Here is a 71,037-nt window from a genome sequence, read left to right as displayed (position 1 = left end):
ATAATCTTACGATGAAAGATTTAGTAAATCTCTTGTCAGTGCTACATACAATGATAAAGATATAATTAAAAGAAGCTTAAGAACGAAAAAAGATCAACATGAATGCCTATCAGAAGGAGCAACTACAATATAATATGGGTGACAAGATATGGTTACTTCGTCATAATATCAAGACTACTCATCTTTGTAATAAATTAGATTATCATAGGTTGGGACCTTTTCTTATTTGTGAATAAATCAATCCTATTGCTTCTTGATTACATCTACTGAAGTCTATGAAGATCCACCATGTATTTCCCGTGTCTCTTCTAGAGCCGTATAAAACACTAAATATCTTGAAAAGAAGACAAATGCCACCTCCTCCTATAGAAGTGGATAATAACTAAGAGTTTTAGGTGGAAGAGGTCTTAAACTCAAGGCGGTGCAAAAATAGGTTGAAATATCTTCTTCATTAGCGCGGATATGATATTAAAGAACGTACATGGCAGCCAACAAAGAATCTTGCAAATGTAGCAAAGAAAGTTGAAGTCTTTCATCAATGATATCGATCAAAATCAAGATAAAGAATAACAAATCTTTGCTATAAAAGAAACAAGATCAAAAGAAAATAATATTCTATTTTTTATCTTTCATTGTAATTTTTGTGTATTTGTGATACTGAGGAGATGGAGTACCAATAACTAGTAGATTCAACTCAAGAGCTTTCATTTGTGGACTTACCAGACAAGACATTACAATTGTCACAACCTTCAAGATGACGAAATCGAGATGAAGATCGTCAAGAACAACATGACCTTCCTTGAATAAATAGCGAGATACAACGTATTTGGTATCACGACCTTGGAAGAGACTGTCGATGTTTAGTGATTTTATTAGAGGTAGGAACAATTCCTAATAATGTTTCAAATGTTTTATTTGAAAGAAGTTATGAAAGCTTCAACAATGACCAAATAACAAGGTGGTCTTCTCGCCCTGATATGGGATATTATAGATGGTTGAGAGGACCTATTAACTATCTTCAAAGAGAGCAAAGATCGGAGTATGTAACAAATACAATTTGCTACATCTTGGACTTCCTCGACATATGAAGACCGCTCTTCATGGAACTCGTCTCTAGAAGGAGGAGTAATGTTATGGACATATATATTTATGTCAATAGTTATTTATATGATTAGGTAAAAATAGGTAAATATAGACTAATTCCATAAATTCTTCTAGAATAGCTTCTTAGAAGCTTCATAGATGTTGTTTTGACTTTAGATGTGTTAGTAGATTAGAAACTTGGCCAAGAAGCTAACCATGTGCTGGTAGCTTGTGGAACAAGTTATCTCCGTATAGTAGCTTGTAGAACAAGCTAACTATGTGGTGCATACATAGATAACTTGCCTTACAAATTAAGACATGTAGCTAATAAAGTCAACACATATTAAAGGTCCTATAGGACATTGCCACATAGCTCTTAGTTAGATAGTATACATGGAGGTAAGAGTGAAGCCTTCTTCATTCTTGTCAATGCCTTTCTAGTCTTAGTCTTGTTTCAAGACTTTTTAGTCTTCTTATTCTTGGCAATAGCCATTCTAGTTAATATTACATCACCTTTTGAGTGACTTTTTAATTCTCTTCAGTGATAGAAGAGATTATTGAGGATTCTCTTTCTTTGAGATTCATGTCCTTGACAGGGTGTTATTGATGAAATTTTTTTACCTTCTTTGCTGCATTTATAAGATTTTTTGTTGGCTTCTATCTGCATTAGTTAATATTGTATCTGTGCTAATGAATAAGATATTCTAATCTATGTTGGCACTATCTTGATTCTATGACTTCTTCCACCTCAAATTCTTGATTATTATCCACTTTTATAGGAAGTGGTGGTATTTGTCTTCTTTTTGAAATATTCACTCTCTTATATGGCTCTAAAAGAAACACATGAAATATAGAATGGATATTCATAGACTTTAGTAGATGTAATTGATAAGCAACTGAATTGACTTATTCATAAATAAGAAATGGTCCAAGTCTATAATAATCTAATTTATCACAAGGTAAAAAGTTTTAATATTATGATGAAGTAACCATATCTTATCATTAATGTAGAAATGATGTTGTTCCTTATAATAAACATCCGTATTGTTCATTTTTTGTTCTTGAACCTCTTTTAATTCCACCTTCTTTGTTGTTTATTAATTAAACCTCAAATTCTTGATTATTATCCACTTTTAACCTACCTATCATCTATAAATACATATGAAGTCAAAGCAATATTTATAAAGCTTTTAGAAAGCTTTTCTAAAAAATATTATAAATCAAATCAACTTTTACCTACTTTTATTTAAATATATAGATAAATATTAAAATAAGTATGTATATTTGTGATACAATATTATTCATAAGACCATATTACCTGAAATTTCATTTTAATGCCATAGTAGCAAAATAATATTCAATATTATTAAAATTTCATCCAATTTAATCATTCTAAGACTATCATGGTTAAAAAAATATAATCTATTTATAGATTATAGATTTCATAAAGTTGAATGTCTTATAGAACCACTTTGAACAAAATATATTAAGAAGTCATCAACAATAAAATTCTTATTTCTTGAAGCAAGGGCTTTTATAAAGAAAAATAAGAAAGAAATGTCATTTATGTTATTCCAGCTTGTAAAGAATAAGCTTGATATTGGCTATTTGAAAGTAGTATAGAAAGTTTCAAAACATCTTTGAAAAAGAAGAAGGATAACATATTGCTAGAATATTGACAATATGGTTGTGACATCAATCTTGAAGAAAATACTCAACCACTATCTAATCTAATCTACAACCCATTACAAAATGAGCTTTTGTCAATGAAGGATTAGATCAACAAAAATCTTGCAAAGAACTTTATTCAACATTTTAAATTTTAAATAAGTACACCAATACTTTTTGTGAAGAAAAAAGATGGATTTTTATAAATGTGTATTGGTTATTGTGATCTCAATAATATAATAGTAAAGAATTATCACTCATTACTATTGATATAAAGGCTTTTAGAGTAATTTGATTAAACTAAGATCTATATCAAAATAGATCTGTGTAGAACATATAATTTGGTATAGATTAAAAAATGAGATTGATAAAAGACAATATTTTAGATAAGGTACAAATATTTTGAATATGATGTCATGCCTTTTGGATTGACAAATGCTCTAGCTAAATTTTAGCATTTGATAAATGATGTTTTTCAAGAATTCTCAAATAAGTTTATTATCTGTTATCTTAATGATATCTTAATCTACTTCAAGACTTTTGAAGAATATGAAGAACATGTAAGATTAATCTTACAAAAGTTATGGAAGATAGGATTTTATACCAAATTTGAGAAATATATATTCTATTAGCTAAAAGTATAGATTTTTGGATACATTATATGCAATAAAGGCCTATTGATGGATCTAAAGAAAGTTCAAGCTATAACAGAGTATGCAACTACAAAGATAGTATGGGATATACAATGTTTCTTTGGATTTGTTAATTTCTATCACATATTTATCGAGAATTACTTCCAAGTTGCTGCTCTTCATACTCAATTGACATCCAAAGATAAATTGGAATAGAGATCTTAAGTACAAATGACTTTTTAAGATTTGAAGTCAACTTCTATTACAGCTCCAAAGTTAATACATGTAGATTTTATAAAGGCCTTGTATTTAAAAACTGATGTTTTTGACTTTGTATTAGTAGCTGTACTATCACAAATGAAAAAAGATAAAAAAAAAAAAAAAAAAAAAAAAAAAACTCCACTCAATTGTATTTTGTTTTAGAAAGTTTTCAATTGTAAAGATCAATTATGAGATTCTTAATAAAGAACTTTTTTTTTATTGTAGACTCTTTCTAAGAATGGTGTCACTTGTTAAAAGATGCTATGCAGTTGTGTTATGTGTGTTCTTGCTTAAGAACACATCAAGCGCATAATTGTGGAAGGTAAGTAGAAATGTAAGAATAATCCTACCAAGTCTAATAAAATCTTAAATAATCTTAAATAGACCTTAATAATCTTGATTTAACTTTAATTAATCTAAAATAAATTTAAAAGAAATTATAAAAAAAACACAAAGAAGTTTCAAATTAATTTCAAAGAAAAATAATAGAAAATTTAAAAGAATATAAAAATAAACCTTCAAAGCAATAACAATTATTTTAAAGAAATATTAGAAATAGAAACCTTTTAAATAAATAATAAAGATTATTTTTTAAAATATTAAAAATAGAAATCTTAATGGTATCCTAATTAAAATCTTAATTAAAACTTAACTTAATTTTAGGTCAAATATTAATTAAAATACTAATTAAAATCTTAATTAAATACTCATCAAATCTTAGGTCAAATTTTAATTGAAACACTTATTGAACCTCAATTAAATCTTAGGTCAAATCCTAATTAAAATCTTAATTGAATCTTAATCAAATCTTATGTCAAATTTTAATACAATTCTAAATCATAAATAAATCATAAATAAATCATAAATAAATCTTAATCAATTTTTAATCAATTTTTAAATCAAATCTCAAGAAAATCCTAATCGTAACCAAATCCTAGACCAAATCTTAAGTCCTAACTAAACTATAGACAAAACCTAAAGTAAATCCTTTAGCAAATTAGAACCTCAATAATTAATGACCAAACAATTGATATCAATTCAAAATTTGTACACTTTTTAATATCTTTGTTAGAAACAAGCATAAAAAAGATGAAAATTGATCGTACTTATCAATTAAAAGAAATGCAAGAAAATCTAATCGAGTATTAAGGGCCTTCTATTTCAACGTGAATGCTGAACTTTTAGCACCAATACTTCTTTGAACTATTGAATTGCTTTCAAATTTCACCAAAAAATTGAAAATCAAGTCCAGTATTGATGCAAAAAAAATTTACTTCAATCTAATTGACAGATTGCTAACGATCTTAGAAACATTCATTGACCCTAAAATTCTAATTTCTAAGATCTCAACCTACAAAAACCTTTACACACTTTGATCTAATTATTTAATTGACGTGTATATACAAATCATAAAAACTTGGAGTATTTCATGTCAACTTGGATTTTGAATTGCCACTACTCTCGTTGGAATATGTCATTATCTTGTTTTGATTTTTTGATTATATATTGACCAAAGAAGCAGCAAAGACTATCAAATGTTTTATTAAAGAGGTCATATTTTATTCTAAAGGCTGGAGAAGCAATATTTAATCAATAATATACCACTCTCTTGAAACTAAAACAATATTGTCTTTGTGCTACTTCTATGGTTACACATGTTGATTCAAGTACTTTTGAATAAATTTATAAAGCATTAGGTAAAGACTCATTACTTTATAATATCAAGTAGTACCTTCACAACAATAAGTTCAAATTTTTAGAAGATCTTTTGTATTGTAAAGATTTTTTATATATTCTAAAAAGACCAATGTGATTTTTTATTCTTCAATTTCATTATTATTTTCCAACTATAAAATATTTTGAATTTAATAAAATATTAGAACTTATTTCTTAAGATTTCTAGTGGCCTCACATATGAAAGACCAAGAAGAGCTTTGTTCTCTTAAGTAATATCTATTCAATATCCAAGAATTCTCATCATCGTCCTTATAGACTTCTACAACAATTGCCAATTTTAAAACAACCATGGTCTTTAGAATGAATGGATTTTATTGTTGATCTATTGCCATTAGTTATATTTGATGCTATCTGTATTGTTGTGAATTGACTTACGAAGATGGCACATTTTATTTTGTGTAAAAAAATAATATATAAAAAAAAATGACAAGACTTGTTTTTGACAATATATATCAATATCATGGTCTACTTGATAACATCATTTTTTATTGACGACCTCAATTTATATCAAAGTTTTAGAAATCCTTTTTTAAGATATTAAAGGTAGATATCAAACTTTCTTTTGCCTTCTACCTTCAAATCAATAGTCAAATAGAATAAGTCAATGAAGTTTTAGAGTAGTATTTGTGATGTACCATCAACTATCAATAAGATGATTGAACCTTGTATTTATTTTTAATAGAGTTTGCTTATAATAATATTCTTTATGCTTTGACTTAGCAAATACCATTTTGTTCCAATTATGGTTATCATCCAAAGCTTGATTTCTTAGATATATCAAAGAATAAAAATCTAGTAGTTAAAGATCTTACAAAACAATTCTCATAGCTGCAGATAACTTCGAAGCTCTATTTACAAGCAGCTCAAGATTCTTACAAAGCATCTTCAAATGAATTTAAAAAAGAATCTCCTACTTTTCAAGTTGGAGATAAAATATGTTTTTTTTGACAAAATATCAAGATCAATTGACCTTGTGATAAGTTTGATTATCTAAGATTGAAATAGATAATCATGTAGAATATAAAGTGGAAAACATCCTTGATTTTTGGCAAAGAAGAGGCAAGTTAGAATATTTTATTCATTAAAGTGGCTAGAATATCAATGAGAAAATGTAGGAATCAATAGAAAATCTAGTTTATGCACTGCAAAAGGTACAAAACTTTCATCAATGTTATTCTAAAAAATCTAAATCTATTTTAAGATGACTTTTCTATGAAATTATTGCTATAATGTTGTATATAACAAAGAGAGCAGGTATTGCTGATATCAACCTTAAAGTTTAGTATATTCAATTTATGATCTAATATGTTGAATTAGAGAGTATTTAGAAAGTCCTTAAATCATGAATCTCAAAATAAAGCTAGAATTGGAGCTCTCCTTAATAATGCTATTAAGTCAACCATTCTAACCCTCACAACTTTTGCAAGATCATCCTCAAGATGAAGCTTGATCTTCTTAAGAGAAGAAATGCCCATACTACAATCAACTCAAATAAAAAAACCTCAAAGATGATGCTCAAACTTTAGTCATTCTATTGTAAATATGAAATCAATGTTCCTCGTGGAACTTGAAGTTAAAAAAAGAGATGATGTCATTGACATCCAATAAGAAGATTTTTAAATATTCTTTAAATATTCTATTAGATTTTAGAAGGTTTTAGAAGTTTTTAAAATATTCTAATAAGAGGTTTTATAAAGATTTTAAGAATATTTTAATAGATTCTAAAAGATTCTAGGAGAATTAAAGAAGTTGTTAGAAGAGCTTCTTAAGATTGCTTTATCTTCAAGCAATATGGAAACTTCTTTAGAAGCTTCTTAACTTTGCTTCATCTTCAAATAATATAGAAACTTCTCAAGAAGCATCTTAGAATTGCTTTGTCTTCAAACAACATGTAAACTTCTCAAGAAGCTTCTTATTACCTAATATATATTAGAGTCGAGGTTATGAGGATCTTCAATCTCAACAACACATTTTCTTAGAATTCTAACTCACATTTCTTAGTGTTGATTTTATACTTATCTGGTTTAATCAAGTTCTTACTAGCTCTCTTGTTGAAACTCTTTTGTTCAACTTTTTCTTTAGTTTCATGTATAGTGTATCTATGATTTTTTTTTTTTTAATATTGCTTGCTACTTGTGCTATATAAGAAGGTTCCTAAAACTCTCAAAAGTCAAATATCTATTTCAACTTATATTAAAATCTCCTAAAATATTTTAAGAGTATTTTACAATTTATAGAAGGATCTGAAAGGATAAAGAAGAAATTTTAAAATATTTATAAATTAATATTTATTTCATTAATTTTTTCTTTGAATATAAGGATTTTAATTTTTAAAATCAATATCAATTTTTTATTGTGTTTTTTTTTTCTTTAATTTTAACAAAATCTTCTTATCAAAAAATTAATACTATTAGGATTTAAAACTAATCTAATTCCATAATTATCACAAAAAAAAAATGTAAAATTCATTCCAATGTACTAAAACCAAAAAGCTTCTTTGTTTTTTGTTTATAAGTTTTAATCATGTTAAAAATTGACTCAAGATATGCATAAAATAAATATATGAGCATATTTATATATATATATATATATATATATATTACCATATGTTGATTTATATAAATTTATTTTTCCATTAATATGATAATATAAGTTGTAAAATATTCAACAAGCTATCAGAACCCTTGGTTCAAAATTTGCAACAAGCCAGCCTTCACAACACGCTTAGAATTCTCCCCTTTCACACCACACCGGCTTCGTCTCCGGCCCTATTCCCTTGCCGAAAGTTTGATCTCTCGCGTGATGGTCGATGCTAGAAATTTCAAGCCTCAAAATGGGTAATCCGAGAGTTTGGTTTGATGCAGCGAGAGATGAACTGGGTAGTGCGCTAGGGTCGATTTCTTCACAAAAACTGATAGCGGATGGCGTAACAACGTTGTACCGATGTGGATGGGCTCAGTGATCGACGACGACGAAGACTGATACTTTCGAGGAGTCTTTGTATTAATCTGTCGTAGCAAATTTCCGTTGAAGGTGTGGCTTACCCACCAGCGAAATTTGACACCTGCGGTGAATTTGAGGGTTTTACTCCGTTAGTATTGAATTTCATGTTCAGTCTAGGAAGACTAGAAAGGTATTCCAAATGCTACAGTTCTGAGTGCCGGACTCTAGGTGATTTTCGGAACGGGTGAAGTGGCTGACACACTCGAGAAGTTTTGTACCAATTGCTCGGACAAATTTTCGACAAAAGTATGGCTTACCCAATAGCTAAATCGAATTCCTAGGGTGAGTTTGTGTGGGATTAGGGTATCACAACTCAGTTGGTATTGAGCTTGCAGTTTTGTTCGAGGAAGAATAGAAAGGTTTTCCACTTGCTTCAGTTCCGAGTGCCGGACTCTGGGTGGTGTTCGGATCGGGTGCAGTGGGTGGAATTTTACGGTGCTAGGAACACAGATGGTCCAGCTTCGTGCACAGACGTAACTGTTGATGGATTTAAATCGTAGACAGGAGCAGCGCCACGAAGCGCCGCAAGCGTGGTAATCCAAGCCAAATAAACGGCCGCCACTCTGGCGGTAGAACAGAAGGATGTCTTCATACCTCAGCGCTAGTGTTCAGGACGTCGGCCGAACCTTCACTTGGTGTTCACAGGTGCTGGATCATTTCGTGCAACTCTTATCCGGATGTCAACCATAGTTGACTGCCACTATTGTGTGGGAATGACTCACTCATTCTGACAAAGTCAAAAGATTTTTTCATTACACGCGTCCGAGATGTGAGCTCTGTGACCCCACGCAAAAGGAAAAAATAATATGGACAAGGTTGTATAAGCTGCGCCATCGTAGATTTGTCCTCGACGCTTGCTGTCACGGAATTTTCGAGAATCGTCTGGAATGATCCAGATCGGCCTAAATTTGGAAATGCCGAGTTATTCGAAGTATCGCTTTCAGATGGTGAACTGGTTGAATTTTAACAGGAAGCAATCCGTTGACGACACGACATCTTCTCGCTGTTGTCGAAAAGGTAGTAGACATTCTCTGGGAAACAGTCGCGGTGCATTTCCGTGACGTGTCCCGCAAGCATCGCTGAGATACCCGTGTATATATATAGAGGTGAGCCTCATCTTTGTTAGTTTCAGGATTCTTTGAAGTCGATTACCCGCAGTGGTCCAATACACAAAGAGAGAGAGAGAGAGTTATAAGCTGTCGATTGTTTGAGTGATTGCAAAGACAGTTGAAGCAGAGTTTTAGAGAGTGAGACGATTGTTAGAAGAGTCATCAACTAGGTTGAAAAGAAGTATTTGCTTGCCATGGTAGAGAAGAACGTGGGTCCTGACGGTAGAGTTACAGCTGCGCGTTACAACTTGAGTGTGACGAAGAAAGAGTTCAAGACCAAAGAAGCGAAACCTGCTAGTCCCAAGTACAAAGGGGTTCGTATGCGGCAATGGGGAAAGTGGGTATCTGAAATTAGAGAGCCAAACAAGAGGTCTCGGATATGGCTGGGGTCGTTTCCTACGGCGGAGATGGCAGCCAGAGCGTATGATGCTGCACTGGTGTGCCTTCGAGGCCCGACCGCTTCATTGAATTTCCCGGATTCTCCCCCACAGGCACTTCCTGTGTGCAATTCGCCCAAAGACGTACAAGTCGCCGCTGCCGCAGCCGCGGCTGCTGCAGAGCCCTGCACGCCAGTGAGTCTCCCGGCGCAGCCTGCTGCACAATCCCTGGAAGCGCAATTGAATGAGATGGAGACCGAGACGAAGGAATCAGAGAGTCACGATCTGGAGGAGTCATCCGCAAGCAGCACGGCGAATTCATCACCGTCCACACCTGGCTCGATCACCACTCTAGAGGACGTGGACCTGGCGTTTCTAGCCGACATGGATTTCATAGACTTGCCACCGCTGGAACCGTTCGACATCAATCAATCGCACCAGTCGTCGTTTCCAGAGTCTGCCGCTCTCACGCAGGGCGACAATCCACCTTACTGCCGTGTATCCTCAGGTCCAATTCTGGCAACCGACCTGGAGTTGTACAAATTGCTTTACGGTGTAAAATAAACCCAGTTTTAGGGTTCAAATTCTTTCCCTCTCTTTGAGGAGAATTGATACATATATTTACAAGGTGCTACACGGCGTCGGAGTCCCGCAACAAACCATACCACTAGACTTCCTCGTCTTCTGGTGGAATCGCGGAAGCAGAATTTTCCATTTCGATCACCACAATTCCGCACCCCTTTGAGTGTGTAGTCTGGACAGACGATGCATCGAGCTTCAATAACGAGCTGGGTCCGCCTTTTGTTACCCAATTTTGAGTAGAGTTTCTTCCATTGTAAACCAACAACAGCAACAAGCAGGAGTAGTAATAGCAACAAGCAGGGAGAGGAAGCTATGGATGAGTGCAGCAAGCATTGTATTGTATTATAGGCAATGTAGACACAGATACTTAGTCGAAGTTGGTGTTTTTAGCATTGACAGCAAACCTCGCAACAATTCTTTGTAGGCACAAGATTCGTTTTAGAGTTAGGGTTAGAAAGATGATGTGAGAGGAGGACCTAAGACCCCAGGAAGGGGACCTGAGACAAACAATCACGATTCATTTTAGCAATTTAAACTAATTCACCTCCACCGGGGCTTCTTTTTGCCTTGCTCCGGTGTTGAGGTATTCTTCAATGTCTCTCTCTCTCGCTTTAGGGTTAGGGTTTAAAGAGCCCTCTTCTTCTGCTTTGTGTGGGTTTTTGTTTTTTTTTTTTTTTTTTTTTTGGTTTCATGTGTTGGAATTTGTAAAAAGAAACTTGTTAGATCAAGTGTTGATTTTGACTTTTTTGTGGTTGTGAACAACAAATTTGTTTAGTTAAGTTTCGATCTGGTTGATAATTATACAACTTAGTTACAGAAAACATAAATGGATTGTCACATAAATAAGTATTATGAGATTGTGAGATGTTAAAAGAGAATCACTTTTTTATCACTTTCAAAATCTTTGAACCAACAAAGCCAAATGTTAAAAATATCAATAACATTCAAATATATTCTACCATACAGAAAAAAAAAAAAAAAAAAAAAAAAAAATGAAATGAAATAATTTTAAAAAAATCAAATCAAATCAAAAAGAATGTAGAGTATATATCAACATCACAAGTGATATTATTCCAACAAAGTTTATTATCATAAACTTTAAATTTATGAATAAAAATTTAAGCTAAACCATTGATTTATTATTTCTAAACAAGTTTATTAAACCATCTGTTTAATGTTTCTAAAATATATTTTAATCATCTCAACAATTCATTTATCTTTTATGATTATTTTTATAAACAAAATACATTGCCAATTGTGTGTATATATATATATATATATATATATATATATCTTTGAATGCATATTTATTTTTCTTTCTTTTGTGTGTTTATTTCTCTTGTTTTTCTATATATATATATATATATATATACACGCTTAAACAAAATATAAAAAATACTACTAAATCCACACCCCCCTCCGCCCATATTCTACATATTCTTCTCAATTGCAAGGACTTTATTTATGTTATATTCAGTTTCATTAAAGATGTGCACGATCCAAATTGATAAAGTTGAATTCATGCAATGACAATAAAGTCTACAAGGATCCTTGTAAAGATGTAGAATATGGGGTGGGAAAATTTAGTAAAAAGGCGGGTCGATTTAGTAGTTCCTTATACTCATAAAAATATTTAAGTAAATATTTTAATAACCAAAAAAATAGTGCAATAAAAAATTGTTGTCGTTTTATCCGTCTAAAGCTAATTTCCAAAAAAAAAAGCTTCCACTTGTAATAAATATATTTTTTTTAAATCGTAGAAAAAAAGAAACCAATTCATAGAGCTCTCCCCCAATAAATAAACAACATAACATAACATAATATAGTAGAAAATATGAAATGAATGGTCCAAAGTTTTCATCCTTGTGATGAACAGAGACTCTCGGACAAACTCATCCATCATGCAGCTCGTAACCCTCTAATCACTTCACGACGGATGAAAAAATGAAAAAATCTTCGCCCTAGATTGTCTATCTCGAGTTTCGTGTCCGCAAAAGTAGTTGTTGATCGTTGTCAGCGATGGCTTCCAACCCAGGAAAGGATCTTCGCGTCTCTGCCTCGCTTGCGCAATTCGCCACTTCCTCACTCATTCTGACAATCGCCCCATCCAATTGTTTCGCAGCTTCTCACGTCACGTTGACGTTACCGTAGGTCGGAATCCTGGCACTTGCAGGAGAGCTCTCTGCTCTATTGCTGGGGATTTTGTTGTGTTGGGTTTTGTGTGCGGAGGTGGGTCTTGGGTGGGCGGAAGCGAGGGAGAATCGAGCATGGAGTGGCGGGAGTCACGTAATTGATGGTTGTTTGTTTGTGTAATTGTTGAAATGAGAAGCTGGGGGAGCGTTTCTCCATGTCTCGTGCTACTACTGCTTGGCTTGTGCTTGGTGGGAGTGGTGTTGGTGGGTGGTAAAGAGTGTAACAATGTCCCCACGGAGCGTGTCTCGCATACCATTCGTGCTCGGGGGATTGAGAAAGACGCCACTTCCTTGGGTGAGGAGGCTGTTGGTGCTGCAGACGATGGGGCCTGGAAAGGTGGGCAGGATTTGGGAGGTGGGGTTCTGGCGTTGCCGAAGCTGGGAGCCCTCCTCGGGTCCTGGAGGAAACTCCTGGCCTCTGATGGATGGAACCAAAGGAGAGAGCGTGACGAGTCCTTGCCTGTGAATTTGAATCGCGCGGTAGGGAATGAAATCGACGATGATGTGTTGGTGGAATTTGACGATTGGGGGCAGGCTTGGAGGACAATTGCAAAGTCTCTGGTTGACGGGAATGATGCGAAACGAGCCGAGATTAGCAGGACACATGTTACATTGCAATCGCAAGTTGCGGACGAGATTGTAACACGGCGAGGGAGCTCGGAAAGTGTCGTGGATCGGACATCCATCCCGGGTGATCGAATTGTGTCACAACCAGAGCCGGCCTTTGTGGGATTGTTGAAGGATGTTAGCTTGCACAAGGTAAATAAACAAGAGCTGAAATGAGCCTCAGCTTCAAGTGTATTCTGATCCTTTCTTTCTTACATCTTTTGGCTTGAAAAGATGTAGTGAGCAAAAATTTGGGAAATGGTTGAAAACTATTTAGTTTCTCTGCATGTAGAGTAATTTTAAAGCTGTTCTCTGGTGCTGCACAGGTGAGACTGGGGGCAGACTCACCTCAGTTTATGGCCCAGAACACAAATCTGCAGTACCTGTTGGAACTGGATGTAGACAATATGATGTGGAGCTTTCGTAAGGTCTCCAATTTGAATGCTCCAGGCCAACCATATGGTGGCTGGGAATCGCCAGCGTCTGAACTTCGTGGTCACTTTGTCGGTAAGAATGTATTTTCTTTCCTTATCTTGGTTATTGTACTGGCACAATGAAAGAATTGCCATTTTTCTTTTTCACAGGTGTGGCCGATAGGACCTAGTTTAGATTTGTAGGGTTTAGATTAGTTCTGACTGCATTTGGCTTGCACGATGGTTTATTCTTCATATTTTGAAGCTTGTTGGGTCGGTATCCTCAGGTCATTATTTAAGTGCATCTGCGTTGATGTGGGCAAGTACACATAATGAAGTACTCCATGAGAAGATGAATGCCCTTCTTGGAGCTTTAAAAGAGTGTCAAATGAGCATTGGGACGGGCTATCTTTCTGCATTCCCATCTGAATTCTTTGATCGTTTCGAAGCCATTGAGTATGTTTGGGCGCCATACTATACAATACACAAGGTACAGACGATTACTTCAAGGCATTGGATCCGTCCTGGTACATCATTTATGTTGAATTCTGGGAGCTGTGATGCAGCGATGTATTTCACACTGGTGTGCAGGTTTTCATCGCTGTTGAAACAGAAAAAAGACTTAGGAGGATTATGCGATGAGAACTTCAATATGGAATTGCAGCATCTGCAAAGCTTTTGAGTTTCAAGTTTTGAATATTGTCAATATTTGAAGGGTACTAAAACGAGCAATTATGCTGCTGCTTTACCAGATCATGGCTGGGTTGCTGGATCAATACCTCTTGGCTGGATCCAAAGATGCTCTGGACATGGTCGTGGAAATGGCTAATTATTTTTATAAAAGGGTCAAGACAGTGATTGAGAAGTTCACCATAGAACGTCACTGGCGATCTTTAAATGAAGAGACAGGCGGTATGAATGATGTCCTTTATCGATTATACACTGTGACGGTAAGCTCTCCAGTTGTTCTATTACGTGAAGATATTGCGTCTCGCTTTCCTCTACTGTATTACTTATTTAAGAAGGGCATACAGAGTCGAAGTTACTGGGTTATTCTGTGCCCTCTTATAAGTGAGATCGCAACCTCATCGTTCTCAGTTTGCAAAATAGGGTGGTGTTCTTTCTTAACGATTCGAAGAGTCTTTCTGAAGCAGGGTGACAACAAGCATTTGGAACTTGCGCATCTTTTTGATAAGCCGTGCTTCCTTGGTCCCCTTGCCCTTCAGGTACTTCTTGCTCTATCTTACAGCCAAGTTCTGCCCTGACCACATGCCAAAGCTGATACGTCACATACAGTTAGGCTGAGGACTGTCACGTTTCCTTCTGCAGGCGGATCATCTTTCTGGTTTTCATTCGAATACACATATTCCAATTGTTGTTGGAGCTCAGATGCGTTATGAGGTGACCAGCGATCTAATCTACAGAGTATGTTACCCCCCTAACGCAATAGTTTCCCAAAGTTGATTAAGTCATGCTCTGCGGCATACACTTTCTTGGTAGCTCTTTTGAGCTGAAGTACAACTGGCTGTTTGAGCAATCCAAATCTCCCAGCACCCACACAACTGTTCACTGTAGCTAGTTACTAGTTCCGCTGTTCCTACAAACATGGGACTTTAATTTTTTGGTTCTGTGATGTTTATTGCGTCATTGAAACATGGTAACTTACTGAATACCATGTTCTTTCAGAGTATAGCAGAATATTTTATGGGAATAGTAAACTCGTCCCACAGTTACGCAACGGGTGGCACTTCAGTCTCTGAATTCTGGTAAGCAGGTTTCTGCGTCTTCTACGTGAAACCTGTGAGCTTAGCTTCACGCGTGCTACTGCAATTTTTAGTGCTTGTCCTTTTCACCCTCCTCTCTCGTGTTTCTGATAATAGACACTGAGAGCAGGACGGATTCAATGCGCCAGGGTGATACTCTTCACACAGAAAATCAGGAGACTTGCACCACGTACAATATGCTCAAGGTCAGTCCCGGGCCTTTCCAGTCACTTTGTGGAATTATGAATTTTACGGACTTTTTATAACCTTTGTGCTCATCTTATTTCCATTTACAGTTATCTCTTGTTGCCCCTCAACTATATGTGCCATGAAATTGTGAGTCTCTTAGTTTCCTGCCACTAACTCATCCAGTGACTTCACCATGAAGTTCTGCATAATTGAACAATCTATCACTATTTACCCATGATTTTCACAAAATTTTGCTGAAGGTATTGAGTCGGTATGGACAAGGTGTAAGGGCTTAACATCATCATGCAGACTTAGCACCTATAATAACTGCAGATAATATCAGACTGATTCTTTACCATCATTGTTCTTATGATACCTCCTGCTGCAGATTGCTAGGACCCTATTCCGATGGACCAAAGATATCAAATACATGGATTACTATGATCGAGCACTCATAAACGGTATCCTTGGAACCCAAAGAGGGCAACAACCTGGAGTGATGATTTACATGTTGCCTATGGGGCCCGGTGTTTCGAAAGGGAGAAGCTATCACGGTTGGGGGAATAAATTCAATTCCTTCTGGTGCTGTTATGGAACAGGTATTTTCCTACTTCAAAATTTGGTGTACGTTGCATGTTTCGGATCCATAGTTTTTGGTACTTCTTAGATGAGTCTTGGACGCTCTTGCCTATTGAGATTGAGCACATCGTGTCGATTTGTGTGCTTGAGTGCAGCAATTGAGTCATTTGCAAAACTGGGTGACTCTATCTACTTTGAAGACGATGGCGAGATCCCCTCAGTGTATGTTGCCCAGTTTGTGAGCAGTGACTTCGTATGGGATTCTGCTGGGCTCGTGCTCCACCAGTCACTTAAGCCCTTGAATGCCGAACAGTCCATTCTTGAAGTAACTTTCTCTTTTTCCCATGCAACCATTGTCCGTGCATCTCAGGATGCAGTAATCCATGTGCGGTTACCATCATGGGTGAGGGGATGCCGTGCTCATCTGAACGGCCAAGAGATTGAGTCCCTTATTCCAGGTATGAAGCACTCTTTGCATCATGTAGATCAATGCTGCTGCATTCTGTTAATGTACAGGATTAGTACAAATTAAAATTAAAAATGGAATATAGACTACTGCTCTTGTAGCGCTAACTAGTATGGACCTTACAACTAGCTGATATGTGTGATTGATGATTGCAAGGCAAATTCTTGAGTATTGCGCGGGCTTGGAGTTCTGATGATGAACTAGTGCTTTTGCTGCCCATGAGCCTCGGATTGGAGAAGATTCAAGGTACTCATTCAGTAAAATATTCCAATACTTCGCTTGTATTCTATCCTGGTTCACACAACATTAAGGAAGGTTGTATGGGATTCTTGCCTGAAACGGGCAATACTTAGGATATTAACATGTACCAATCCTGTGCATCAACAGAATGCTTAGTCTTTGCTTTCATGATTGAGCCCCCATGTTTTCTTGGGGTAATTTGTTCACCAGTCGTTCCAAAGCCAATAGGTTCTGAGCAGTTGATTGGATGGAACCTGCAGATGACCGAGCTCAGTACTCAGCATTGCATGCAATTATGTATGGTCCCTTTGTGATGGCTGGACTGAGCACTGGCGATTGGAAGCTTGGTCACAAGGAAAATTTGACCCAGTGGGTATATCCTGTTCCAGCTGCTTATCACAGCCAGTTATCCACTTTCTCCCAATTTCATGTGAACGGTGAATACAGTGGCTCCCTTTACCTGGCCTGCAACAACGGCACTGCCATTATGCGCTATGCCCCAGAGGATGGGACTGACGAGTGTGGACTTTCAACCTTCAGAGTATCTGATCCTTTTGGCAACTATTCCCAGCTATCTGCTGGGGATGATAAACGGCTTGTCTCGCTGGAGCTTTTTAGCCAACCGGGGATTTTTCTGCAACACAACGGCGAGGACAAACCCATCTCCACTGGACCCCCAAGTTGTCTTCAACACAAAACAATGCACTCGGTAAAGAAGCGTCTACAGATGCTTGGTGATTGTCCGGCCAAAGGGTCTGTGTTCTTTTACCTTCCAGGCTTGACTGGAAAGAGCGGCACCGTATCATTTGAGGCTGTTGATAAGCCTGGTTGCTTTCTGAGTTCGAGTTTTAGTGGATCCTCGGTGCTAGGTGGTGTATTTCTACGTTGCAAGACTTCAAGAAATGACAACACCTTGAATGCTTTTAGTACATTTGATGTTCAAATGGGTGTAGCGGCATACCATCCTGTGAGCTTCATTGCTGAAGGACAGCATCGGAATTTTCTTCTTGCTCCCCTGAATTCTTTGCGGGATGAAAGCTACACCATTTACTTCGACATGGGGTGACTGTACGAGAGTTGGCATTGATTACTGCAACAAATAATCCCGTACATGAGGTTTGTAAGAAAGTTTGTACGGAATTGTTTGTTGCTCTACTCGTAGTGCGTTAAAGATGGTAACTGTGTTCGAAGATGATTATTGATGAACAGTGTTTGAAGTTTAACCAGATACTTTTATGGCAGTAAAGGAACAAACGTTCTCTGTGTACTCTTTTTTTTAGATTAAAAAAATTATCACAACTGACGTTATACAGGTACTTCCTTGTATCTCCCACTTATTGATTGCATTGTAGCTTGCTGCAAGCAAATCTCTAACTACTCACCGATCTGGATCCTTTACTTGTGAATGCAAAAATTACATCCCTGCTCCACTTGAAATTTTCCCAGAAAATTGAGATTCTAACAGACTTCAAAATTCAGGATAAACTTGCAAGTGGTGAGCGAAGTCTGCAAAATGAGGTAGAGAAGAGGGTCAATGAATAAACCTTCCAGAAACCCTACAAATTCCTCTTCAATCAATTTTGTGGTCTTTTTCAGCAATTTTGAAACAAATATTTTTGTGCAAATCTAACTCTATGAGTTATGTATGTTCTTTAATTTAAAATGCATGCATAAATTGTATCATGAATAATCCTTATGGTACTTGGATGATTTCAGCCTTGAGGTAAAGTGCCATGTCACTTTTACCTAGATTTTACATCCCAAATTTTGACTCAAGTCGTAGTTTGAACCAGATAATCCATTTAATGCAGTTTCCCATAAAGGGGTCACCTTTTGTAGCGCATTCTGATTGTATCAAAAATTCAAGTATTTATTACTATTTTAGACTATGGTGAGTAGAAAGCTGATGCATGTCTTGCATTTCATTAGCATATAATGAGAGGTTATTAAAGGCATTGTTTATTGGCCACTTTTCAATTGTATAGGGATCAAAATGGTAAAGATCAAAGTTTTCTTTTGGAAGTTCAATTGATACAAAATCTTAAGGTTGATAATTCCAATGCTAATGTATTGCTTGTATTACTTGCCTTTATAGGTTGTGATGTGGTTTAAACTAGTTGGTTCATTAGTATGATTGAGGGAATAACGTATTAATTGGATAATATAGTATTCTTTGATGAAACAAAGAATAAGTCAATTGCAATAGCAACTTTATCATCATTATTGCTAAAGGCTCTATTAAAGGCTAAAAAATAAAAGTGTAGTTTGTTAAGAAAATTGGTGCTTAATTTGGATTTGAGTAGATTGATTTTGGAATATTAGGTTTTGTCAAAGAACATTATTTGTATCTTCTTATAAGTAGGTCAGTATATTTTGTATGCTTTCATGTAACTATAGGTAGACTCCAAGGCTGAATCATGATTTTGATTTATTTTTTTCTGTACAATCTTGTTCCATAAAGCACAAGGACCAAAATACCTTTATATTGCTAAAGTTGGGCTTGATCCCAATGAACATTTCATAAAAGGTGTTGCCTTAGTTTGCTATAATAGGAATAGAATTGATGAGCTAAATAGCAATATGAGCTGCTTTTGTCTAGAGAAAGATAGGCACTTTGCTGTCGATAAGTATTGATCTAATTTTGTTTAATATGTTGTAATTTTCCTATTGAGTTCTCTATTTTGTTGGTATGTCCAAGTTATACTAAGCTATCAAATGATGCCATACTTTTGGATGTACATTGTGAATTTAGTCGATATAAATTTTCTTACTTTGTCTAATTTCATATTAAGGACTCAAATCTTAGAAAAAGAAATCTTCAATACAGTCTTGTATCACTCAAAAGGACTAAAAAATTACTCGAAGATAATAAACTAGAATGGCTATTGCTAAAGACAAAAAAACTAAAAAGGCTTGAAACAAGACTAAAGACTAGAAAGATGTTGACAAGGAAGAAAAAGGCCTCACTCTTACCTCCATATATATTCTTTAATTAGGAGTTATGTGCCAATTTTCTATACAACCTCCAATATGTGTTGACTTTGTTAGACACATGTCTTAACTTGCAAGGTAAGTTTTTTATATGTACGTTACATAGTTAGCTTATTCCATAAGCTATCAATAAGTGTGATGTTGTTTCTAATCTATCAATCAACTACAAACACATGTAAAGTCAAAACCACCTCAACAAAGCTTCCACAAAGCTTTTTTAGAAGATATTATGAAATTAATCTATATTTATTTATTTCTACTAAATCATATTAATAATTATTAGAATAAATATATATGTCTGTGATATTACCTTCTCTTTTAAGGACGAATTCCATGAGGAGCAACCATCATTTTTCATTGATCTTATAATTCTTCATCTTAGTTTTGATGGATGTCATCAATAAAAAGCTTTAAACCTCTTTGCTGCATTTGTAAGATTCTTTGTTGGCTTCCATGTGCATTCACTAATATCATATTTGAGCCAATAAACAAGATATTTCAATCTATTTCGACACTGCCTAGAATCTAGGACTTCTTTTACTTCAAATTCTTGATTATTATCTACTTTTATACAAAGAAGTGGCATTTGTCTTCTTTCCAAGATATTCACTATCTTATATAGCTTAAAAAAATGTATGTAGAATAAAAAATAGATTTTCATAAATTTTGATAGATATAATTAATAAGCAATATAATTGACTTATTTATAAATAGATAAAAATCAAAGCTTCCTATAGTCCAACTTGTCATAAAGACAAATAGTGTTGATATTGCAATAAAATAGCCATACTTTGTCACTTACATTGAATTATGGTTGTTTTTTATAATAGGCATGTGCATTGATTTTTTTTTTATTTTTTATTCTTGAACTTCTTTTAATTATGACTTCATTATTACATTTAGCTTTGATAAATAATTTTTCAAATCTTTTGCTATAAGATTATTAACTTTTGAAAAGTCAAAAGTATCAAATTGTAGATGATAACCATAATTGGCAAAAAAAAGTGTTTGTTGAGTAGTAGAATGTATCAAATTATTGTATACAAATTCTACCAATGATAAAAGAGTTGTTCAATCATCTTGATGATAGTTGATGATATACCTCAAATATTGCTTCAGAACTTAATTCATCCATTCCAATTGCCTATCAATTTAAGGATGAAAAGTTAAAGAGAGCTTTATATCCATCTGTTAGGGACATAGTCCTTATAACCTTCTAGAGACAAGTTTCTAGAACCTTCTAGAAGCAAGTCTCTAGAATCTTCTAGAAGCTTCTTAGTTGGTAGAAGATATTAGGGACATAGTCTTTAGAACCTTCTAGAGATAAGTTTCTAGAATCTTCTAGAAGCAAGTCTCTGGAACCTTTTAAAAGCTTCCTAGTTGGTAGAAGTTGCTTGAGAAGCTTCCTAAATAGGAGTATATATTGGAATCGAGGTTGAAGAGTTCTTCAGTCTCGACAACACATCTCTTGGAGCTTTAGCTTACCTCTCTGGTGTTGTTCTTGTATTCATCTGATTAATCTAGTTCTTGCTAGTTCTTCTTGAACTTCTTGTTAAATCTCAAGTCTGTATTTCTGTGTCTGTGACATTTTGTCGAGATTGCACTCACCTTAGATATCAGAGCTAGTTTCTTCCTCGTTAGAGTGTGGATTACCCCTCTGCTTAGAAGTGTACTAGCATTTTAGAGGTTGCGGATTATCCTCCTCTAAATTGATACTTCTTTTGTTCAATATTGGAGTCTTATTCTTCTTGGAGAAAGTGGATTATCCCTTTTCTTGAAGCTCTTAAGGTATTTTAGAGGATGCGGAGTACCCTTCTCTAAACCAATATTGTCTTCTTGTACAGTCATTTCTGTCTTTCTCTTAGAATGGCCGGAGGCCAAGACATTAGTATGACAAAAAGTTCGGAGTCCAAGTTGGATGCTATTATGAATGCCCTCGCTACGTTATCGCAAAGAACTATAGAGATTGAAGGAGTCGTGGCAAGGCTTCATAATGATGGAGCATCTGGGATGGCACAATCTAGGTTGCACCAGCCTCAAACTTCTGCACTTGGAGAAGCAACTTTGCCTCAGGTTCGATAAGCACCGCTGGTTCTACAACATAAAGAGCCTTGAGTTAGCCTTTCGGATAAGTTCGATGGTACACGTTCCAAGTTTTGAGGATTCGTCAACCAAATCAGGTTGATAACAGTTTTACAACCCAAACGCTATCCAACGAAGGAGTCACGTGTTCGGCTTGTTAGAACCTTACTTATAAGGCAAGTTCTATCATAGTTTGCTCCTTTGTTTGAGAAACGATCGTCCATACTAAACAACTTTGAAATCTTTTTGGAGGCATTTGGGGAAGCATTTGGTGAACACGACAAGGTTCGATGGGCTACAACAAAGATCCGGTCACTACGACAAGGGATACGCTCTACATTAGTCTATGCATCAGACTTCAGGCAATTAGCATGCGACATCAATTGGGATGAAGAAGCATTGATGAGTCAATTCTATTGGAGTTTAAGGGACGATGTGAAGGATTTGTTGTTAACTCTTCCTGATCTGCAAACGCTCAACGAAGCTATAAGCCAAGCTGTGAAGTACAATAACTGCCTATTCCAACGTCGCCAAGATCAACGTTCAAGACAACATACGATTCGCCACGCCCCAACTATATCGTCAAGCAGTGTGAATTCACATTCAGAGGTAGAAGACATGTAAATTGATGCGGTACGTGTCAAATCCCTTACTCTAGAAGAAAAAAAGTGGCGTATGGAAGAAGGTCTATGCTTGTATTGCGATGAAGAAGGCCACAAAGTTGGAAACTGCCCCAAGAAGTAAAATCGACGTATTGTCAGAATTAGGGGTACATTTTTTCAAGAAAATGAGGATGTCCAATCACAATAGGAACCGTGCGGCTGGCCAGTGAAATATCGCAACAAGAACCAGGTTCCTTTCTTTTCGCTCAACCTGCCCTTTGCTTTACAATCCCTTTGTTTATTGGCCCTCAAAAACTAAGAACCTTAGCATTATTAGATTCAGGAGCATCTACTTATTTCTTAGACAAAGAATTTATGAAGCATCATAAGATCCCTTTAGTACAAAAATCCAAACCTGTTCACGTTGAGGTCATAGATGGGCAACCTTTATTGTCTAGTAGTGTGACCCATAAATCAGAACCTATAGAAGTCATATTTAAGGGCCATAGTAGTCATATTATTTTTAATATTATTAGAACCCCATCAAATCCTGTTATTCTTGGTCTTTCCTGGTTGAAAACGCATAACCCATCCATAGATTGGAAGTTGCGGAAGATGACCTTTCTTACAAAACCACCCAAGAGCAAGCCTAGTAGAAAACCTCCAATAGAGAAATCCTTATTCATTGGAGCAAGAGCGTTTATAAGATTGTCTAAGGAAGGCACACTATTTGTCATTTATACGGCTCCAATTACTGAGGAGAAGATCTCGACAACAAGTATACCTGAGCAATATAAGGATTTTAAAGACGTATTTCAAAAAAAGAATGCCGACATGCTACCGGAACATCGACCATATGATTGCACCATAGACTTGCAAGAAGGAGCACAACCGCCTTTTGGCCCAATCTACAATCTATCGCAGACGGAGTTGGCAGAGTTGCGGAAGTACATCGACGAGAATCTAGCCAAGAACTTCATCCGTCATTCAAAATCGTCAGCTGGAGCACCCTTCTTATTTGTGAAGAAGAAAGATGACTCATTGCGGATGTACGTGGATTATCGAGGCCTCAACAAGGTAACAAAGAAGAATCGTTATCCATTACCCTTGATTTCTAGTCTCTTAGAATAACTTGGACGTGCAAAGATCTTTACAAAAATTGATCTAAGAAGAGCTTAGAACCTTGTATGAATCAAAGAAGGAGATGAGTGGAAGACAGCGTTCCGTACAAGGTATGGCCATTTTGAGTATAATGTCATGCCCTTTGGTCTTACCAATGTTCCAGCAGTCTTTCAACATATGATAAATGACATTTTCCGAGACCACCTCAATGATTTTGTTGTCATCTATTTTGATGATATTCTGATATTCTCCAAAAACGAGGAAGAGCATGAAAAGCACGTTCGTTTGGTCTTGGAGAAACTACGTAAGCGAAGACTATATGCCAAGTTGGAGAAGTATTTATTTCACTAAATAGAGATGGAGTTTTTGGGGTTCGTTGCGACTACTGAAGGCTTGAAGATGGATCCCAAGAAGGTAGAAGCAATCGTGTCCTGGGAGGTTCCGAAGACGGTTAGAGACATACAATGCTTTCTTGGTTTTGCTAACTTCTATCGGATCTTCATCAAGAATTACTCTCAAGTTGTTACTCCTCTCACTTGGTTGACATGCAAGGATAAGCTGGAATGGGGACCTCTAGCGGAGAAGGCGTTTCAAGACCTGAAGACCGCATTTACTACGGCTCCAATCTTGGTACATCTAGACTTTACAAAGGCCTTTTATTTAGAAACTGATGCTTCGGATTTTGCTTTGGGAGCTGTACTTTCACAAATGGGAGAAGACAAGAAGCTCCATCCGGTTGCATTCTATTCTCGAAAGTTCTCTGCTGCTGAAATCAATTATGAGATCTACGATAAGGAACTCCTTACTATAGTGGATTCTTTCCAAGAATGGCGTCACTTTTTTGAAGGAGCTGTATACCCAATGACCGTATATACAGATCATAAGAATTTGGGATATTTCATGTCGGCTCAAGTTCTAAATCGACGTCAAGCTCGGTGGAGTATGTCGCTATCTAGATTTGATTTTGTCATCACTTATCAACCTGGAAAGCAGCAAGGACTATCTGATGCCTTATCGAAGAGATCGTATCTTGTACCAAAGGCTGGAGAAGCAACGTTTGATCAATAATGTATGACGTTGTTGAAGCCAGAGCAATTTCGGCTTTGCACTACTATTATGCCAATTGATGCTGACTTCCTGAATCAAGTACGTGCCGTCACCATTGAAGATTCAGTAGCCATTGATATCAAACAACGTGCCAATGACGACAAGTTCAAGGTGGAGGGAGATCTTTTATACTTTGAGGAGCGGTTGTATATCCCAAAAGGACCAACATAACTCTGAGTTCTTCAATCTCGCCACGATTTTCCAGCTGCGGGACATTTTGGATTCAACAAGACCTTGGAGCTTATTTCTCGAGATTTTTGGTGGCCCCAAATGTGGAAGGATGTGATAGATTTTGTCCTCTCTTACGACATCTGTTCAAGATCCAAGAATCTTTGGCATTGTCCTTATGGACTCCTACAGCCATTGCCGATTCCACGTCGATCATGGTCTTTAGTTTCCATGGACTTCATCACGGACCTGCCATCATCGAATTCATTTGACATCATCTTTGTCATGGTAGATCGGCTTACAAAGATGGCGCACTTTGTCCCTTGCAAGAAGACATCGTCCAATGAAGTCACAGTAAGGTTCTTTCTCAATAATGTGTATCGATATCATGGACTACCAGATGATATCGTATCAGATTGAGGAACCCAGTTTGTATCAAAGTTTTGGAGATCTCTCTTTGAGATATTGAAGGTGGATATCAAGCTTTCTTCGGCTTTTCATCCTCAAATTGATAGCCAAATGGAATGGATGAACCTAGTCTTGGAACAATATTTACGATGCAGCATCAACTATCAGCAAGACGATTGGACCACATATCTGCCGCTAGCCGAGTTTGCATATAACAACACCCTCCATGCGTCGACTCAATACACACCATTATTTTCTAACTATGGATATCATCCGAAGCTTGATTTATTGAATCCGTCAACAAATAATAATCCAGCAGTTGAAGGATTTGCGAAACAACTATCAGAGCTTCAAAATACATTGAAGCTTCAATTACAATCCGCTGTCGTGTTGTGACACGAGTATACAATGAAAATAAAAAGAAAGGGGAATTTTATTAATATTCAGTTACCTCGAATATTGGGAACATCGACCAACTCCAGTACAAATACTGAGTGGTCAGGTTCAGTGACTCCGTTACAGTCAGCCGGGGCATACTGAAATGCCCCGTTCGATTCCAATAACGGGAGTCAGCAGGAAGAGAAGGACCAATTCACACGACGGGTTCGAGGAGCCAATTGGATCCAATTTCGATAATCCAATCCGGGTCCTCTTACCCAATATGAGACTTGTATTGGTGGAGCAACCCAATGTAGTTTAGTTACGGGAAATCCAGGTCTTACTACGGGTCTTAGCCAATCTGACACGAGGACCAATTTGACCCAATTACGGGAACATCCAGGTTACTACGGGCATCTTTACCAATATAGGACCTGAATTGGTCGGGCGACTCAATGTGGTCCCGATTACGGGGTTTGATTCTGTTTCAGGCTGTCCTGTTCTCTGTGCCGTCTCAGGGAACGTTGTTTTCGGTAAATGGATTTCTTAAAGGTAAAAACGGAGGAGAAAGCTTGGCGGCGAGAGCCAATTTCGAATCCAAGTTGAGGTGAGAGCCAATTTCGGATCCAAGCTTGAGGTGGGAGCCAATTCCGGATCTAAGACGGAAGATTGAAGAAATTCAGAGGATAAGGTTAGGGGGGATATAGTTTTGGAGTGGTGTGGGTTTTTTTTTTTAAGGAGAAATCGGGGGGGGGGAGCGAGTTTTTCAAGCTTCTGCAAGGTTACCAGTTCGGTTTTTTTTATTGGAGGTTTTTGAAGATCAAGGGAATTAGAGAGAGGAGCTTCATGCTTCGGGTCGGGGAAGGAAAGACATAGGATTTGGATTTTTCTTCTTCGTAGAGTTTTGGGGAAGACTGAGGCAATCGCTGCTGAAGTCAGTGTTGTAATGGTGAATCGGGATTTTTAAATGAAGTGGGTTTGAATACTCTTGATTGTTTTGTGAAATCGAGTTACGTCTGTGATTGAAGGATTAAAAGGGTGTCTATAGGATTGAGTATGCGGAGTGAATAAAATTTATTGGGTTAATCTAACAAGACAGTCAGTGGATACAAGATCGTAAGTACAAAGCAGTATTGAAGGTTAACAGTTTGGGTTGTACGGGGTTCTCTGTAACGTCTAGAGACCTACCGGCTGGGGCAAAAAGGACTTCGACAAGCAGTCGAAGAGCACCCGTATAGATTTACGGTACATTGTTGCAGTCGTTTATATTCCAGCAGTCAAAAACTGATAGACTGCTTGACTATCGGCGAATCTCCATACTACCTTCTACAGCCAGACGCCCGGCGCGTTCTCGAGCAGGAAAGCACGTAATACGACATAAGTGGTGAACCCGACGTGAAAGCTTGAGGTAGAAGGTATTGGATTTCGGTTGATTTTATCTTTATTTTTATTGAAAACGAAAATAAAAATTTTGAAAGATTTTTGGGAGAAGTTTTTGGTGGGGAGTCTTCTAAAGGACAAGGTATGCACATGGATCCATCTATTGCTAGTTAGTTTCAAGCCTTCTCATTGTCAATGCAGCAACAGCAAAGCAATGATCGGAAGGAAGCTTTGGCAACCAAAGCATTGCAAGCAGTGGTCAATAAAATTGATCAATTTGATGGGAGGAATATTTCAAGGTATTTAAGATGTTATGTTCGTGAAATGGAATTAAATCGGGTTTCTGAGAGAAAAATGGTTGCACTATTTGGACTTGCCACGATACCGGAGATAAGGGACCACATTACATCGATTACGGATCGTTGTGGGAATTCATGGGAGGATTTTTCACATGCATTGAAAGACGAATATTTCTTGGAAGATGCTGATCGCGTTACTAAGAAGCTGTTTCTGGGATGGATTGAACGGCCCAATAAGAATTTGCAAGCAATAGAGCTACTAAGGGAATTTGAGAGGCAGTACTCTCAATTATCGAAGGTAGAAAAATTGACATTGGAGCCGAACAAAGTTGATCTATTTCTTCAAGCTGCTGATGGAGAATTGCAAGAGAAATTAGAACCCCTTCTTGAAGACAAAGAAGAAGATGAAGGATTGACAACGAAGTGGAAGAACGTTGAAGATGCGGTGGGGTTGCTTACAAAAAAAGAAAGGAGGAAGGATAGGAGTAATATTCCGAAAACAGTACAAGCACCCAAAGCTCCAGTACGTACAACACCACCGACAATGCCTACAGTTCAACCTTCGACATCCTTGTTAAAGAAAGCAGATATGGAAATGAAAGAAATTATACGAGGAATGCGAGATCTTCAAATCAAATTGGCAAGACTTGAAGAGAATACTTCTATAAACAATTCGAAGAATGTTTCAAAACAAGGATATGTACAAAGATGCATTTGGTGTGATGATGCTTCACACACTAGAAAAGATTGCAATGAATTTAATAATATGATACGGCAGAGAATTATTTGCTGAAAAGATGGGAAGATAGCATTGAAAGATAGGGAGGATCTTCTTCAAACCAATTTTAGCAAGGGAGGAATGAGAGCATTGGTTCAAGATTACTTAAAAGAGCATGAAACAGTAGTACGAGAAAGTGCAAGTTATGGTGCTAGAATAGATGATGAAATTGGTGGAAGTACGGAAACTAGTGAGTTTTGGGCTTCTGCCGTTTCTACAATGCAAGAAGGAAAATTACCTCGAGAAGCGTTATTGAGAACTGCAGCTATAATACGAGGAAGAACAGGTTGGGAAGATCCTGTTGAGTCTCTTTCAGTTCATGCATATATTGCTAAGAGCCAACATGAAGCTTTGATGGAAGAAAAAAGACGAGGAAATTTTGATGATACTAGAGAAGGAAATTCTTTTAAGAGGTAAACTCGAGGAGACAAGGCTTGGGAGGCAGCTTCACAAGAATTGCCTGTAAAGGATACCTCAGCATCATTGGGAGAGAAAACAACGGAGACAAAAGATAAGGGCAAATCAATTGCTTATAAGCTACTTTCTGACATTGAAGCGGCAACAAATTTGAAAAGGGTGTTGGAAGAACGTATATTAAATGCTAAGGTGGAATTCACATTGAAAGAAGTCTTGGGAATTGCAAAGAAGGAGTTTCATGATGTTATCATTGACAGCATTAAGCGAAAGAGGCAATTAATGAGCGAAACTGGAATGAGTCATGCTATTGATGCAAGAATATGTAGAGATGAAGAAGAGGTTGATATTGGTTACAAGCAACCAACAAATGAAAAGAATGGGTATAATCAGCGAGTACATTTCGAAGATTCTAGTAACAAGGAAATGGAAACTTTGAACCATTATACTCGAAAGCATTGGGCAAGGGCAACTACTGAGGTATTGGTGAAGGTAGGAGATATAGAAGAACCAATAGTTGCCTTGGTGGACCATGGTTCTGAAATAAATCTCATGTCTAAAGATCTTTATAAGAAGCAAAAATGGCCAATTGATATGGAACATGGATGGGCAATACGAGCAGCTAATAACACACGAGGCGAATTTTAGGAGCTTGTCCAGATGTCAAAATTCGGATTGGGGATGTTGCTACGGAGCAACATTTCTTCGTTCAAGATACAACGTCTTATCCGTTGATTTTAGGACAACCTTATATCACGGCAACACGGATGGAAACAAAGGTACTTGACGATGGTTCTGCTTATGCAAGGGTACGGAGCGAAGATGGGAGGAAAGCTGTACAATTTCTAACAGTACCTCCTAACCATGAACGGAATCGAGATAGGTTGAGGGAGAAACCATTGCCAAAGATTGTTGAAGGATTTAAGGATTTTGGGGAGGTACCACTGTAAAGCGAGATTATGGAGGTACAAAAGAGGAGGTACTCTCGCGAGATGAAGGTGCCTTTGATGCGAGTTTTATTGGTATATTGGAGAATGGAAATATTATGTATAAGAAAGTTGAAGATTTTAAAAGAAAAGAAAGAAAAAGATTATATGATATTGAAGGACAGTTACGCAAGATAGGTACATTGCAAGATGATGAGAGGATTTTAGGTATTTATGAAGAAAATGGACTGGAAGATTCATTGAAATTGATTACATCTATTGGGTTAGGGGATAATGATAAGATTGTTGAGATTCATTCGAGAGAGGTTTATACCATGCTTGAATCTTTTCAAGCACCAGAAGTCACAGTAGAGAGGAGATATAAAACGGCAGATAAGAAGGTAAAGCCTGTTGCCGGACCATTACCAGAGGATTCTAAAGAACAAATGGGAGAAGCATCAAAAGAAGCAAGTTTAAGAGATCCAATGAGTATTGGACATCAGTTTACTGAAGAGACTTTTGAAGAATTGAAGATTGGTTCTAATGGTTCTTTATTGCCGGAGGAAATTACTTGCTTCAAAAAGATGTTGGCTAAACAAGGTAGATCATTTGCCTTCGAATCTCATGAAATTGGGTGTGTGGATCCAAATATTATAACACCTATGGTTATCTTCACTGTACCGCATGTACCTTGGAATCTAAGACCGATTCCAGTATCGAGGGCACATTTACCTAAATTGGTGGAACTATTGAAAGAAAAGATAAAGATGAAAATATTAGAACCTTCATTTGCGCCGTATTCTAGTCGATGGTTTACGGTACCTAAGAAGAATGGGTCACTACGGTTTATTCAAGATATGCAGCCGGTGAATGCTGTAACTGTCAGGAATGCAGGAATTGGACCTATTGTGGATGAATTTGCTGAGGCGTTTGCTGGAAGGGCGATCTATTCAATGGGTGACTTGTATTCAGGTTATGATCAATTTCAACTTGCCGAAGGAAGTAGAGATATGACAACGATGAGGACACCGCTTGGATTGGTTAGAATGTGCACTCTTCCTCAAGGCGCGACCGACTCAGTTGCGCATATGATGAATGGGATGAATAAGGTATTGAGAGATTTTATCCCGGAAAAGACTATGCCTTTTCTGGATGATGTTCCTATAAAAGGGTGCAGAGAAGGAGACAAGGATGAAACTTTAGATACGAGGGGGTGTCGCAGATATGTTGTTGATCATATACAAGATTGTGAAAAGATTTTAACTCGGCTTGGAGAAGTTCATCTTACATTATCGGGTATGAAGTCCGTATTTGGAGTGCGAGAGGTTGTAATTGTTGGACATTTATGCGGATCTTATGGAAGAAAACCAGATCCGACTAAAGTTGATGCAATTGGAAGGATGAAAGAGGATTGTGGTTCTTTAACAGAGGTTCGCAGGTTTTTGGGTGCATGTGTATTTTATCGAATCTGGCTCCCTCATTTTGCTCACATAGCGGATCCATTATATGAACTGTTACGCAAGGGTTACCGATTTGAATGGAAAGAAAGGCATATTCAGGCAATGCAAAGATTGAAGAAATTATTGATGTCACCTCCAATATTGAGGAAGGTTGATTATAAGTGCAATAGACTAGTGATTCTTACTGTAGACGCTAGTCCAATTGCCATTGGATGGGCTGTGGGTCAAGATGATTCGAATGGGAGTAGATTTGCAGTTCGATTTGGGGCTAAAGTTTTAAGTATTCGTCAGCGTGCATATTCGCAAGTCAAAAGAGAACTTTGGGGAGTCGTTTCGGCTATGAAAGCTGAAAAGGACTATTTGATTGGGGCAGTAGTAGTAATTGAAACAGATTGCTTGCCATTGCTTGGAATGATTATTAACTGTTCAACGCCAGATATTGCAATGTTGAGATGGATTGCTTATATTAAGTCACTAAATCCAGAATTTAAGCATATCACTGGAAAGGACAATTTAGTAGCAGACATGCTATCTCGAGTAAGATACGAGAGGGAGGACGAAATGGTTGAAGACATTGATGATGTCGGATTGAAATTCTATTCAATATCAAATCTCAACAGAGAAGACAAGCTATTTCTTGAAGAATCTTATGAAGGAGAATTATTGGATATTGGTCATTATTTGAATACCTTGTCTAAGCAGGGGAATTGGTCTACAGAAAAATTCAAACAAATAAGAAAAAAAGCATATGGATTTTTACATCGAGATGGTCTTCATCCTACGTATCCTCTGGCTATTCATTTTAAATGGGTTGTTGATTTGGTTATTATGCCGGTTGGGTTATGGCAGATGAGATATTTGGTTTTAGCTCGTGAAGATTTATCAAATCAAGTAGAAGGAAGAGCATTGAGGACAAAATCTACAGAGGGGATTTGTAGGTTTTTGCTTGAAGATGTCATTTGCCATTACGGGTGCGTAGGAAAAATCACTGCAGATCGTGGAGAATTAAATGCACAAGAAGCTCGTAAGTTCTTTGAAAGATGTGGAGTTAAACTATCACTGACTACTGCTTATAATCCGGAAGGGAATGCGAAAAGCGAACGCGGTCACCCGCCGATTGTGAAAGCATTGGTTAAAGCTTGTAATGGGAAGGTTAAAGAGTGGCCACGGCTTTTGTCATTTGCATTATGGGCTGATCGAACAACACATAGTTCGGTGACAGGATATATGCCAGTAGAACTTATGACAGGTCAAAAACCAATTATGCCGATTAAAGAAAAGGTACTTACTTGGAGTATGCTACCATGGGAAGATGGATTGATAAGAGAAGAACTTCTGGCTATTAGGATTCGACAATTGGAGCAAAGAACGGAAGATGTCCAGATAGCATTGGAAAGGTTAAAAAGAGCAAGGTTACAAAACAAGGCGCGATTCGATAAGCAACATCAATTGAGACCAAAAGCAATCGAGGAAGGTGACTGGGTACTTATTTATGACAATAGTCTGGATAATCAACATAGTACTTTGCGGAAATTTTCAAAACGTTGGTTTGGACCATATGTTGTAACAACTGTTCATGATAATGCGACTTACTCATTACGGGAGTTAGATGGTACAAAATTGAAAATACCAATTGCAGGGAAGAGAGTAAAAATATTTAAACGAAGACACGCAGAGATGAATATGGAAGACCTTAATGAAGGTACAGAGATTCCGCAGCAAGAAGATGAAAGTGATATGGATAATGAAGGTGACGAAGACGAACTAGACAAAGACGTAGGGGATATATTCTGAATCAAACAGCAATTGGGTAAATTGGTGCATACCGGAGGATGCACAAGTTCAGAGGGGGTGGATGTCGTGTTGTGACACGAGTATACAGTGAAAATAAAAAGAAAGGGGAATTTTATTAATATTCAGTTACCTCGAATATTGGGAACATCGACCAACTCCAGTACAAATACTAAATGGTCAGGTTCAGTGACTCCGTTACAGTCAGCCGGGGCATACTGAAATGCCCCATTCGATTTTAATAACGGGAGTCAGCAGGAAGAGAAGGACCAATTCACACGACGGGTTCGAGGAGCCAATTGGATCCAATTTCGATAATCCAATCCGGGTCCTCTTACCCAATATGAGACCTGTATTGGTGGGGCAACCCAATGCAGTCTAGTTACGGGAAATCCAGGTCTTACTACGGGTCTTAACCAATCTGACGCGAGGACCAATTTGACCCAATTACGGGAACATCCAGGTTACTACGGGCATCTTTACCAATATAGGACCTGAATTGGTCGGGCGACTCAATGTGGTCCCGATTACGGGGTTCGATTCTGTTTCAGGCTGTCCTGTTCTCTGTGCCGTCTCAGGGAACGTTGTTTTCGGTAAATGGATTTCTTAAAGGTAAAAACGGAGGAGAAAGCTTGGCGACGAGAGCCAATTTCGAATCCAAGTTGAGGTGAGAGCCAATTTCGGATCCAAGCTTGAGGTGGGAGCCAATTCCGGATCTAAGACGGAAGATTGAAGAAATTCAGAGGATAAGGTTAGGGGGGATATAGTTTTGGAGTGGTGTGGGTTTTTTTTTTTTAAGGAGAAATCGGGGGGGGGAGCGAGTTTTTCAAGCTTCTGCAAGGTTACCAGTTCAGTTTTTTTTATTGGAGGTTTTTGAAGATCAAGGGAATTAGAGAGAGGAGCTTCATGCTTCGGGTCGGGGAAGGAAAGACATAGGATTTGGATTTTTCTTCTTCGTAGAGTTTTGGGGAAGACTGAGGCAATCGCTGCTGAAGTCAGTGTTGTAATGGTGAATCGGGATTTTTAAATGAAGTGGGTTTGAATACTCTTGACTGTTTTGTGAAATCGAGTTACGTCTGTGATTGAAGGATTAAAAGGGTGTCTATAGGATTGAGTATGCGGAGTGAATGAAATTTATTGGGTTAATCTAACAAGACAGTCAGTGGATACAAGATCGTAAGTACAAAGCAGTATTGAAGGTTAACAGTTTGGGTTGTACGGGGTTCTCTGTAACATCTAGAGACCTACCGGCTGGGGCAAAAAGGACTTCGACAAGCAGTCGAAGAGCACCCGTATAGATTTACGGTACATTGTTGCAGTCGTTTATATTCCAGCAGTCAAAAACTGATAGACTGCTTGACTATCGACGAATCTCCATACTACCTTCTACAGCCAGACGCCTGACGCGTTCTCGAGCAGGAAAGCACGTAATACGACACCGCTCAAGAATCCTACAATGCATCTGTAGATAGATTTCAGAATCAAGCACCTACTTTCAAAATTGGAGATAAATCATGGCTTCTTCGACGGAATATCAAGACCAAGCAACCATGTAATAAGTTGAACTATCGAAGATTGGGACCATTTATCATCCAGAAGCATATCAATCCAGTGGCGTATCATCTGGAATTAGCGGCTTCTATGAAGGTACATTCAGTCTTTCATGTTTCTCTGTTGGAGCCTTATCGAGAGTCGTCTTTTTCTGGAAGAGTGCAATGTTTGCCACCTAGTATTGAGATCGAGAACCACGAGGAATACAAGGTTGAAAAAGTGCTAGATTCATGGCGAAGGTGGGGTAAGTTGGAGTATCTTTTTCATTGGTGTGGCTATGACATTAATGAGCGAACGTGGGAGCCAGCTGAAAATCTCGCCAATGTGCCACAAAAGGTACAGGAGTTTCATCAACAACATCCTCATAAATCTAAGCCGGTTCGACAATAGCTTCCTTCTAAAGCTTGCTCACCTAAGAATATAAGAAAAGGGGAGAGCACCACTAAAATTTGCAGTTGATGTAGTTATTTTCTCCAAGATAAAGTAAATTCTTTTCAGTAGCCATAGATTGGTCTTCTGATATGGATAGCCAAGAGATAGATACTATGCCAGTCAGATTATCTCAATCGACTAGCTCACGAAGGCGACCCCGAGATGAAGAACTGCCTACACCACGACGACGACGGAGGATACCGAGTAACCGATCACTAGTGATTGTATTTGAGTTTGAGCCTGCTTACGATGGTCATCCAGAAGACATGTTTGCAGGATAATTTAACAATGAAGACATGGAAGTTCATGCTTGGTCAGAAGTCGAAGGAGTGGGCCACTACCATTGACTTCAAGGGCCGATGAACCACTTGCCTCGTGAACAATAGTTGGAATTCATAGCAGACGTTATGCAACAGATCTTCATTTTCTTGTGTTGGTACTGATTAACAACAATATTGCTTCTCAGAGACCTCGAAGCTAAAGAAGGGGGTGGTGTTAGGGACATAGTCCTTAGAACCTTCTAGAGATAAGTTTCTAGAACCTTCTAGAAGCAAGTCTCTAGAATCTTCTAGAAGCTTCTTAGTTGGTAGAAGATGTTAGGAACATAGTCCTTAGAACCTTCTAGAGACAAGTTTCTAAAATCTTCTAGAAGCAAGTCTCTGGAACCTTCTAGAAGCTTTTTAGTTGATAGAAGTTGCTTGAGAAGCTTCCTAAATAGGAATATATATTGGAATCGAGGATGAAAAGTTCTTCAGTCTCGACAATACATCTCTTAGAGCTCTAGCTCACCTCTCTGGTGTTGTTCTTGTATTCATCTGATTTATCTAGTTCTTGCTAATTCTTCTTGAACTTCTTGTTAGATCTCGAGCTTGTATTTCTGTGTCCGTGACACCATCTCTAAAATCTTAAAAAATATTTTCTTAAATTTTGATACAAATTAAGTCTTTCTATTTGATATAATATCTTTGATTAATCTATGATATTAATAGATGTTATAAAAAAAAAGCTTAGTCATTTCTTCACATATGATAGATTTTGTACATGGTACAAAATATGCTATCATAGTAAAATGATCTATTATCACAAATATAGAATCATATGAATCTAAGACCAAAAGATCCATGATAAATTCAATAGAAACAAAAGACCATGATTGTTCTAGAATAACCTTCCACATTTGTGGCTACTAAAAATCTCTTGATATTAGCTCAAAAATCTTATTGTATTCAAAATATCATATTGTTGGAAAGTCATGACATACTTAAAAAACATGTATTTTAAGTATGCTTCTTCTTTTGAAACATATAGGTGACCTTCAAAATAGAATAAATTATTTTTAAACTTAAACTTGGAAGTATTATGGAACTTAGAAAAAATATTCTTAATATTATGAATAAGAAGATTAAAAGAAATACTTAATTGGATTTTTTTGGCAAAGGTTGAATTAACAATCAATGTTGATTTTATTATTGAAAGGTGAAAATATTCAGGCTTCAAAAAAATTGTTCTTTGTTGATCAAAAGATTCATTTCTTTCTTTTGGTGCAAGATAAGAATATTTAAAAAAGACATTAGATAAACCTTGTTATTTTTTGAGTCAATAAGTAACCTTAAAATGAAATCTTGATAAAGACATGTTCCAACAAACTTGACAATGATTCAAAATATATGTCAACATGAAATATTTAAGATTCTTATGATCCATATATATAATGACTGAATTCAAGGCACTTTTAAGATAATGATGTCATTTTTGGAATTAATCCATATCAAAGTGGCATCTATAGCAAAGTCTAATGCATTTGTTTCCATGAAGAATGCCTTAAATAAATTGATGCAATACAAAATTACTTCAAAAATAAATATTATCTTTAAGGCTTCAAAAGATGCTTCAATTTCTTTGCTCTATTCAAGTTTGACTTTACATATCAGGCATATTAGAAGAGTTGTAACTTGAGAAAAAAATTTAATAATCTTGTAATAATTGGCAAATTCTAAAAAATATTGAACATCTTTGATTGTTTTTGGAACCTTTCAATCCATAATAGTTTGGACTTTCTTTGGATTCATAATTTGTCTTATATTGGAAATGAAGTATCATAAGAAGTTAGCTTAAGTATTGTAGAATATATGCTTTTTTATTTTGGTATACAATCCTCCATCTCTAGATTTTTTTAACACATGACAAACATAAAAGTTCATATTTTTTTGCATTCTTAGAATAGGTTAAAATGTCATCTAAATAATAGACAAAAAAATCATCAAGAAACTCATGAAAATCATCATTCATAAGATGTTAAAAAATAGCTAATACATTTGTGAGTCGAAAAGGTATTATATTATATTTAAAATTTTTATACCTAGTTTAGAAAGCAATCTTCCATTCATCTCCTTCTTTGATATAGATCAAGTTATATGCTCCTTTTAGATTTATTTTTACATAAATATTTATTTAATTGAGTTGATCAAAAAGTCTTGAAATTAAAGATAGAAGATACCTATTCTTAATGGTGATCTTATTGAGTCCTCAATAGTCTATACACATCCACAAAGATTTGTCTTTTTTCTTCACAAATAAGATAGGAGCCTTGACTAGAGATTTAAATTGGCGTATAAAATTCTTAGCTAAATTTTATTAATTTACTTTCTAAGTACAACTAATTTATTTTGCGACAAGCTAAAGATTGCTTTAAATGGTAGTTGAACTCTTTCTTGAAGAATGATAGAATAATCATATGTATAATGCTATAAAAGAATATATATATATATATATATATATATTTTAAATGTCTTGATAATCTTGGTATTAGCTTAGAATTCCACTTAAGATCTTTTTTCCTTCAACAATAGGTATAGCATATATAGAAAAAGTCGATCCTTCTTTTGCAGTATGTATAAAATCTCATGCACTTACTAATAATGATTTCAATATATGGATTTGATAGATTTTTATTTATCTAGTAGAAACTTGATCTAAATTACTTAAAATATCAAAGTTATAAATGACCATCTATTATTTCTACATGCATAGGTTTGGTTTTCTTAATTAAGAATATATCTTATTTTTTTGACAAAGTCTTTATCTATAAAACATGCTAAGGCTCTTGAATCTAACAAGGCTAAGACTTTGTGATTTTTTAGTCCTAAACAAACTTCTATTATAATATAAGATGAAAGATCTAAAAAAAGAATATAAACTTTTCTAGGTGTTATGCAAGATTTTAGCCGCACAATCCCTATTGTAGCTAGAGAAATTTGTTTTTTGACACCTCGTCTTCTTTGACAACCATGTTTCTCATTTTGTGATTGTATTGTTTCTTTGAGTAATGTTGAGCAATGTGCTTGGATTCTCCATAATATAAGCATAAATTTTCTTAACAACAACAAATTTTTTTCTTGCTCAACAAGAAATTTAAAACGTATTGTATCAATTTGTATAAACTTTGGCTTAGATGAATAAGCTTTTAAAAACTTAGAAGGTATTGCTATGGCTTAATTACATTTCTTCAACCAAATCTTTGTTCTTGGTGTCTTTCAGAGATTCAATTATTACATGTAATGACTTGAGCAAAAAATTGCTCAAATAAATCTGTTCTTGGCATTATTAAAAATAAAACTTTGACATTATTTTTTAATCCATATCAAAACTAATTGATAAGGACTTTGTCAAATCCATGTTGCAAGCAAGATTTTGGAATTCAACAATATATGTGATAGCTAAATGTATTCTTTATCGTAGTAATATGAGTATAATGTCTACTATCTTTTTTCAATTAAATGCAATCATAAACACTTCCAAGTATGAATTCAAATCATAGAGTAATCATAAATCTTTTTCTATCAAAAGTAAAAACCAAAAAAAGATCACTCTGAAAAAAATGCTCCAATGAACCTATCAAAGTATTGAAAATAATGTAATCAAAGATAAAGCTTTATTTGTTGTAAAAACCCTCAAAATTTTGATCTTGTTCCATCAAAATTCTTTGGCATACTTATCTTTGCCTCCTTTCTATTTATAATAATAAGACTCTTCAGATTCAATTATGAACTTGCTCTACTTGCTTCTCTTATTTGTACAACTTTTTGGTGTAGACTTTGAACTTTATTGTTAACTTCTTCTACAAGCATAAGAATAGTGTCTCTATGATTCATATTAAAAATACACAAGATTTCTATTCTTATAGTATCAATAAGCTCGTAAAGATCTGCAATAGTTACAAATCTATTTTTATTTCTATTGAAAATAATATTCATAATCTTTCCTCCGATACACAATTCAAAAAAATTCAAAAAAATTAAATTAGAAGATGGTAATTTGAAACCTCTAATATTAAATAAAAATTTCCACTAAGTGGGATAATTCACTCTCTTCAAGAAAAAAAACAATGTTAGAAAAGTAAAATATTTGTTTAAAGATGGGTAGTCTATAACCTTCAAAATACAACAATAGAAGTAGGATAATCTACTCACTTCTAAAAAAAGATAAGAATAATTAGTTAAGACTCTTATCAAATTTTCAAGGATATAAATCTCAAAGAAAAAAATCTTCAATGTATGCTAGTGTTACTAAAAAAGATTAAAAAATCACTCAAAGATAATATAGTATTAAACTAGAATGGCTATTGCCAAAGACAAGGAGATCAAAAAGTCTTAAAACAAGACTAAAGACTAGAAAGGTATTAGTAAGAATGAAGAAGTCTTCATTCTTGCTTCCATATATACTCTCTAATTAGGAGTTTGTTAGGGACATAGTCCTTAGACCTTTCTAGAGACAAGTTTCTAGAACCTTCTAGAAAGAAGTCTCTAGAAACTTCCAGAAGATTCCTTGAATATTCTCTTAGAATATTCTTCAAAGATTCTCTAAAGATTCTTTGAAGATTCCTTAAAGATTCTCTTAGAAGACTCTAGAATATTCTTAGAATATTCTAGTAGATTCTAGGAAGTTACTTGAGAAGCTTCCTAGCTCTTGGGTAGTTGCTCGAGAAGCTTCATAGTTCTTGGGAAGCTTCTTGATGCGCTTCCTTAGAACCATAGGCCAGTAGTATATATAGGAGTCGAGGCTGAAGAGTTCTTCAGTCTCGACAACGCATCTCTTGAAGCTCTAGCTCAATTCTCTTAGCGTTGCTCTTGTACTCATCTGATAATTTAATTTTTGTCATTTCTTCTTGAACTTCTTGTTTAGATTTCTTGTTTGTATTTTTTGATCTGTGACAGAGTTATGTGGCGATCTTCTATAGGACCTCTAATACATGTTGACTTTGTTAGACATATGTTTTAACTTGTAAGATAAGTTATTTATATGTCTACCACATAATTAGCTTGTTCCAAAATCTATTAATACCTATCATACATGGTTAACTTGTTCACCAAGTTTTTAATCTACCAATCAACTACAAACACGTATAAAAATAAAATTATATCTACAAAGCTTCTAAGAAGCTTTTTTAGAAGATATTATAAAATTAATATGTATTTATCTACTTATACCTAATCATATAAGTAACTATTGAAATAAATATGTATATTTGTGACACTTCATACAAAGGATTTTATACAAGTTTTATTTTTCTATTATAGTGTAGAATCATTGAAATATGTCAAGGAATTCATCTTTTGTAGCCATACAATAGATCCATGAATATTTTATGTAATTTTCTATGAATAAGATGAAATACCAAGAGTATTCCAATAATTCTATAATTAGTAAGCTTCAAATATTAGTATTAATAATAGCTAATGGTTTTATGGCTTATGGGTTTATTTACCTTAGTAGCCAATGAAGCAGCTCTGACTTCTCACAAAAAAAGGTAGTATATTTATTACTAAGCCTTATAGATTCTTCATATCTAAGCTTCTAAAATTGATATGTTCTAATCTTTTGTACCATTTAGTAGATGGATTTTCCAAGGTTTTATTTAGACTATTTATTTCATGTACTATGTGACCTATCATAGGTAGTTCATTTGATTAGCTATAAATGATGTTAATTGATAGTCGATTTGATATGGATGAGTAATTCATGGATAAATTTATTTTGAAGTTTTATTTGAGATATTTTAGCTTATAAAGACCATTTTTTTTATACCAAAGAAAATAAATTCATAAATTAAACCATTCCAAATTGTCAATTCTATTGTAAGCCCCTAGATTAATAATGTGTGTGGTTCTTGTTAAATCTTTGATTATAAATATTACAAATCTTCATTATGAGAGCTTTTTTCAGTGCCTTGTGAGATTGCCTAAGAACAATGTTTATTTCTTCCATATGCATTTGGTTACATAACTCTTATAAACTTTGGATGTTTTTTTTTCAATTTGATTTGTTAAACCGATTTCTCAAATTTATGATGCAAATGGCTTAGTATGTGGTATACTACTACTTTATTTAATTATACCTAATTTATAGTCTTAAGATCTTTGAGGATGTTATTGACATATTACATGAAGGCAAAAATATCTTATTACTCTTCTATGTGAAGATGTTCCTATTGATTCAACACAACCATGATATTAGATATTATATTTGTGTGAAATATGGTGCTCAAGAAATTCCAAACTTCTCTTAGGTTAGCAATGTCAATAATGTTGTAGCATAAATTTGATACAAAAAATAATTACAACATTGCCTTGGCTCTCCTCTTCTATCACCAAATCATGTCTATTTCAAATCTTTTATGGTTTGGTGGTTTTTTGGTCTTCTCTTACAAGTCAATAACCATTCCTGAGATTGCTTGTTTGTGATAGAGGTTCAATGAGATTCCATAAGTCCTTCTCAAAAATACTTTGAAGGATGATTGCCCATTGTTTATAATTCTTTGGCCCTACCAATATGGTCTCCTTTGAACAAATATTTTCTAGATTACTCATTGTGCCTTATAGATCTATACAATTCTTCATATTCAAAAGAATGTCAAAACAAGTCAAGAAGGAACCTAGGTTCAGTAGTTCAAAATAAAAATAAAAAATAAAAACACTCAAAAGAAACTACCATGATACAATCAAAACAAATAATATAAAAGAACACGCTCTAACTGTAGAGTCGCAGGTATAAATACATTTTGTGTTCATGCTGGAAGCCGAGTGCCCAGCCATAATTCCGGATGTCAATACTATCCTACAGTAATCATGTACATGGATGATGAGTAGGGATGAATGCTCCTACAGTAACAACTTTATTGCACAGAAAAAGAAAAGAAAAAGAAGAAGAAATGGGTCTTTTTCGAGAATTGGCGTGAACGTCTTCTGCATGTCTAGAATGGCGGCGTTGCTGTCGAAGGCGAATGTGTGCATGTGTGGCAGATGTAGTGGGATGAGACGACGAACAATGCCGATGGTGTTTCGTTGACGCATGCGCTCTCGCTGGATATCTTTCAACAAAACACTGAGACCGGAAGATGAACGCCTCGCAGGTCTTCGACTCTCCATAAACATCACAATACCTGGACGCGATCGACCAATTTCGTGCAACTTGCACAGAAGCTACAACCAGGCTTTGTTGCTTCAGAGAGAGCTGGTGAAGATTTTGTACATCCCTTCAGTTCCGGATGTTTGATGGTGCAAAATTTCTCATTAATTCTGCGCTATCAAGTTACCCAATCGACTCTTCACAGCTGCAGAACTGGCACGCCAATTCACATCCGACGATAGTGCATGTGAAGCCAGCCAATGAGCTGAAGTACTAACTTTCACGGAATCAGGAGAGATTATTGAGCTATTTTTGTTCACCGTCGGAATTCCGGAGAAGAAGCAGACGAGTTGTGAAAGTTATCTTCATGGCACGATGTCTTCGAAAGGTTGGGAATCTGAAGGATTTGAAATGGAAGATCCATCGATCACCGCCTTAACGTCCCTCCGAGCAGACTCCTCATTGCCTACGGGAACACAAAATCGGCATCGTAGAGTAAATATAGATTACATGGATAATAAGCCACGGTGGCAGTGACTCATCTTAGTCCACTACATTCGGAACGAGAGCATTCCAGGCCTTATCTAGATTTATGCCGCTTAACCCTTAAGTCAATTTTGCGGCTATGACAATGCAAAAGTTTGCCAATTACAACAACGTCATAGTCCCAAGAGTAAAAAAAGAGGCATGTGTGACGAGCCAGTCCAAAGAATGTCATACTGAAGTGTTGCAGTCGTCTTATTAGACCAAGAGATCACATAATACACAGGAGTGGACTATAGACAGAGTCTCAATGAAAAATTGCTACCGAACCTCAGTAGTAAAAAATATATCCCCAGAAGGGCTTAATCCACCTTAACTTATCTATTCTAGATGTTAATCATCCACCTTGAACTGTATCCAAACCTCTGCCGGTGGAGAAAAATCCCCTACATGAGGATTCACAGACTTCCGTCTGATCTCCAAATCATTCCACACATACAGCGGTCTCGTCTCTACTGTAAAACAGGCCCAGCTGCAAGAATCTGCTGCGTAAGCTGGCTGTTTCCACCAACTTGGTAATCAGCATAAATCTCAAAATTCTTCTGAAAAAGACCTGCGAGCTTTTTCAGAGTAGCATCGTATTGCGTCTTGTCTGACCACTGCACACAAAAAACCACACATTATCAAAGATTGAGAAGAGGAGAGCAACGACTACAACAGATAATGCTGAAACTTTACAAGCCTCTCGGAGTAAACATACAATCTAAATTACAGTGTCATCACATGCAATTAACAGTCGTCTGCTTTAAAACACGGCCCCACATCAAGATCTAGCTCTGTAAAAGTCTTAACGAAGTAAGCAGTCAGAACTCAAGCACTGACTCATTCTTTATTTTGGCATAACACTCTCCAGACTTTTGAAAACTAAACGAACAAAATGAACTTTAACGGGAAAATTAGAAATTGATAAAAGGTGTTACATACCGCATTCTGTGGCTGCAAGATTTCACTTGGAACCCCGTTGACCGCAGTTGGCACAGCCAGGTTGAAAATTGGAGTTTGCGCATAATTAGCGCCCAACAATGACCCGTCATGAATAGCATTAATGATCTTCCTCGTATATGCGAGTTTCATTCTTGATCCGACACCATAGCTGCCGCCGGACCAGCCGGTGTTGACCAACCATGCAGTAGCTCCATGTCGCTGCATCTTCTCCGCTAACATGGTGGCATACTTAGTGGGGTGCAGCATAATGAAAGCAGCTCCAAAGCATGCTGAGAATGTGGCCGTAGGCTCTTTCACGCCCTCCACAGTTCCTGCAACCTGAAAGAAAGATCACAAAATTATCAGCATAACTCCGGAGCGAATAAAACGTAACAAATTGCTTGAGTACGAAAACAATCATTGACTTATTGTTGTTGATGTTATTCTTTTATGACAATTTGGAGTAGTTATACTTTGAAAAACCGTACCAAGGCAGTGTAGCCACTGATGAAGTGATACATGGTTTGAGCATGTGTCAATTTGCTCACAGGTGGTAAGACACCAAAAGCATCACACGAAAGCAAGATGATGTTCTTTGGATGAGGTCCAACGCATGGTAACCTGACGTTGGGAATGTACTCAATAGGGTATGCGGCCCTTGTGTTCTCTGCAAGAGAAACCCGACGTTAAAAGAAAGTAACTTGCCCATTGTTGAACAACACATTCTAACTAAACCCGTGAGAAGAGAACTAAATGAACAATCCACATAAGGTTACTAAGTACCAAAAGGAATACACAGCATCCATTTACTAAACTTCAAAAGTTTACCGGTCACAGATTTATCGGTGTAATCAACCTCCCTGTAGTGCTCCTCAAAGACCACATTTTCTAGCACTGCATTAAAAAAATCATTATAAGACAAGTAATAAAGCATTACAGTGAAACAGGTGGTAAGACACCAACGGTATAGAAACATTCTTAAGAAACAAACATTACGAACAGCTCTAAAGCCATCTTCACTCAAAATATCAAACTCTAACCGGTTCCAAACTTGATTGCATTCCAGATTTCCGGCTCCTTTTCTTTAGAAAGATCGATGCATTTTGCATAGCATCCTCCCTCAATATTTGAAACTCCGTTGTCACTCCAGCAATGCTCATCATCACCAATAAGCTGCCGGTTAGGATCAGTTGACAGAGTCGTCTTCCCAGTACCTGCGACAAACATATCATACCAGCCTAGGGATTCAATATATTGCACGTGCATAAAATCTAAAAGTTGATCCAGTGTTTAACTTTTTCAATAATTATTTAATATAATAAGTACCTGATAATCCAAAAAATAATGCCACATCCCCTTCCTTTCCCATGTTGCAACCAGAATGCAACGACAAAATGCCTCTTTTGGGCATCAAGTAGTGCATAAGACTGAAAAGTCCCTTCTTCATCTCTCCGGCATATTGTGTCCCCAAAATCACCATCTCTTTGCGTTTCAGGTTCAGATCTATGCTAGTTGACGACGACATGTAGTGGGTGTAACGGTTGCAAGGAAATTGTCCGGCATTGTAAATTGTAAAATCAGGAGTTCCAAAGTCTTCGAGCTCCTCAGGTGTAGGGCGAATGCACATATTGTGCATAAAAAGCGAATGATAAGCACGGGCTGATATGATCCGGACTTTAATTCGGTTCTGAGGGTCCCAGTTCAGGAACTGGTCATTTACAAAAACCTGCAAAAAAAAAAAAGGTTATGTTAAATGAATAAACTCGACGATTATTATTCATGATTTTTAACCCTAGACGAAGAGGATATGATGTGTTGCTCCACAGAATTCCGAGCATTGCTGAAAAACAATTTAAGAGGAATATGTATTGTATCTGTAAATTTAGCACACCTTCTCCAATGAGTTCAGGTAGTCAACTGCCCTCTCACGATTGACCAAGAATGTCTCCTCGTCCATTTCGATATTTGGAGAACCCCTGGTTAATAAATAACATGTCAGCCAATAATAATAACCATAACAATAGTAGTAATTTGTATTAAAAACAAAGACTCAACATCCAACATGACATGCACATCTAAAAATTGAATGTTAATCAAGCGAGTTCGTTGAAAATAATCCTACCATCATCCAAAACAGCCGCATGAAGAAATACACATCAAAGACATAAAGAACGAATCGATTACCTTCCCCACCACAAGTCATCCTTGGATGTCTCTTCTTTCACCACACGTTTGTCCTTGGGAGATCGCCCAGTCTTAGCTCCAGAAAGTGTAGCAAGAGCTCCACTCGAGGTAATGAATGAGCCCTTCTCGAACTTAATAGCTTGCTCGTACAACTCTACAAAAGACAAGCGCCAATCCAGTTACAACTGCTTTCTGTTGACCAATTAAACATGCATCAAAATATATATATATTGAACCTAAGATCAGTGCTTGATAAAACAAAAAAGAATCAAAAGAATCAAAGGGATAATCATAATAATCAAACTCAAAAAATCGGATGATTTAAGAATACTACCAGAAGGAGACAGGTTGTAGAGGACGTGTGTGAACTTCAGAGCGCTGTCACTAATGTCCAGCCTGGGAGCAGTCACAGTCTTGGGAGGAGATTTCTTTCTGCCTGGTTCGCCCTTGATAACTTGAGGACCGCTTTGACGAGTCAGAGAAGCCAAGGATGCACTGTGTACATTCAAACAATTGACAATTAATCACCAAGGTCAAAGTCAAAGTACCTCCAGGTAAACCTAAACTTTCACCCCTAACTGATCTTGACTGATCTAACTACTACAATTTCAACGTACAAGCAAAAGTTATATCAGGATCCTAAGGAGTTTTTATTTAAAGCTTATACCTAACAGACTGCATCTGCTGCTTCTGACGTTCTTCCTCTGATAAGTAGGCACGAGGAGTCAAGTTCTTGGGTGTAGATGGGTTTGTAGCGTTGCGTGGCGTAGTCGGAGCAGACGCTTTCTTCTTCTGCAATGCGTGCAGCTGTTCAAGGTTTGACACCTTTACCGTCGACGAAGTGTCATCTTTGCACATGTCTGGCTCTCCAGGTTTAGTGTTGATTTTAGAAAGACCGTTGGGGACGTGAGAGCTCGCAAATTCGAAATCATGTGACGCGTTTCCGTTTCCGTTGGAGGCCATTTTGATTGAAAATAAGTGGACACGTTCAGCCTGTCCAAAAACCGGACAAATTCAGCTCAAAGAATTCAGCACTGAGAAAATCCATAACCGTAACCACAATGCGAAAACAAAGTGCAACAAAGGTGGAAACTCCCAAAATATGTAACAGTTCGAGGCAGAACATATCATTCCTGCATGGCACCGAAACTACAAAGAAAAGACTAGCTACTGTACAAGCGCTTCCAACCAGAAAGCCGGGCTCCTCCCTTCAATAGTAAGGGAACAAGTAAAAACAAAAACTGTGGAGTAATAATAGATAAATGTTTGTCCAACACCGAATCTGCTGACCTTTTAAAAAGAAACTCGTTTCTCACCAATCGATCACCAACAACATCAAGCTACAAAAACCATGCTAAGACGAGGCTACTTAGCATTCCACCCAACAACAGCAAACCTGGTTGCATTGTAAAGCACCCAACCACAACAGGCCAAATGTCATCGTAAGAAAAAATATAAATCCAAAAAAACAAGTCTACAGTCATATGTGCACCACTAATCTTGAACAATAATCTTGAACCACAAATCTACGCCAACTGAACATTGAGGAACAGATTAAAAGATGATGCGAGGAGAATAAAGTTCAGTCGAGTTAGAGGATTGGGAGGGTCCAACATTGCACAGTTAAAAAGAGCCTTCTCACAGGACACGTACCGTTGGAAAATGCAGCATCCGAAGCAGTAAAATGCAACAATCCACAGGAACCACCCCTGTGTAACGAAAAAGGACGAAACCGTGGAACCATACCAAATAACACTATCCGCACCACCTACAGCAAAATTAATAATTTCGGGAAGAAGAAGAGAAAAGAAAAGAAAAGAAATTAAAAATTAAAGCTGTAAAACGCGATCAATTCCCGTCATGATGATTCGTCCGATTACGCAAGCGAATCCATTCCAACCTCGAAAAAAATCCGCTCTGAACGAAATTACGTCCTCGTTTCGAACAAAAATCATGAAACAAAGCGGGTCACCAGCTCCCACACAATAACGAAAAAAGAAACGCAGAAACTGCATTCGCAATCGCGAGCGAAGAATTCACGCGAAACGCCAAAATTCCGCGCAGGAGGGATAGCATTCGACACAGGGCGCACGCACTCAACCAATCACGGCGATGAAGAGAAAGCTTGCAGAGTGGAAGCTTGCGCCCCCACTTACTTACCAGAGTCACGGAGCACCAAATCACACACCGCAAAGTTCCACCGAAGGCTCAACAAGAGGGGAGCATGGGATCCGAATCCGCAATTGCACTCGGGGGCAAACGGAATCGGGGAGAGGGATCGCCGAGGCGAAGGCCTTCGAAGGAAGCAGAGAACGCAACAAACACGAGAGATGGGAGAGGAGCCATTGCACTCCGCCTCCTTTTAACGAAGCCCAAAGGGAAAAGGAAAGGGAAAGGTCCCCCCTCACCCCGCCCCCTTCCCTTCCATTTACCGCCATTAATTCCGTGTCCACTGTAACTCTCTCCTGGTAACTCACTTTTTACCCCCTCGGGTAAACCGCGTCCTAGTGCGGAGGCCCACCCACCGTTTAAGTGGGCCCCGGCATAGGCTCAACTCCGGTCAACATCCCAACCCCCCACACCCTGTCTCCTTCCCTCCAATCCCTTCACCCGGTTCCTACCCTTTCACCGCTGGTTATATATAATATTCGAACTTGTGGCCAACTCCTTCACCGAACTGCGGTCGTTATTCTTGTTATGATAAATTGTTTCCTAATTCTCTGTTTAACCACGCAACGAGCTCAATTTCTTCATCCGAACCTGGTGTATTTGCAAATATCTCGCATGTTCTCTAGAACGGAGGTGTGGGTTTTTTATTTTATTTTGGGTTACATGACGTAGCATTTGGGTTTGTTTGGAAGTGGGTGCATTCAATTCCTTTGGAGTTCCCTCAGTCACTTTTTGTGTGGTATGTGGTAGTTTTGTTATGTGCAACTCCGAGTGTGGCAGCTCACGATGGAGCAAATCTGCAAGTTCCATTACACGGCTCCTTATCTGAGCACCCAGGATGGATGTGGTGGGTTCGTTTCATTGTTGTTGAAGTGTATGTACGTATGTATGTTCACAGTATAATTTAACATATAAAGAAGTAAATTTTATCAGTAATATTTGTTTCATTCAAAAAGAGATTGGCACTCTTTTGTCCCTTCTGCGGGAACACACCTATATATCTAAAACGTGTAAGATTTTACACCCAAAAGCAAATATTGGAAATTCTTAGTTATTGAGTTACATAAATCTATAAAAATATAAAAAACACGGATTTGGAATAAATTACACAAAAAATAAATGAACAAGTAAAAATCAGTTTCATAAATAACTATATTGACTTATCCTATAAATAACATTAGGTGAATGAAATATGAGATAATATTTCGTCAGAAAAATATACTAAGACCTACACTAATGCGTTTAAAGATGAAGGAATGACTGTTTGAAATAATAGTGTAATTTTAGTGTAGTAGAAAAGCTGTCATCAAAGCCGTCATCATGACATTCTCTTACTTTCAAATGAAGGTGAAGTTAAACCAATGAAGTAGTTACATAAAAAACTAATTAATTAAAATTTTAAAAAAGAAAGAAGGGAGAGGACTGACAGTGGTGTCTTATCCCTAAAATCCTATAATCTTATCTCAATCTAAAGATGGGTTTTAATTGCACTAAGCCTCCATTTTAACCCCACCAAAATAGGGTGTGATCCCAACTTGGAAATATAAAAGAACGAAGAATTGGAAAAAGGGGATTGGAATGAGATCGGTGGAAAGGGGTCAATTCATGAATATCAGTATATACTCCAAGCATGTAGTCATGAGCTCAACCCCGATTTCAGTTCAGTTGGTGTGAATAGGAACCATGTAACTCACAGTTGGAAAACACATATTTCTTTCACAACAACTCTGTTGCTAGTTTTGCAAGATATCAACAATGACAGGTTCAAAAACCTCATTCTAAGAACTAACTCTCCCACCGATGAGTTCAAAGTATCAAAAACATTATTACTACTATTTTATTCCCCGACATTATAATTTACTATCACAGTGCATTTTTCTTTGTAGTTTTTTGTATTTTAGTATATCTACAGATGTGTGTACATGAGCCATTGTTACCTCACAAACGGGTTCTAGAATATAATTAAGTCCTCCTCTGCTCTAATACTAATTTATTATTGAGCCATGTAATAGGAACACACACACCACCTCCAAGTTAAGCAAATTAGTACAAAGCCCCCCCCCCCCTCAACTGGCGGGAATAGAAATTACGTGGAGCGTGAGTAGGCTCTGCCACCACCTGAAAAGACACCTGGAGGATACCATTATCCCTGCTTCCTGACGACGTGGCAGGGTCTAGTGCCAGCTCAGATCCGCACACCAATCAAGACATTCTCTTTCTTTCCGACTTCGTGGGCTTGCTCTGAAGTCCCCCATCAACGCGCTCGGAGGGAGCTGACTTGTGTTGCCGACTGCCACGTCTGCTGCCACTTGGCATTAATGCTCAGTTGCACCAATCCGGGAGATCTGATTAGTTGTGCACTTCGTGTTGATGTGGATTAATATGATTAAAAATTATGGTGGTTTTGTTTTGTTTTGTTTTGTTTTTCCTTTTTTCTTGTCTTTTCTCTTGTGTGATGAGTATCAAATCCCCAAATTGCATGTAAAGTATGCACACAAAATGCACACTTTGTCTCATTAAATAATATGCCTACCACAATGCATTTTATGCCACTTTAAAATATACATCCATAAAAAATGATGTGCACTTGTATATTTTGGTGTGCATTGATAAAATTTGTGATTGTCTGTGGTGGATGGCAAGTTGTGGTGGCATTAGCAATACCCTCTATATAATCAGTTAATGCACTGTTGTTTCAAGAATGACACACAACCTTGCTTAAATTTATATGATTTATTTCTATTTTCTTTAAAAAAATATATATGCAATATAAATTTGTTCACTTATAATTCTACGATTTTAAACTATTAATTATTAAATGTTACATCAAATTGTAATTTAATTGCATCAAGGTGTATCTTAAAATCTTGACTGAAAGTAGCATGTTAATTTACTCATTTTAAATACCAATTGAAATCTTGGAATCCACTTGGATTTTTTCAACAGTAATATAAAAAATTGTAACTTCAGTGTTTAAACAATGATTAATTGACATCCTTACCCTAAATAATCTATAATCACTAATGACCAAAAGAAAATGATGTAATGAGTCATTCTTCAAATCCCACGTCAGCACGCGGGGATCGGGATGAAGCTACAGCCACAAGAATGGGGACTGACACGTCATCCCCGGGGCAGTCTACGTGGACGGGCCCTAAAAACTCCTCTCCTCCATCGCTGCTGTGTTGTCCGTGCCAGCTCCCCAATAATAACTGATCCTGCAATCTACCTTTGGTTCAAAACATTGAATGCTGCTTCAAAATTCTATCGATATTATGATTATTGCATTCCAAAGATTGACTATGGGTTATGATGTTACATTGTTGCCAAGTCTATTAATATATACTACAGAAGTTGGAAGTGATTTATGGGCCTAAAATAAGTAATTCTTAGATTTATACCAACCAAGGATGAAATGTTTGGAATAATGGTAATTAAAAATTACAAAAATTTCAAACATTACAAACATAATAAGGGTAATGCCTTCACTTGATGTCTCAAGCTTGGAAAAAATGGGTACATACAAAACCTTGTGTCTAATTGTCTAATTGTCTATGGATGATAACCAAGGGTAACATTCATCTTCATAACACAATTTTAATACTCATTTTGCCGAAGTTGTGGGTATGAATAAACAATATGATGGATAAAACTTCAAATCAATCTCCTTTCATATACAATGTTACCATGTTTCTTTTACACTTATTTATTAATTCCATGTAATCAACACTCTCTAATGAAATTTTAGTTTTGAAGTTTTCAAAAATTCAAGTAGTATTACCACAACATTTGCAAGACAACCTTTTGTGGTTCCATGACTAATTCATTAGGACACCCCCTGTCTCAAAATGTGTGCATCAATGACTTTACTATTTACTCATTTTTGATAAAAACAAACATTCAGTCAGATGTAAGAGAAACTTTGTTTATGTGAACGTCATTCTTTTTTACATTAGTTTTGTCTGGATGCTCAAAGTGTTGAGTAAGTGTGATATTTCCTCATAAATATTTTCATTTATATATATATATATATATATATATAATGTCATAGAGGGAGTAAAAATAATTTATATGTTTAAAAATAATAAAAATGTTTATTAAAATGCAACTGTTGTTTGCATGATTAGTGTTCAATATTGAGTATCAAGACAAGCAACATTGAAAGAATCATTCTCCCAGAGAACAAACCATTAGAATTTGTTCAGTCCATCTCCCAAGTAACTTTTATTTGAAACTTCACACACCTTCAGTCATTTGATGCCCCTTTCATTGTGTTTAACCACAACATCCTCAGATAAAATAATATAATTCATTTCGAAACCAATTATTAAAAGAAAAATGTATATATTTAATCCCCTGTTCATTGCAACACAATAATGCATCTAAGTTCATTTTTAAAGAACGAAAAAACCCTGTTTTTTAGGGATAAGGTATATCAAAGATTGACCTTGTAAATGGTCCTCCACATACTATGTTGGCATACCAACCAAACTTTTTAAAATGGTTGCAACTTCCCAGTCAAAGTGGACCCTAAAAGCCTTCCATCCATTTGCTTGACTTGCACTTAATTAAAAACTTAAGCATTGAATATCTCTGAAAAGTAAGAAAGGTTTAGGCTTCCTTTTTTTGTGGTCATTTAGAACATTTTGCATGCAAGCTTATGAATCGTACCTCCCCCAGCTTTTTAAGTAATAAAATAATACTTTTTAAAATTAGCATTGTTTTTACTCAAAGAGTGAATGTTGTACATGAACTACTTTCACTCGCTCAGAGGACGAGCGGGATAAGGTACCGTATGTGAGTGGTCGTATGCACCGTACATACGAGACTAGGTCCCTGTAGAGACGGTGCGGGATACGAGAACGGATGTGTGCTATTGAGAGGATGAACTCTGTGAGCTTTTATTAGTCAAGTTACGGCGGTCAAGTTCTTTGAACAAGGGCGGCAATTGGTCTGCCACGCTGGCGCTGCCGTGTCGCCTTCCGTGGTGCTTAGGCTAATGACGTGGATATGGGTGACACCAAAGCGATCATGCACGCAGGCTTCGCGGGTTGCTACTCTGGCAGAGGCACCCTCTTTGTCTTTTTTAAGGGGGGCCCTAGCTCACTTGGGAAGCGACCCTGTAGAATTTTTTTTATACACGATTATCATTTAGTGTAGTTGATAAAACATTCCAAAAATAAAATTATGACTACAATCATTTACAATATATTTTAATAGCAACGTGTTTACCTTCGACATATAGTGATCCACATAATCTTAATATTTGTGTTCACTGGAAATAAATAAACTAACTTGCTTGTGGGTGTTTTCTTTTTTGTATCTTATTTCTACACCAGTAGAAACATGGGTAGTTCGTCTGAAAGACAACCTCATTATAATATTTAATTATGATATTTCATTTGATTTGATGGTTTTTTTCCCTTACAAATTTCCTACCACAATATTATGTTATTTATCTAAAAGAAATACAAAAACCTCTATTAATGAGAAAATATTGTAATGTAAACAAATGTAAAACAATAATAATTAAAGAATATTATTGCATGCATTCTTACATTAAATCTATACTTTTTTAGCAATAAATTATTAATTTATTTCATGATAAAGATTGTTTGAAGCAAACAGTGTTCTGAAAGTCTTCATTAATTCAAATTTTCTTAGAAGTGGTCACACATGGAAACGAATTTATAGAGATTTAGCGAAACATCAATAATAACAAAACACATGATTTAAAATTGGACACTCAAATAAAAAATAAAAAAATTGATGTTTACAAGTGTTTATCATAGATCGTTCTGTGAAGTTCATTTATTAGAAAATTACAATGAATTACTTCTAACATTATAAGTGTAAAGTTTATAAAATCAATATATCACGATTATGATTTTTGAGGATGATAAGTCTACTTCCATAAATGTAACTCTTATCAAATATAGTATCGTTTTGTATATTTTCAATAAGTTTTTGTTTTTTGAGCAAGAGTATTGTCTCGAGTATGAACAGGGGGTTTAGAAGAGATATAATAAAAGTGAGAAATAAATTGGAATTACGAGGAACAATTTTTGTGCAATACGACACAAAAATTTACTAGTAAGGCATACAATTTAGACAAAATAAGTAATAATTTAATGGAATTTCCACTAAACTCCATGTAAACCCTAATTTACACTCTTGCCAAAAAAACATTTCTTATAAACAAAAAATAAGTAAGAGTTAAGGTCAAAGAAATGCATATATTTATATATATATATATATATATATATAATGAATACATCACTCTCGAAATTTTACTAATTTAAATACTAGAATTGAGTTTAATTAGGGGTAAAAAAAATCCCAATGCAAACATAATGCTGGCAGTAAGCTTCCTCTTAAAGACCAAGCCCTCCACGGCAAAGCAGAACCGCTGACGCGCGGCAACGGCGGTAGATTCCGCCGCTTGGAGACGCAGTGGCCATCGTGCTCGCAACTCCGTCGAGGGGCCAGTGATTCTCGCGGAATCCAGCCTTTTTTTTTTTTTTTTTTTTTTTTTTTAAATAAGCAAATTCCAACATCGTTGGACAGGGCCAGCTTTTAGTGCGGAGGTAGTGGAGGTTGGATTTGCGAGAGCGGAGTTAGCGAGACTTTTCTCCACGGGATTTGGTGACTTGTTCTTGGCCATGTATGGAAGAAATGCTTGGAAATGGCTATGGCATGCAATTGTTTTCCATATGAATAGGAAGCTTTCGGAATTCATGTCGAGTTTGATTATGCGCCTTTTTGGACCCGATCTTTCTTCGTTGTACACGTTGGTCGTGTCCCTGGCCCTGAAGCCTGGGGAGTTGTGGTAGTCACGCCAATCAGCGCGGCTATTACTTCAGTGTTCACTGTTGTCGCATAGCTACGTCTGTCCATGCTTTTGCAGATTCAAAAGAAGGGACTAATGTTTGACATTGTTGAACATCTTCCGTGTGAAGCGACTGTTCCGACAATGAGGTGCTGGCTATCGTTTCGCCGTGCGGTGGCCGTAATCCACCACGGCTAAGACTCGTGTCCATGTCTAATCTCGTTGCATAATGGACATACCTGAAGGCGATGAGGAGTCGCTTCCCGAATGCAGTGGTTCATGTTCGAGTTTCTGAGAATTCTGGTTTGGCGATGGCTATATGACCGTCCTCTTTGGCTGAGTTCGACAGCTGCAACGTCCAGTTTTTTAACAGAAGTGAATGTTTAACGAATGTTGCGACACCTGGGCATATATAAATTTTGATTATCCCCTAATTAAAAAAAATTCAGGTGGAATTTGTTCTACTTTTGACTTGACTAGCTGTGAGGCCAAGGGGGGTGGCTTGTCGGCAAGAGATGCTTCCAACTCAGGAAACCGAAGAATCCCACAGCCGGAATACAAGAGGGAATGTGTGATCTCAGCACCTGATGAAAAATATGAAGAATTCTTTTGGAGATGTGCTTCGTGTTAGAAAACGCTGCTACTTGACTCTTTCCTCGTGGGTTAGCTCACTTCCTATGTGAGGTTTAGATTTCCTCCAATTCACCTGGAATATGCTCTATATACTCTTCTAATCGATTTCTAATCACTAGACCAACAGGGAGGGTGCAATGGCGAATCAATTGCTGGTTCTCTGGATATAGACTTTTCCTAACCTGCATGTCGTGTGAATGCGCAGCACAATCGATTCCCACTGGCCGCTATGAATCGATGCGTTTATGCAGGGCCTGCTTCAATTGAGCCATTCAAGGGGGCCGAAGAGATGATCATCGATGCTTCGTAACCATCCAAATTCATTGGAAATTTCAAAAGGGGCGAGTGAATCTACTGAACAAGTCCGTGATCTGCACATTGGGTGAAGTAACCCGGCCCCTCTTGTGCTGATCCGAACATCAATCGCAGTTGGAGCTGAGGCAAACGCTCTGAAACGCCTTGGAACTTGGCCGATCAAATCTGTTGTAGAGCTTAGCTGAATTAGTGGTTCAATAAATTCTCTAAAGATGTCTTAGACATGGGGTAGGGTTTGGTCTTCAACGTAGCCGGTCACGGAAAACTCGATCAACTCTTTGCAGCAGCGACAAATATCTTCATAGAATACAGTGAGCCGCGAGTATGATGTGAAAAACTGTCGCAGCTGAAATTAAGATCTGCAGAAGATTAAGTTGAGAAGTGTACTTTGAGGACAGTGACGTGGCTGTCCCTCGTATATTCTGAGATCTACTGCGCATTTCGAGCACGACGTTGACGAATTTTTTGCCGACCAATATGTTACAGATGTTTTGGAGAGCAATGAGCAGATCTCTCAACATGACAGCCCTCCCCTTTTCCAACGGATGCTTCTGCCAAGTTCAGCTACAATTCGGCTGCGTCACCAGAGCCTCTGCGATGGTCACTCATGAAAGCAAACACAGCTATTATGAAACATGAGCTAATAGTAGTTCCTGCGCTGTATCTTGGGTAAAATCGGTTCTATTGTGATGAATCGTCAAATGCATTGACCGATGCTTTCGAGGTTAGCCGTTTCCTAACCACGCAATTTCAACTGAATCGATGGACTCATTCTGGTTGACCTACATGTACAACCGTCCCGTGAAGTCCAACGGACGTGACTATTCCCATGAAACCAACCAATTCGGTGAGGCAAACTTGTGCAATGGTGCTGCGTCTCTCATGAAATGTTACCACTCCCCAACGAAAATATCTATTGCGTAAAGCAGAGCGTTACTCGCTCAAAGCAATGTGTCAAGTCTCTCAACGCTAAATCGGGCACCAGGTAGCGGGTTGAAGATACAAATTCTAGGAGTGAAGTCTTGTCTCAATCGAGGCCAGGTTCGTCAATTCCAGACTTAAATTGAGTTGAGCATAGCGTCCTAATTATCCTTTCAAAATGTGGAAGAGCTTCAAATGCAATACTATCATTACCTTCGATAACTGTTCATTTTCACAATAATTCTACCAGAATCTAGCACTGAGTTAGCATGGAAGGATTGAAGTAATCACACTCAGCATGCAGCTCATGGTTGATCATCCAGTGGTTATGATACCACACCGTAGAATCCTCCCAATCGTGGAATTAAACAGTAAAATCCACGTGACAATTGGTGTGATCGACTTGCTCTGATCTTTCACATGGCAGATAAGCTACCATGAACGGAGAGGCTCCATGTGAGATTGCCACACATGGAGACCGCCATCGTACGGGAAGCATCGTTCACAAGCCCGGCCGCCGAAAATCCAAGTGCACAAAAACGCTGCAAACTCAAGGGCAACAACAACAACGACAACAAGAACAGTGGCAGTGGGCCAGCACCCAAGGAGCTCGGGCCACGGTTGCCTCCCCCGCGAACAGCGTCTGCAGCGGCGGCAGCAGCAGGTGCAAGCCTCTGAAGCTGAACGGGAGTATGGAGGACCCCGCCTTCACTCACCCCAACGACTCGAAACCCGACCCGCCAAGTCTGTCCCGCTCCAAGCACTCATCAGCTGTGATCGAGGACACCTCCCGCGGCGACGAACTGCACAAACAGGAGAATTGCCCGGCGCAGGTTGTTCCGGGATCATCGCACCTGGCGATGGCGAGCGAAATCGCATTCCAAGCCCGGCCGAAGGCGATCGGGTACGTGTGCGGGGCTTGCCAGGCGGGGATGATGATGAGGGAGAAGAAGACAAGCGGAGCCGAATTAGGGTTTTTCCAAGGGCGACACTCCCGAGGTGTCTTCTTCTTCTGCGTCTTCCTCAACCTCCTGTCGATAGTGACCTTCCTCTTTTGTATTTCGCTTCTCAGGACTCTGTACCCCCATCCCTCCAGGTGATGATGCTCTCTGCCCATACCGACCCATCTCAGCGCTGCCGAGAACTCTACCGACACAACAGGTCGGTTCTGCTGAAACAGAATTTTCTAATTGAGGACCGTAGGTTTGCAAACTTTAGCTTTGCGGCACAATTTGGTGTCGACAGAATGGCTTCGGAGGTTTGCAAAGATAAAAAAGTAACTTTGGGTTCTCATCTCATGATGGAGCTTGTGAAGGAGCATTTTGGTCATGCAGCAAGTTTTCTAAGTATTGGTTGAATTTTTTTCTTACTTATTTTTGTTCAATACTTAGCTTCAAAGTGAACTTTGATGGCTGTATGGTGTTATTTTTAATTTTTGAAATTCTTTCGAGAAAGTGTGCTTAGAAAATCAAAGTTATTATATGTAGTCAATGTATCTTTAATTATACTTTTACTTTATTTTACAGGATGTATATATATACGTATTGGTGATTATTGTTAAGCTTGTTCTAGCGTGCTCTAGCATTCTCTTAAGCTGCTATTAATTGTGAGTGAGGTATTACTTTGACTTTTAGCATGAAGACTGTGATATTCAATATTCTTCATATATATATATATATATATATAAGAAAATCAAACCATTATTTAGGTGCACATATGTACATGTTTTTGCATATTAACATGTTTGAAATTTTCATCCATAAAAACCTCTGCTCTTTAGTTTTTAGTATGCATACACTAAATTTAAGCATCATCAATTCACAATAGATTCATATTAGAATATTGTTCATCAGTAATGACATAGTATCATTCTAGGTTATGTTTTTGAATTTAGCATTAGAAAAAAACTTACATTTTTGTGCATATTTTATTCATATTTGTTTTTCTACTATCTTCTAATTACAAGATGACTAATTTGTAACCTTCATCATGCACTTCAGATACCCACTATTCACATCATTTTTGCATGTATATCCAAATCAAATAACTAAACTATTGTAAGTGAACCACATCAACTAATTCATTTCCAAAAACAGGTATGAAAGATAAATAAATAAGTAAATAAAATCCAAAGCTTATTTCAACGTGATTGAAAATGTTACCCATTGAGAGTTTCAATAGTGTATGATTAATGAAAATATGTTTCATGAAATTGTAAAACTGTAACCACCAGCACAAGCACAGCAAAACCCAAGCAGGGTGCAAAAAGAATTGGAGCATTTGCAGGTCGATAGGAATGAAGAAACGAGGTGTCTGTGTCGCCCGCTTCGACATTTAAAACATCACCAAGAAAAAACAAAGATGGTGTGGGCGGAGGTTCAACACCATTTCCTTCACCATCTGACCCACACATCAATTCCCCACGTAAATTGACATTCTTTTAAATTCATTAACTCAAGTTTAGGGTTTGGAGTTTTAGGGTTTGTAAAACAACCCCCTCATTTTTTTTTTTTGCAAGTTTTAAATTATCAGTTATTGATATTATTATTATTATTATTATTATCTCATATGTAAAAAAAATAATAATAATATATTTGTGTGTGTAACTATAATGTGTATTTCTTACCTTCTTTTACAAAGAAAGTTGTTGGCATGTTTGCAACCACAGTTTGTGTTTGGTTGTTCATGACAGAAATAGAGTACCTTCCCACTTTGGTACAGTAAATTGTGACTATGAAGAGTCCGTATGCAAGTTGGTGTGTGATTTTGCCGACTGCCGAAGAGTCCGCAATGAGCATGTTAGTGGCATTATTGAAGCGTAGAATGGTGGCTATGAAGGGAGTATGGCTTAGATCCATACCACCTGTGGCTGCACTAATTTTATTTCCATAAGCATCATACAATAGTATCTTTATGACCCCGTACTCGGACACTTGCCATGAGCTCCCTCTTTCCCATTCCCAAATACAATCATTGAGAGAAAGTTCTCCTACCACATTTGCAACAATATTAATGTATGTATATATATATATATATATATATATATAGGAATATATTTATATATGTACAAAAAAACACAAACAAACACACCATCTCTTCATTTCTTTAACAAGTATTCCATATTACATACCAAGAAATAATAATATCAACTATAACATTGTGTCTTTTACATAGATAATAGAATTCAAAGTTTTGAGAAGGGTATGTACAAACATTTTTATACATTACACAAAATGTTATATAAAATTATGTTTTATGTAACATCTAAATGACATATACTTGCATAAAGCATCACTTTAATGATATAACTTTACATTTTTGAAAACAACAAAGAATTAAGATATATATATATATATATATATATATATATACTATGTTCACCACAACATATGGAATGCTTTTGGTTATATGATAGCATGTTTGAAACTGTCATCCAAACACACAAGCACAAACAAAACAAAACAAAAAACAGGGGGTTAAATTTCAAGACCTGCTGTGATAAAAGCCTCAAAATATTTTGGATACAAGTAGTTTTTTGCCATGAGTTGAAATTGAAGAGGCTTGGTCACCGAGGCAAAACCATAGCCTGTGAAGTTGCAAGTAAATAGATACACTCCTTTGGGAGTAGGATGAAATGGAGGCAAAGTACAATTTAGTTTATCTGTGTACAATTGAGTTAGACTGTCTGGAGCCCAAAGTTTAACTACAAATTGGGGGTCTATGCCAATATAGGGCAAGCAACAAGCACATTCAAAATCACATATTTTGTGTATTAGGGCACACCCCCTTCCAAAGCACTCACGTTCGTATCCAACAAGTGTAATATTTGTGAGCAACCCGGATGGAATTGCAGTGAGGGATGGATCATCCCCCAAATATAATTTTGTGCAAACATAGCTCAAGCCATGGCTATCAATTAGAGAGTCACACGTCATGTATTTTTGGTTATGCAACCTCGATTCATTTCCATGGATGGTTGCTATGTTTGATCCAAGTTTTGTGGGAATGTCTCTATTTTTGCTTTGTTTTTGTATGTGTGTAATTGTGTAAGCAACAATAAGGAGAATTGAAACAATAATCACTTTTGAAAGAATCATCTTAGTGAGGTTTAAAAGTGTGTAACTGTGTATGTGTGTGTGTTTCTATTTTATTTATCATTCAATAAAGAAAAGAAGTAGAATGTATTTCTCAAGACAAGTGTGGTCCCAAGTGAAAAACTCATCATTGTATGCAAAAGATATTATACATAAATTTCCCCAATTTAAATTAGTATCAAATTTACATTCATTCTTATAAAACATTTGTAAAAAAACAATTCAAAAAAAGTTATTTGTAGCATATTACATATATATTTAAATTAATTAATTTCTTCTAAGTGAACTTTTGTGTGCATGCTTATAACAAATTACTTCAAAAACATACATTAAATAAATAAAGATGTAAAAGTGCACATTTGTACATATAATCATTTGAAAAAGCATGATAAGAAACCTTCTCAAGTAAGCAATCAACTTCTGAAAACAAATTGCTCAGTGCATGTTTGAATATTTAATTTTGTAAAAATTGTTGTTTTAAGATTTTGATGTGAGAAAAATAAACGCCCTGCTACCTACAACTCTAATTGTAGAGTTCAAGTTTGATAATGTGCCAGCCAATCCCTCATGGAAATCCTTAAATTCTCGACAAACCATGGACCCTATAAGAATAAAATTTCACACAACTTCAAAAGTATCTATATAAAAATGTTTTCAGTTGAGCTGTCGCAAGTAAGCATAAACATATTACGTGCTACAGTAACTTCTGATATACAACCATGTTTACATTGTTCAATTTTATAAAGTGGGTGTATATGTGGGAAATACTACTGCTAAGAATAATAATAATAATAATAATAAGGTTGTGTTATATCAATGTAAAAAATTACTTCCTGACCTTGATTCTTAGATTTTAGATTTCATTTTATTTTTTATTTTTGTGAAAATATTTAGTATGCAATTAGAGGTGTCTTAATGTGAGATTTTTTCAATAGATGCATGCGTTCCAATCTTCCAATAAATATTTTTTTCAATGGTGCATGTTCTTCAGAGATTTCGAAGTTAAAGATTTAAAACTGACCACCGTCTAGCCTGATCAGAATTAAGGATGATTATGAAAGTGATTAAACAGAGAGGTTGTCGGTAGTCCAACAGCTTCAGCAACATTTGTTCTCTGTCGCCATAATGTTTAACTAGGAAGACTCCCTGAGAATTTCCCAGAGTACAATCCTTCATGAAAAAACAGACCTCAGGCCTGACATTAGCATATATAGGACCGATGCATGGAGAAAAGCCAGCAACAAATTCGACAGGACCCAGGAGAGACCCACAAGTAGAGGAAAAAGAATTACGGAACTGTACATTTTTTTTTCATTTCAGCGAGCAGTGAAACGAAGGAAAAAGCTCGCAATATTGATGCACTACATTTCGAGGCAGGCTATATGGCAAGACCAATCTCTGGCATTGGCAATAGTGCTAGTACGCCACCCTTGCATCAAGTGAGATCAAAGCCAAAACACTTGTACAGTCTGGGAAGAGAGGAAGTGCATCCAGAAGTGCGTGTTGCGTCACTCTTCATTAGCTTCCACGTAAGGGGCGAATAGCACGGATGAATTCTGACCCCCAAAGCCGAAGGAGTTCGAAAGAGCAACCTTGATGTCCAGTTCCTGCTTCTCTCCTCCCACAATCACGTTCAAATCCTGAAAGACCATTTCAACGTATAGCAAAGACGATTCAGAATCCAATCAAACTAACAATCTGAGGGGACTCTTAGAGAACAACAATGATTCTTTCCATGTACCGACAATCTCAGCACGGAAGTAGTTCATTAAAATATCAAATGTCAAGTGAATGCTTCAGCAAACAAGTTCAATGTCGAGCGATATCAAATAATCGATGCAATCTAGGAGGAGCGAATACATGACATATTCTTCCCATATTCTAGCACAGTATCAACTGGTTTGGTTGATAAGGCTGAAAACACTCTTAATTAGTGATCTCTAATATTGCAGAAATACCAACCATAGCAACACAAGTACCAGCAGATTATTCTAAAAAATACCCTCAGAACCGTAATAAAGAAGCTCTTACCACTTCACTCTCTGGGTTCTCGAGGTTGATTGTAGGGTGCACCCAACCAGTTCTGATTGCCTGCATCATGATTATTACTGTCCGTCAGAGCAGAACAGAGTATACGTACATATATTCAGAAATGCTCATACATTTGAAATCCACGTGTTTGATGCTCCTTATTTTACACATACAGTACCAAACCATCAACGAGAAGCACACAAACTCAGTAAACTATAAATAATCCCCACAGATTACAAGATACATGGCACCAAGTTCAAAATGTTAAAATACCACAACAAAAACTCATTTACTTGTAGCAATATATCCACGACATACTGGCTTTCTTGAAACAGGTAATGTAGCGAAGGACCAGGAATTTTCAGATACAGATATGCTCAGTTAATAATTGCTTCAAGCAATGCAAGAACTCACCTGGATTGTTGCAATAGCTTCAACGGCACCAGCGGCACCCAGCAAATGACCCACCATAGACTTGGTTGAATTTACTTTAAGCTGCAACCGCAACACACTTCAAGTCGCGTCAGAAATAGCCTTGTAATGTAGATGGATCAACAGCAAAGATTACACTATTTAGAACCAAGACCAAACGCAGTAGACCGGGAAGAAATGAGGATGACAAGACAACAGTCAGAAGACAAAGAACTACCTTACCTCTGGATTTCCACCAAAAACCTTCATGAGAGCCTTGTACTCTTGCAGATCGCCAGCTTTTGTTGAGGTTGCATGAGCATTTACATAGTTGACATCAGCCTTGTTTACTCCTGACTGAGCCAAGGCCTTCTCTATGCAAAGTAGCACACCAGCACCTGTCACGCACTAGAAAGGGATCACGCTTCACAACCAGAAAAAGTCATAACTGCAAAATGTCTAACATAGTGCATTAAACCGGCTAGCAATGATAATCTACGCAACTCAGATCTAGTCATTAACGAACCAGAAATGGCCATCAAAGCAATAAAAATATCTGGTTTGCAGAGGACAAGGAAAAATCTATTCTTTGAGCCCGTGGTTCGAGCAAGTTACATCATACCTTCTGGGTGAGGCTCTGTCATGTGATAAGCATCACATGTGAAGCTACCTCCAAGAAACTCCGCATATATCTCTGCTCCCCGTGCCTGTAAAAAGCCGACACGTATTATTTCACAAATTAACTTCTTCAAATGTATTGTCGGGGGGAATACAGATGTAGAGAAGAAAAGGAAAAAAAAAAGAAGAAAAAAAAATCGTTAGTGTGAAGCAACAAACCCACAGAGGTTAAGAAATCTCTTCTGATAAAAACACATCATCAACTGCTTTACGAGGATAAAAAATACAAACCTTGGCATGCTCTAACTCTTCTAGCAAGAGAACACCTGCTCCCTCTCCCATGACGAACCCATCCCGATTCTGTATAAGAAACATAAGTGAAAATTAGTAGGACCTACATTATAATAAGTATAATAATACTGTTAAATATAACTATGAATCTTTACACTAGCATACTTGACAAGGGCACAATATCCAAAAGGGACAAGGAAGCCAAACCAGACCTGGTCCCAAGGACGTGACGCTTTGGCTGGGTCATCGTTGCGCTGAGAAAGGGCTCTGCAAGCAGCGAATCCTCCAAGACCTGTGTGCCGGCGAATTACATGTAAGAAACGAATGGCTGACAATAGATCAAGGCGAAAAGAAGCTCAGGTAAATTACGTTGTCATCTAGTTGAAAATATCTTAAGAAAATTTGCGTTGACATCAGTATCACGCGAGACATAAATCTTCCAGGGATGGGCATCTTCCACATCTTCAAACTTTAAACATTAGTGTTGAGCCTATCCAGCAAATGACATTGATTTAAGAATGTTCCGATTGCAGTCACAAGACAGGATCTCATACACAGACTTCCATTCAACAGAGAGCTTATTTTCGTTTGAAACCTACAGATACGACTAAAAGGCATGTCCCGCCCTTCTCAGGAAGATAATGCTAAATCCTACCCAGATCTGGAAAGAAAAGAAGATCCGGAAACTAACCAATAGGGATGATGGCAGCGTCCGAGCCTCCTGACAACATTAGGTCCTACACATGAATGAGTAAAGTGAGGATTCGACTTCGAATGTTCGAAAGATGTTCACTTGAAGCGGGGCTCGTCGAATAGCCATTATTGAAATTTTCATCAACAATTTTTCAAACAACAGTTGATAAGAATACCACTTCAAAAGAAGGGGAGAATTACTTGATGACATACCTTCAACTAATAATCCATGAAAAAAATAATAGAACAATCGAATCACTCTTCAGTTCCAGAGGTAGGTTTAGCAACTTACGGCTTCACCCCTGATAATGTGATTTGCGGCACTAAGTATACAAAAATTGCTGGTGGCACAAGCTGTGGATATAGAATAATTGGGTCCCATCCACCCCTGTAAAAAAATAAACAAAGGAATAAATGCTTGTTAGATTTACTAGAGGCACAAACATAATATCAAAAAAATTAAACAACAGTAAACTTTCTATACAAGTGAGAACATCTCATTACGTCGTGATTAAAACAAGCATACCAAATCCATGGCTAGCATGGCTGAACCCATGTTGGTGGTTGCGAAAGGAACGCAAAATGGGTTCATCTTTCGGTAGGAAACCCTTAATGCCTCAATGGCATCATTAAATACCTGTCAAACCAACACTGCACCTTCAGCCAAATCATCCATGAGGAAGACCTGAAAGACCTTGTTGATTGAGTGCCCAAACTCATTCTGTCTACAAGTACACATCGACAACAATAGGTCCTAAAGCAGAGATCCGATGTGCATCAAGCCTGGACGCCCATACAAGCGACTATTGCTACATGACTGGACAGGTATGTTTCTATCCCTTCAACTTGCATTAAGAGATAATCCTATATAAAGAACTCGCAATACCAAAATACGATCACACCTTGCTCCAACCTAAGCCTTTTACAGTAAACAATCCTAATACACCTTCACTATACAGGAGTTCAAATCGTGGTAGAATACTGTATAGAAAGGTGAGTTGAGTCTTTGCAACACACGCACCTGCATTCCTCCCATTGCAGAACCAATGAGGACACCACATTTTGACTTGTCCAAGTCTTTCATGACATCTTCTGTAATCCCAGCGTCCTTTACGGCTTTTTTTCCTGCTGTTAGAAGGTACAGCATGAACCTGTCCATGCGTCTTGCGAATTTTCCAGCCACCCAGCCCTCCGTCGAAAATGACTTAATTTCTCCTGCAAACCTCTGCCACCACACATAATCCAAAATCAGCACTCGGCAATAGGTGTAAGCATTCAGCCAGCATAATCTTTCCAGAAAGAGTTGCTTACGTGTACTTTTCCTCTACGCTAAAACCAAAGCATTCAGGCGGTACGCGCAGATGTTTGCAAAGCTGAAAGATTTATGGAAAAAAAATCACATTGGCTTTCTACTTACCCATACACTCAGTGCACGCTAAATATATTCAGCTGGAGCTGCATGAAAGTAAAAATGAGGAAAATAATATTAAGATCAGCAGCGTTTTACTAAGCACAGCTGGAAGTCTAAGGAAACAACAGAACACAATGCGCGACTTACTGTTGGAAATTCTTTGCAGTCAAATCTCTCTATCTCAGTGATTCCACTTTTCCCCGCCAATAAATTCTCATAGAATTGAGTCGGTTCATGACCGTGACAAGATACCAAACCCATACCAGTCACTACAACTCTTCTTTTCTTTGTTGCAGTTTTTTTGTTTTTCTTCTGCTCTGACTCCTTCGCTGGTTGGGCTGTGACAGCCGATGCCTTTCCTGTAATTCAGGACAATTAGCACCAAGCGTACTTTCAGCACAGAAACTAAATTTCGCCACCTGAGTCTAAAATGGCTTCACCCGACGACGTCGGACCTCGTTGCATGTCGATCCGGCAGTCCAACCAAGGTACAAAACAATAATAGAACAACTGCAGTACATACACGAAAAATTCTAAGCAGATCCTATTGATCCTCCAACACTTTCCATACATTCAGTAACGTTATGTACTCAAGAGTACTCTCGAGTAATACCAGCAGAATTTCACGACGTCCTCCTCACCTAATACAACGAGTAACGATCACATCATGAAGTACTATCTAGCTCCAGTAGCAATATGAATCAGCCTGTTCGAGAGTGCAGGTGCTATGATCCTCCATAGAATTTATTATTACCACTTTAAATAATAATAATAATAAAAGTTCATTTTAAAGGTACTAGGAGGAGTTCCAATCTCCAATTATGGCCTTATCACTAGAAACATGAACTTCATGCAAAATTCAAAACCTGAAAAGAGTGCTGCGTGGATGGAATAACTTGCAACAAGCCAGTCTTACCTGCTGCAGCTCTTCTAAACCTCCGGCCAGCTCTAACGGACTTCGAAACGGGACCTTTTGAACCTCCCAAACAGTCCCCAAAAAAGCCATCCCCGAACAGGGACTCGGGCCTCATGTTATTATACTCCTTGCATCCTTGAAGCCCACAAAACGTTCCTAATTCTGAAAGACCAGATTCACAAAATGCTACTAGACTTTGGCTCGAACGAGATGCTGCTGCAACGCCAATGCTCAACCAGCTTTCTGCAGCCAATTGCTTCGAGCGTGCAATTCTCCTTTTAAGCCTTCTACCCAGAGGCCCTGAGCTTACAGGGGCATCAACACCAGAGAGGCCTGCTACAGAATTAGATACACAGGCAGCTATTAACCAAGTACACAGGGGCGAGGCAGCCGCTGAAAATGCCATCCTTCAAACTTGCATAAAACAACTCAGACTTGATATCTGCAAAAAGGGAATGATTAACAAGCGTTAGTTCAATATATGAGCCAAGCTAAAGGCCAACAACAAGGACATGCATCGACAAGGGAGAAGCGAGCGCGCGGGTTCAAATGATTTTAAAGGAACGCTAAAACCATAACTTTAAAATCATCACATTCAGCAAATAAACTTCGGGAGTTCCGATTATGCCCACTAGTAAACAACAAAGAAGCACTCCGCAAAATATTCCGAAAGAGTGAAACCTGGCGGTGACTGAAAGCACGCTCATTTTACAATAAAAAACTCAAATGAGTGGACAGCATATCAAGACAGAGTTAATGCTTTAGAAGCTCTCTCTCTCTCTCTCTCTCTCTCTCTCAGGATGAGATTCGATTCTGCTCTCAATCGGGGTGTACATGGAAGGGATACGCATCAGAATCACTATCGTTACAATTTTAAAACATCGATAAGCTTGGCTCGCTCCTAAAGCACAATGCCAGCCGACAGAAGAAGAAATTGGTTCCGCACAATGCAATCTACAAATCTACACAAATCTGAAAACAAGTTCATTCTGCCACACTTTGCAGCTTCTAGTTTCTAAACTATCGATACAACACCGCAACCACCACTTCCCCCTCATCATCATCATCCTCCTATCATAACTTCGATCCCAGAGCAACACCGGAGGCAGCAACTTCCATTCCACACACATTCCATCTCCAGGCACAAATCAACCACAGAACATCTACAGACGCTGAGCTCATCCGCATCCACACTCACAGCCTGTATTGCAGCGCACACACACTTTCAGTTCGACAATACCACGTCAACGACCACCTAACCTCCTTTACTTCACTCTCGTAATACCACAACTCCAAACCTAATCGCAACTCCGCTCACTCCTTCACTGCCTCCATACATCGCTCCATCAACCAAACCCTAAACCCTCTCCCTCACCACCAGATAGACAAGGAGCTCCTCCTCGCTCCTCCTGCTGCTCAACACAGACTCCCTTAACCTCCCACTCCCTGTCACCGCCCCGACGCAGCCAGCAACAGCATTACCTCTCCACCAGCTGCAACAGCGTCGAAATCAATCCGCTCGTGGCTCAATCACCAAGCCACACACACACCCAAAAAAAAGAAAAAAAAAGAAAAACACAAGGCTATTACACCTCTACTCGCATCCTCCACCTCCACTTTCTCGTAAATCCCTCTCGACCAAAAAGCGTGACAGCCAGCCACTAGAAACACAGTAATGGAGGTATAAAGGTCGTGAGCTTGGTTGGATGGCTGGTTCATGCACTCGCCCGGTTGGTTGGTTCACCCGATCGACCAATCCCCTTATATTCCCCCGCTTGCGACAAGCGCTAACGAGCACAGTACAACTGAAGCGATGTCTTCTCACCTGTCCAGCAGAAGCAGCAAAGAAAAACAAAACAAAACAAAACAAAACAAAGTGCCCACCCAGGCAGGGGGGGGTGGGGGGGGAGAAGCAGGGGAAGCGAAAGAGGCAGGCAGGAGGCGCGGGCGTGGGAATGGGGGCTCTACCGCAGGCAGGCCCGCTCGCTCGGCGAGAGTGAAGGCTCTGCAGTGCTGCTGGATCGTTCGTTCCGTCCCAACGATGGTGATGGCTGCGGTGGTCGAATACGAGTGAGAGAGAGAGAGAGAGAGAGAAAAATGGAAGAGGAGCAAGAGGAGGGAGTGGAAGTGGTAGAGAGGTGGGGCTGTGATGCGATGCGATGGCGATGGCGATGATGGAGGGGGCGGAGTCTCCCGTGGTTCGTGTCCGGGCGTTGGGAACGATGCGGGGGGCCTCCGACTCCACCCCCCTCATCCATCCCTCACCCCACGCCCATCCATCCATCCCCCAATCATGTCTCCACGTGTCCTCTGTTAGTCTGTGCTTCCCTTTTCTTTATCATCCGTTTATCTCGTGTTCGTCCATCCGCTCGTCCCTGTATTCATTCATTCGTCGTCATCCGGCGTCGCTTTCGGGCTCCCAGAGCTGCCCGTAAACAGAAAAAATAAAGAAGTTCGTCGTCGTCGTCGTCGTCGTCCGTCGCGCTTCGTCCGTCTTGTACTTGCAACTGAATTGCTGACGTGGAACAAGTACGGGGGAGGAGTTTAGCTTGAGGGAAAAGTAAGGTGGGTTTTCTTTTTCTCTTTATCTTTCTCATCTTTTCTTTTTCATCTTTTCTTTTTCTCTTTCTCTTTCTCATTTTCATCTTTTCTTTTTCTCTTTCTCTTTCTCATCTTTTCTTTTTCATCTTTTCTTTTTCTCTTTCTCTTTCTCATCTTTTCTTTTTCTTTTTCTTTTTCTCTTTCTCTTTCTCATCTTTTCTTTTTCATCTTTTCTTTTTCTCTTTCTCTTTCTCATCTTTTCTTTTTCTTTTTCTTTTTCTCATCTTTTCTTTTTCATCTTTTCTTTTTCTTTTTTCTTACTATGTACAAGAGTTTGAAAAAGTTGGAAGAAAGAATGCAACTTCATTTATATTTTCTAAAAGGGGTACATATTTGGGTTATTTCTAGAAATCTGTTGAAGATATTGTAGTTAAATTCGTGGTAAATTCAATAAATGTTTTAATTCATGATTAGTATGAATCATTTTAAATGAAATTTGCAATAAGATAAAAATAAATAAGTGTGTTTTAATCAAAGGAGACATCAAAATAAGAACAACTTAGTATTGTCTGCTCCATACTTAAATTTGTAATTTGTGTCTTTCATTTTATTTTTTTACTTAATTATGTGTATTAACATTTGACTATTTAACTTCAATTATGTATTGGTTTGTTTTAATAAACTTAATAATTGGGAATCAAACATGCAGATTTACATGGACTTCAAATAAAATCAAATAAAACACCTTATTAAGAAATCTGAATCAAACCTAAACCAGGTAATACAGAATATTGTGATGATATTGTGATACAGATCATTCTTCCTATCTAAATGTTTAAATGTACACTTTTGTGTAATAAAAGATTCAAAACAACTCACACTGTTTTCATTGATAAATAAATAAATAAATAATAAATAAACAGTTTTTTTGTTCCATATTTTTATCTTAAATTGTGTGTGTATATATATATATATATTCAAAAGACTTTAACAAAGAAACTTTTTCCACGTTATTGCATCATATGTTACAACATGGCACCATTGGAAAAATAGAAATGTCAATGTCATTATTTTTTTGGTTCCAACTATTATTATAAACATCTTAAAAACCACCATTAACAATTGATAACTACAAACAAATGTAGATTCCTAGTATTAATGTAGGAGCCACATCCACTCTTTAATATGCATTGCAAGTTATCACACTAAATATCATTCTTGCATTTTGATTTACAACACCCAACAAACATGTCTTCTAAGAAAATTAATACAATTTGGTTCCTTTTTTAAACACTACAACGACTATTATCCAAAATGTAG

At 37.3% G+C, this 71,037-nt stretch overlaps 5 protein-coding genes and 1 long non-coding RNA gene across 26 annotated transcripts; 3 read left to right on the top strand and 3 right to left on the bottom strand.

The window, feature by feature from the left end:
- Positions 1 to 8,227: 8,227 nt before the first annotated feature.
- Positions 8,228 to 11,050, top strand: LOC112281872 (uncharacterized). The gene has a single exon (XM_024518844.3). It carries the CDS (start codon positions 9,688 to 9,690, stop codon positions 10,432 to 10,434), a length of 747 nt encoding a protein of 248 aa, XP_024374612.1. The 5' UTR covers positions 8,228 to 9,687; the 3' UTR covers positions 10,435 to 11,050.
- Positions 11,051 to 12,450: 1,400 nt separating this feature from the next.
- Positions 12,451 to 18,216, top strand: LOC112281499 (uncharacterized). The gene is made up of 12 exons (XM_024518092.2): positions 12,451 to 13,403; positions 13,577 to 13,757; positions 13,951 to 14,153; positions 14,416 to 14,613; positions 14,818 to 14,889; positions 14,993 to 15,088; positions 15,350 to 15,429; positions 15,557 to 15,632; positions 16,004 to 16,214; positions 16,350 to 16,652; positions 16,817 to 16,906; positions 17,161 to 18,216. Exons 1-12 carry the CDS (start codon positions 12,774 to 12,776, stop codon positions 17,964 to 17,966), a joined length of 2,946 nt encoding a protein of 981 aa, XP_024373860.1. The 5' UTR covers positions 12,451 to 12,773; the 3' UTR covers positions 17,967 to 18,216.
- Positions 18,217 to 42,907: 24,691 nt separating this feature from the next.
- LOC112281617 (phosphoenolpyruvate carboxykinase (ATP) 1) lies at positions 42,908 to 48,167 on the bottom strand. Of its 3 annotated transcripts, XM_073533771.2 has the most exons (13): positions 48,005 to 48,167; positions 47,498 to 47,612; positions 47,135 to 47,240; positions 46,512 to 46,837; positions 46,179 to 46,339; positions 45,845 to 45,998; positions 45,552 to 45,636; positions 44,987 to 45,386; positions 44,701 to 44,874; positions 44,489 to 44,554; positions 44,149 to 44,327; positions 43,661 to 43,999; positions 42,908 to 43,335 (listed from the first exon to the last, which is right to left on the bottom strand). In XM_073533771.2, exons 4-13 carry the CDS (start codon positions 46,805 to 46,807, stop codon positions 43,189 to 43,191), a joined length of 2,001 nt encoding a protein of 666 aa, XP_073389872.1. In that variant the 5' UTR covers positions 46,808 to 46,837; positions 47,135 to 47,240; positions 47,498 to 47,612; positions 48,005 to 48,167; the 3' UTR covers positions 42,908 to 43,188. The 3 variants fall into 3 exon arrangements, with proteins under 3 accessions (XP_073389872.1, XP_073389873.1, XP_024374056.1); XM_073533772.2 differs by lacking the exon at positions 47,498 to 47,612; XM_024518288.3 differs by lacking the exons at positions 47,135 to 47,240; positions 47,498 to 47,612.
- A 6,426-nt stretch (positions 48,168 to 54,593) lies between these two features.
- Positions 54,594 to 59,703, top strand: LOC141045310 (uncharacterized). Of its 14 annotated transcripts, none has more exons than XR_012217372.2 (6): positions 54,596 to 56,831; positions 57,139 to 57,710; positions 57,808 to 57,872; positions 58,238 to 58,317; positions 58,712 to 58,768; positions 58,945 to 59,315. XR_012217372.2 is itself a non-coding variant. In XM_073533498.2 (5 exons), exons 2-4 carry the CDS (start codon positions 57,149 to 57,151, stop codon positions 58,313 to 58,315), a joined length of 705 nt encoding a protein of 234 aa, XP_073389599.1. In that variant the 5' UTR covers positions 54,596 to 56,831; positions 57,139 to 57,148; the 3' UTR covers positions 58,316 to 58,317; positions 58,712 to 59,315. The 14 variants fall into 14 exon arrangements, 8 of the variants coding, with proteins under 8 accessions (XP_073389597.1, XP_090106144.1, XP_073389596.1 ...); XR_012217371.2 differs by having other exon boundaries at positions 58,238 to 58,326; XM_073533498.2 differs by having other exon boundaries at positions 58,712 to 59,315.
- On the bottom strand, positions 58,579 to 60,211 carry LOC141045311 (uncharacterized). 2 transcript variants are annotated; one of them, XR_012217377.2, is made up of 3 exons: positions 60,093 to 60,211; positions 59,338 to 59,700; positions 58,579 to 59,111 (listed from the first exon to the last, which is right to left on the bottom strand). It is a non-coding gene; the product is annotated as an uncharacterized LOC141045311 (long non-coding RNA). The 2 variants fall into 2 exon arrangements; XR_016502697.1 differs by lacking the exon at positions 60,093 to 60,211 and adding an exon at positions 59,925 to 60,023.
- A 1,882-nt stretch (positions 60,212 to 62,093) lies between these two features.
- Positions 62,094 to 69,327, bottom strand: LOC112281716 (3-oxoacyl-[acyl-carrier-protein] synthase II, chloroplastic). Of its 5 annotated transcripts, none has more exons than XM_024518550.3 (14): positions 68,769 to 69,327; positions 67,177 to 67,618; positions 66,408 to 66,619; positions 65,871 to 66,074; positions 65,376 to 65,486; positions 65,142 to 65,237; positions 64,848 to 64,893; positions 64,369 to 64,448; positions 64,157 to 64,225; positions 63,870 to 63,954; positions 63,491 to 63,645; positions 63,251 to 63,331; positions 62,837 to 62,896; positions 62,094 to 62,445 (listed from the first exon to the last, which is right to left on the bottom strand). In XM_024518550.3, exons 2-14 carry the CDS (start codon positions 67,580 to 67,582, stop codon positions 62,314 to 62,316), a joined length of 1,737 nt encoding a protein of 578 aa, XP_024374318.1. In that variant the 5' UTR covers positions 67,583 to 67,618; positions 68,769 to 69,327; the 3' UTR covers positions 62,094 to 62,313. The 5 variants fall into 5 exon arrangements, with proteins under 5 accessions (XP_024374318.1, XP_024374314.1, XP_090106143.1 ...); XM_024518546.3 differs by having other exon boundaries at positions 69,145 to 69,326; XM_090250017.1 differs by having other exon boundaries at positions 69,002 to 69,053.
- Between the last annotated feature and the right edge of the window lie 1,710 nt (positions 69,328 to 71,037).

This window comes from Physcomitrium patens, chromosome 4 (assembly GCF_059467195.1).
Source record: "Physcomitrium patens ecotype Gransden chromosome 4, ASM5946719v1, whole genome shotgun sequence".
Taxonomy (NCBI): Eukaryota; Viridiplantae; Streptophyta; class Bryopsida; order Funariales; family Funariaceae; genus Physcomitrium; species Physcomitrium patens.
Note: the sequence above shows the minus strand (reverse complement) of the source record. Positions and strands in the feature narration are given on the sequence as shown.

Coding starts and splice junctions, on each gene's coding strand:
- LOC112281872 (XM_024518844.3), top strand. CDS start 9,688: ATGGTAGAGAAGAACGTGGGTCCTGACGGTAGAGTTACAGCTGCGCGT.
- LOC112281499 (XM_024518092.2), top strand. CDS start 12,774: ATGAGAAGCTGGGGGAGCGTTTCTCCATGTCTCGTGCTACTACTGCTT. Junction 13,404..13,576: donor AGGATGTTAGCTTGCACAAG/GTAAATAAACAA, acceptor GGTGCTGCACAG/GTGAGACTGGGGGCAGACTC. Junction 16,215..16,349: donor CTGGTGCTGTTATGGAACAG/GTATTTTCCTAC, acceptor GCTTGAGTGCAG/CAATTGAGTCATTTGCAAAA.
- LOC112281617 (XM_073533771.2), bottom strand. CDS start 46,807: ATGGCCTCCAACGGAAACGGAAACGCGTCACATGATTTCGAATTTGCG. Junction 46,340..46,511: donor CAGCAGATGCAGTCTGTTAG/GTATAAGCTTTA, acceptor GAATGTACACAG/TGCATCCTTGGCTTCTCTGA. Junction 45,387..45,551: donor ACCTGAACTCATTGGAGAAG/GTGTGCTAAATT, acceptor TTTTTTTTGCAG/GTTTTTGTAAATGACCAGTT.
- LOC141045310 (XM_090250018.1), top strand. CDS start 57,149: ATGAACGGAGAGGCTCCATGTGAGATTGCCACACATGGAGACCGCCAT. Junction 57,711..58,944: donor CCAAGGGCGACACTCCCGAG/GTGTCTTCTTCT, acceptor TGTAACCACCAG/CACAAGCACAGCAAAACCCA.
- LOC112281716 (XM_024518550.3), bottom strand. CDS start 67,582: ATGGCATTTTCAGCGGCTGCCTCGCCCCTGTGTACTTGGTTAATAGCT. Junction 66,620..67,176: donor GTTTAGAAGAGCTGCAGCAG/GTAAGACTGGCT, acceptor CCTGAATTACAG/GAAAGGCATCGGCTGTCACA. Junction 63,646..63,869: donor GACAGAGCCTCACCCAGAAG/GTATGATGTAAC, acceptor AGTGCGTGACAG/GTGCTGGTGTGCTACTTTGC.